At 37.3% G+C, this 72089-nt stretch overlaps 4 protein-coding genes and 2 long non-coding RNA genes across 6 annotated transcripts; 4 read left to right on the forward strand and 2 right to left on the reverse strand.

Annotated features, from left to right (window-relative positions):
- The first annotated feature begins 247 nt into the window (after positions 1-247).
- Positions 248-14432, forward strand: LOC145224199 (thyroid hormone-induced protein B-like). Its single transcript, XM_080090643.1, has 21 exons — positions 248-540; positions 3058-3263; positions 3499-3551; positions 3635-3826; positions 5571-5686; positions 5758-5928; positions 6294-6392; positions 6456-6579; positions 6898-7017; positions 7352-7609; positions 8122-8286; positions 8801-8929; positions 9303-9439; positions 9504-9677; positions 10562-10734; positions 11008-11230; positions 11584-11724; positions 12014-12195; positions 12863-13076; positions 13134-13264; positions 13482-14432. Exons 1-21 carry the CDS (start codon positions 420-422, stop codon positions 13647-13649), a joined length of 3297 nt encoding a protein of 1098 aa, XP_079946769.1. The 5' UTR covers positions 248-419; the 3' UTR covers positions 13650-14432.
- LOC145224200 (uncharacterized) lies at positions 2989-3841 on the reverse strand. The gene is made up of 2 exons (XR_013859589.1): positions 3778-3841; positions 2989-3715 (listed from the first exon to the last, which is right to left on the reverse strand). It is a non-coding gene; the product is annotated as an uncharacterized LOC145224200 (long non-coding RNA).
- Positions 4342-4888, forward strand: LOC145224201 (uncharacterized). The gene is made up of 2 exons (XR_013859590.1): positions 4342-4541; positions 4700-4888. It is a non-coding gene; the product is annotated as an uncharacterized LOC145224201 (long non-coding RNA).
- An 80-nt stretch (positions 14433-14512) lies between the features above and the next one.
- On the reverse strand, positions 14513-18884 carry LOC145223713 (adhesion G-protein coupled receptor D1-like). Its single transcript, XM_080090106.1, has 5 exons — positions 18850-18884; positions 17944-18070; positions 17269-17500; positions 15649-16152; positions 14513-15169 (listed from the first exon to the last, which is right to left on the reverse strand). The coding sequence occupies exons 1-5, from the start codon at positions 18882-18884 to the stop codon at positions 14946-14948; spliced, it is 1122 nt and encodes a 373-aa protein (XP_079946232.1). The 3' UTR covers positions 14513-14945.
- An 11174-nt stretch (positions 18885-30058) lies between these two features.
- Positions 30059-37975, forward strand: LOC145225372 (NACHT, LRR and PYD domains-containing protein 1-like). The gene is made up of 6 exons (XM_080092056.1): positions 30059-30405; positions 30462-30858; positions 30979-32603; positions 33270-33431; positions 36030-36194; positions 36953-37975. Exons 1-6 carry the CDS (start codon positions 30109-30111, stop codon positions 37115-37117), a joined length of 2811 nt encoding a protein of 936 aa, XP_079948182.1. The 5' UTR covers positions 30059-30108; the 3' UTR covers positions 37118-37975.
- Positions 37976-48372: 10397 nt separating this feature from the next.
- Positions 48373-58724, forward strand: LOC145223714 (ribonuclease inhibitor-like). The gene is made up of 6 exons (XM_080090107.1): positions 48373-48384; positions 48920-49075; positions 49961-50122; positions 52058-52219; positions 54881-55036; positions 57231-58724. Exons 1-6 carry the CDS (start codon positions 48373-48375, stop codon positions 57393-57395), a joined length of 813 nt encoding a protein of 270 aa, XP_079946233.1. The 3' UTR covers positions 57396-58724.
- Positions 58725-72089: the final 13365 nt, after the last annotated feature.

A 72089-nucleotide genomic window follows, 5' to 3' on the forward strand; every position in this document is an offset into this window, starting at 1 on the left:
TATTAAAAGAAACATTCCCATAAAAACACTAAATGTCCAAAATCGCACAACCAAAATAGTTATGCTTATTTCTTCTCTAGGTTAAAATTCTTAAAGTTATGTTTCCATACATTATAACGTGCTTTGAACTTGTTTGCGAAAACCTGTGTACAAACGTTGCTTCCAGTATACACAAAACCCTACCGTAACAAACTGCCGCACAGCAAACACGCCATCTAAAAGCGACACACCACGTGCAAGTTGTAGTTATTCGATGCTTCAGAACGAAATGTCTTCGGCACTTTTTGAAAGAAACGCAAAAGGATAGATTGATGTGCATTTGTGCAGTAAATTGTGTTCCTAACCTCGTATAAAGTAAAAAAAAGTTACAGTCTCAAAATATAATCTTATCGTTGGTAGCAGTTTTAAACTGCTATAAGATGCTGCAAGCAATCGTTTATTTGATTATGGTTACAAGGTTTGTGACTGTTTGTACCGCAGTGTATCACAAGCAACCAGCAGTCGACAATGGCAAGTTTCGTCCCTGTTTAATCTTCAAAGGTGAGTGGTTTATGCAAAGGTTCAAGGCAAAGTTATTTCTTCTGTAATTACTCCAGTTACGCAGTTCGCTATTGTCAAATCATTGCGTTTCAACCTGCTTTTTTACTTCTGATTCTCCGTTGTAGATTTAGAATTAAAAACTAAGAAAGAACTTATTTGAATATATTCTAAACCGGATATAATTTTAAACACTTTTCTGTTTAGAATCTCAAATTTTTTCTTCGACATGATACTGTCTTAATAGGAAAGTAGTTAAATTCGTGTCTCCCAAAATAAACACTTAATCTTACAGTTTGGACGATTGATAAAGTTTGTCTATTTTTTAATCGTCGCCATTTACGTCGGTTACTAAACTTAAACACACGCGTTATATAACTTTGGTCACGATCTACGAAAGCCTGCTTTGACTAAAAACGGCAATAAACTTTATGAAGACTGACAATCTAAAGACGTTTTGGCACTATATTGTTCGGTATTGACATGGCTAGATGTATATTTATGCAACAAAACGACTAAATCCATTCACTTCTTATTTCGTCACGCGGGTTGTTTAACAACTTTACAAGTAATGGCCTAATTGCCACTATATGCGCCTCATAACGTGAGCAATGGCTATTCGCCGTGAAGTTTAACTTGCTACAACCCTTGTCGCATTTTGATTTATTCCTTCCGCTTCCTATAAAATGCATAACTGGTAGCCTTTCGCGCTAAACCATTGAAAACTAAACTAACTGTTCTATAGCAGCCGTATAATCGGTTGAAAGGTAAACTAATGCTTACAGTGATGCTTACCACGACTTACAAGGCCGAAATTGCTTTTATTCGCACACTGTGTTCGTACATGTAACACAATACTCCAAAATTATTGTCAATAGCTCACGCGTTCAGCCGTACAAGGGTTGGTCACGCTTGACTGACGACAATGAAAATGGCGGATGTTGCACCCTGTGTTAAAATTAACTGCCGCGATTTAGGTGCGTCGTGAATGGAATTCTCTATCAGTCAATATTGACTGCATGACGTAAAATCTGATGCTACAATTAGCTGGCCCATCTGTCGCAAACTGAAAGATGCAAATTACCAACAGTTTGCCTTTTGCGTGATTTGAACTGAAACAGGGACATGGAAAGACTATTTTAGGTAACCTTTACCAAATTCACCAAATACATGAGCTTAAATTAATGCTATTCGTGTTCTTGCACTCTTTGTTTTACACTTGACAATCTAAACTTAACCTTAAAGATTAATCAGTTTGTTCAAACTAGACCCGATAACAATGTCACCTTAGCTCAGTGAAACAAATATTTCTACAATTATCAATGAATGCAAAAAACAAACTTATACATGCATTCAGTTTTATTTGTCTTATAGTCACGTAAAACGATCTAACCTCATGAGATAGTAAAAGAAGCCATGCGAAATAAAATACGGACGAAACCAACCACCGAAGTTCAAAATATTTTAAAGCAAAAAGGAACAAGTTTTGTCATCTTTACTGTAACACTGTAACAGGTGTGACATTAGTTATTTTATATTCACAGTCACTGACTCACAATTTCGTCACACCCTACTGCTTATTAACGGTTTCGTGTTGCCTTTTTACAGTTGGTCAACCGTGACTCATGTAACCCGTGACTTCATGCACGAATAATCACGCACAGGTCGTAAACACTAAAACAGGTGAAAAATGCAAACAATTGGCAAACTTACTTGCGTTTTCATCATTAGTACAGTAATACTAATGCAAAATACCAATAGACATGGACAAACAAATACGTTGATTGGTGCATTTAACAAATATGAGCTGTCTGGTGGATTGAATACAAGTGGTAGTTCTTCAACACAACAAATTGAACCTGAATTAGTAAGCAATACGCCCGCGAAAAAAGTTTTGTACTACTATTACCTCACCAGATTGTCACAACTGTAAAAATGGCCGATCTAGTTATGCAAGCTTTCGTTATTTCGTCATTTCGTTTAGCGTCCTAGCCTGAGCATAAACGGAAACTCGCAAAAGCTAGTAGCGTTCACAGCTGTGACGAATGACCTATTAAACTGGAATGCACGCCTAAAGCAATCTTGCAACTCGAAGCACCTCATAGGGTTGTGTGGACTGTTTACCAAGGTGTCAAATTTCTTGCAAGTGCCCAGAAAGGAAAAAGGCCTTTGAATATCACTCTATTATATCATTTATGTACGTTTACCCGCTTCATAAACTTTCACACAGGGTAGCTATGTAAAAATAACCTAAAACACGCGAGTTCAAGTTTTAAATGCTCTAGGCTCGTCGAACAGACACCAATCACACTTTTTCTAAAAGCAGAAGCCTTTTTCTAAAAGAAAGCCTACAAAAAGCAAACTTTACATCAAACCTTTAATCCGATTCGTCACCCCAAAAGCGCTGCAGTGTTATCGTTTAAGGGTCTTCTGTGCAAGAATGCAAAACTGTACAGAAAATCAAGTTTATTGCTTTGCACTCTCTGTGTCTTTTAACAACCATTTGAAACTTATTTTTAGGCAGAGGTCATTTCAAAGTCAACGTGCAAGAATCAAGTCGCGGTTGCTGTGTCTTTGTTCCCTTCTTTCCCCGCGAACTAGGTTGCTGCGCGAACCGACTTTACCACAGGTCAACGCACAAGTGTTGCGATGACTGGCAGATTGTGCCGAATAAAATCGACGCATGCGCATCCATGAGCAGGTTTTGGCATGAAGATTTTCTCGAGGTAAGTGCAAAAACACGGATACACAACTATCATTAAAAAACATATCAAATATTAATAAACTGGCAACTAAAGTGGCTGCCAGTTTACAAGAAAAACGCATTTTCACCTGCATTTCTTACATTTTCAAGTCTAGTAGCTTAGCAACATACCTCATTTTTTAAATTACGTAAAGTCGACAATCGTTGACAAGCGACTTATGTTTCCAAACCCTTGTATGTTTATGTTTTCATTTTAGATGCAACAACAAAAACAACACAAAGTACCAATAAACCTTGATAGCTTGCAACGGTGAGTGATTAAAAGTCGCATGAATAAAAAATCCAAATACGCGTTTCCCAGTGTTGAATTGAAGTGTTTTTCTTTTTCACTAGGTCTTCTCGCAGTGGATTTCATTGCAGTTTTGACAAAGATACCTGTGGTTGGAAAACCTACACTAATAGCCCTTTGCAAGGCTGGAAAATACAAGGCCATCAAAACAATGCAATGCGACAAGCAACAGAAAACTCCTACTTACATGTTCAGTTTCTACCAACACCAAGATCGACCGTTGTTTACTTAATTAGGTAAAATAGTTACATCATATTCTGTACATGCGTTTTTATCTAAATCGGTCTGTCTCGAGCGACACTAAAACACTCAATCACAAAAAAAATGATAAAGGTTCATTTACACTCTAAAAAAAACTTCGCTCATTTCTTCTCCCCGGCGGGAGGCGGCGAGCGAAATTCCCGTCTTTCGTCTGGAGAGAAGTGAAATTTTCGCTCAAACCTTTTTTCGCGGCGAAACGAGAGAACCTTTCTCTCTTTTCGAAATTGCGCGTTCCGCAGTCGACAACGAAATTGAATTACGTCACAGTCACATCTATTGCGCAAAACTGCGGGATAGGGTTTGGATGGCGCGAATTACCAAACGAGGCCAAGTTGGGCTTAGATATTACCATCGGCTAGCGTTGGCTGCGTTGCATGCAAAGTGTCCAAAGCAGGTATTTCACAGTTTGGCATTGAAGAGCCGCTTCTGTTTCTAAAGGATAAACAGTTAATTGACGATAGTATTGAGGAGAAAATGAGAAGTAAGTCATTTTATTATCTTGTACTTATATATTGTGTATGTTTTTAGGATTTATTTTGTGGTCTTGTTTTCATTCAAAACTTTCTTGCATAAATGTACAATATTCATAAAAAAAACAATAAAGTTAATGAACATTGACAGTTCTAATTGTCCTTTCAAATGTGGATTATCTTGCAAAGACTAAGTGGTAAAGATTAGCCCGTGATGCAAGTATAGGCCTAATTGTTTTTTTAGCAAAACCAAATCTTGTTCAAAGTTTATTTTTCAGTAAGTTCCCAAACCCTGATATTTTCTGGATTATCATTTGCTTTGGTTAAAATATAGATGTACAGTATAAAACATCCACACTAGCTCTGATGTTTTTACAGGCCGGCAACAACATTGCTGAATATGCCCTGAACAAGTCAAAAGTCAAACTCAGTCAGCAATTTTTGGTCGCCGTTGGACGAATATATGATCCAGACCAGTTTCAATTCTCTTAGTGCTGTGATGTAACAACTGTGTTGGTGTGTTCATTTGTGCCCAGAAAAATAAACCAGTGAACATATTGTGATGTTTTTAATGTGAATTTTGCTTGAAAGGTGAGCAAAACAAGAACCAAACACACAGCACCTGCTTCTTTCAATAGCTCAAACCAATGAGTGAAATAAAGACCAAAAACCCTGTAAATTTAGTCTTTTATTCACTCAAATCAGTGAGTGAAGTTGTTCGCTCGTTTAAAGTGAGCTTTTGTTTCACTCGCAGAATTTTTCGCTCAAATTTCGCTCATTTTTTTAGAGTGTAGATTGGGTAACGTTTGGGCATTTAGAGTGGGTGTGGTTTTACAACAATATAACATTTAAACCTAAAGCAATACAAAATGGGAATGCTTGGTGGCAGGCCGCTTCGGAATAACGCCTTTGCTTGAGGTATTACAAAACATCACTCCAACCAAGTAGCACTAACCATGAGAACTTTTACCGGTTTTCGGCCATTTTCTCCACCAGCAGTAAAAAGTTTCCCGCTTTAGCGATCAAAATATGTAAATGTTTCCCGCGATGACTTGCTTACGGTACGTGTGTACACATTCCCACCCTTGGCCGTCCCTCGATTTAGCGTTTCAGTATCGACCGTCTCAACTGTTATGCATGTAACAACAGTTACATCGAATGTTAATGAAATAAAACAGCTTTTACATGAAACTTAATCTGTTTATATCTGACTCCTGTACAAACTGCAAATACTATTTGACATCCACAGTCCACTACTGCACCTTCAAAGTAAACAATGCCTCGTATTCTGGTATTATCTTTATGACGTCACAATCCCTTCAACAATAACAATGGATGTGATCGTGCAGCAGGCAGCATATGGAGGTAAATGCTATTTTAAATGGGTTTAAAATAGCAGCAGTAACCATACGGAAGAATAAATCTTTTCACAATAGGACGCTTTTCATCTCGTTCGCGCTTCGTAACATCTTCCATTAGGTGGCGTCATGCTACGATCGATCTTAATCCAGGGCAGCAGGGAATTGCTTTCGTCGCGAGGTCGGGTTCGTTAGGAAGCGGCAGTTTGTCAATTGATGACGTTACCATGACGTCACAGCAGTGTCCAGGTAATTACCAGTAACATTAAATACAGCGGAGTGCATCAAAAATTTACTGGATGCATTATTATCACCCCTTGGTGCATCTTAAAATTGCTTGGTGCACTTTTGTATCACTTGGTGCACTTTTATATCACTTAGTACACATTTCAGTCACATGGCGCGCCTTTAATTGCTAGGTAAAGGTGTAACAAGCAATATAAAGTTGCTTTGAGCGATATAAACATGCACTGAGCGATATTAAAGTGAAATTAAGGTGCACCAAGCGATCGAAGTGATCCTGAACATTTTAAATGCACTGAAAACGGCAAATTATTTTTAGTTTCTGTTATACTCTACAAAGCACAAAAATATAGGGATTGTCTGTTTTGCAGAACAAATCATAAACTGCTCTTTTGACTCGGATTTGTGCGGTTGGATTCAGGAATATGCAGACAAAGTGCCATGGCAACGGGGAAAGAAGTTTGGTCATGGTATAACCCATCATATCTCATGCGACGTTTTGCAGGAGATTAAATTAAAAAAAATTTGTGCAGATTGCATTTTTGTCACTGCACCTAATGAAAGCAGAACAAACACAATTTCAACCGTTCGAAGCTCTTCAGTTAATCAAGTACCTCTCTGCATAAGATTTAAGTTTTATCTTAAAGGATTTCTGAGGTACGGCAGTTTAAGAGGCTACGTTTTACTCCTTACCTAAATTTTTAATTTAACTTGAAATTTGTCTTCAATCAAAATTAATTTTAGGTCAAAGTTGCGCCTAAACAGTGCTTTTGTTTTCTCTTAATTAACTTAAGTACACAGAGTCTGTCAGACCAATCCGAGTTTTTTAGTAATGGTTAATCGCAATTTCATTTTCCTTTAATTGCATGGGGACTGTGTATTTAAAGCCAGACATTTGTGAACTCATATCTTGATAAAATATATGAAGTAGTTTGGCAACTTAGATGTACAATTAGCCGGATTCGTGTTTTGCAGTTTGCAGTTGAGCGGTCTTTCCAAGCATCTGCTCTCGAGTGACACTTTGTGGTCAGCAAAAGGCTCTACTGGCAACCGCTGGATGACAAAGATGATTACAGTACACGACACCAACATTCAGTAAGTTATTCAACATACAGCACCCTAACAATAACCACTTTTCTAACTATATTTTGTATCATTGGATTAATGTTGAAAGTTTTTTTCAATTCAATCAAAAACTTTAAATTGTTAAATACATAGATGACACTGTCGCTGTTCAAGTGAATATGCTAAAAAATCGTGGCACTGAAATCAACACACGGGCCTGAACAACATTATTATTGCTGTATTTTTTGCTCTGTGATTTATTATAGTTTTCTTGTGTTTTTTTTTTAATTTACTGTAGTTGCTTATTATGAAACTTTCTTATTTTGCTTAAGCCTTTGGATTTTCAATGCTCATCTGTTAACAGAAATTCGTGGCTGCAATTTCAATCCAATCTTACGGAGAACGGTCACGCTGCGGTCGATGACGTTGCAGTGACGTCAGGCGTATGTGACGTCACTTCGTTTGGTTGTGACTTTGATGACCGGTCGCTTTGCGGTTGGTCAGTGAAGAATGACGTCACAGGCAACTCGTTCAGTTTCCGCAGACGTTGGTCTCATCCGACAAAAGAAGATACTTTTAATGAATTTAATAATGAAGTTTCAAACGATTTGGCACAAACTGGGTGTGTATTTTTGTCTCATAAAGTTTAAAATTATGGCAAACTAAAACGCATTAATGCAAAAATATCTCAAAGATATACATTACAATAAAGCCCAGATAAATTTCCGCATTGATGCTCAGATTGAAATGAACAGTCTGGCAATCAGCTTTTACTGTTTATAACTTCTATTGTGACGCTTCTGATGCTTGTTTTTTCGCATGGTTTGCTTATAATAGGATTACAAAATATCTGACACATAGCGCTTTTGGGTTGTAAATACTTTTTCAATCCGCACAAAAACTATTTAAACGAGTTTTGCCATGCAAATATCAAAGAAAAACAGTTTTATAATGTCACGGCCGCCCGTACTGATGCATTTAAGTTGACATGTCCGCGCCGCATAAATTCGTCTCCTCGGCCGCAGGTTGTGCACCCCTGCACTAAAGCAACGTGATTTTGCAGCCAAAACGATTGGGTTGATTAGGATTACCACACTCAGATGTTTGTTTCATATCGTTTTTCATGATATGTAGTTTCTACATTTATTTTCGTCGCCATGTCAATCACATTCATCCGATGCAAGTGATTGTAATGTCCAGTCCTCAGTTCGAAATCTCCACAACTTCAAAGTGTTTCAGATTTTCACATAAAATCACTCAAAGAGGAAGGAGTGGAACTTTGGAAGTATACTTAAAGAGGCAAGCATCGTTATGAAAATATATTTCCTTTAGCAGGCCGTTTCCCAGTAAAAGCAAAACTCTTAGCATACATATTATTTTAGTTCAACTTTAAGACAAAACTATCATTATGAAAGCATAGAGCCAATAAGCTGCAGACAGTGCACACTGTTTCGACCTATAAAAGGTCTCATCACTGGTGACGAGAGATCGGCCGCAGACTATAGGTTAGACTTGGGTTTTTACCCTGTTACTCCCAACAAACTGGAGTGCGTTAGATTGCTACACTAGCAAATACGGCCGATCTCTCGTCACCAGCTGCACTGATGAGACCTTATAGGTTCGTTCCCGGGAGAGTCCTGGGTTCGAACCCCGTGAAAAAAAAAGTGTGCACTGTCTGCAGCTTAAAACTATTATTGGTTTAACAAAAAAACGTTGACAATTTATTACTGTTTTTAGTTGCTGTTCTTGATAATAGTTGCAGTAAAGTAAAGATAAGTTGTACATTTAATATATTCTCCACTTTTTATTGCAGGAACGCCTTGCCTATTGTTGGGAGTTCAATATATGCAGGTCTGGATTTTGAAACCCTGCAACCAAAATCGTCTGATTTTCCAATTCTAACACTCAATGGAAATGAGGAAAGTTTATGGAACACATCAAGGTAACTCAAATACCAACTGCTTCTTTCTTTCAGGTTTTGAACATACTTCAGTGTGTCAAATTAGACGTTGCTTTTACAACTGAATCATCTGCTCCATGCAAACTTGTAGGCAGTGTGATTGCTCTTTGGTGAATATAGTTGGTGTTAGAAAAAAGTAAACTTACTCTTATAAGAAAGTTTTCTTAGTTTAAAGGCATTTGATATTTAATTGAAAAAAATGTTAAAAATTGTATTTTTTTCCATATTTCCCTTTGTTTTTACCTAGAGGTCAGTGTCAATTATGCTCTAGCACAGTTCGGAAACATGCTTGATTTAACGATTTAACTCAGCATGCGTAAAAATATAATTACTGACAATGTTGCAACTTTTGTAGTGTGCCAATCAAAGATGTTGGCGTATACAACATAGAAATCAAAATAACCGCAAAAATCGGTTACCATGGCGAAATCGCAGTCGATGACGTCATGCTGGTGGACGGCGACTGTTTTGACCATCAAAGCAACAAGGACGGTAAGTGACGTCATCATACCCATGATGTCACATACTTTTCCTCAATATTTAAATTCTATTACAGAAAACAATGAGGAACGTGGTGAGATCAAATGCAACTTCGACTTGCAGTCTTTCTGTGGGTGGAAGCAAGATCAGGTGACCGACGATTTTGACTGGCAACTTAACAGCGCCACCACGCGACAACGTCAAGTAGCGTTTCTCCTCACCGGACCAGAAGGCGACCACACCACCAACAGTTGAGTTTGGTGTCTGTTTGTTTTAATTTTAAAACACATTATCATCTCAAATGAATCCTGCCAAAACTTACATTCGGCGTTTGTGCCTTTTTGCCTACAGTGCGTAAGCTTTTGTGATCTTTCTCGAGGCACACGTGTTGATTGAGATACGCTCCGTTTCGCAAGTTGATTGCTTTTAGGGCTGCACTGTGGTGTTAGTCGTGTCAATATGTTCTGGAAGTGCTATTGAATGCACGTTTGGTGCAGTTTGTGTTTACCACGAAAAGTTTTGTATAAGCTTCACCAGGCAGTTTATACGCAGCCGAGACTATCTCTAATACACATGTTTGAAGTATATGCATTTAAGTTCAAATACTCTCATATGCACTTAAGACTGTGCTTTTACAGAAATCGTCCTGAACCAACGTGCGCTCAATACAGATGATTCAAGTTGCGGATAATCATAACTTAGTAAACTGAAGCTTTCAGTACACCTAAATCAATCCGTGTTTTTCGTATTGTAAATAAATAATATCGATTTCGCCGATTTAATGGCATCCTCAGTTCTAAGCAAGAAAAATTAAGTTATTTAGGCAATAAAAGATGTAATAATAATAATAATAAAAGACTGTGGCAACGACAACACACTTCTCGACAACTAAATCAAACGTTAAAACGGATACAACATAACGACATTTCTTGCTTAGAACTGAGGATGCCATTATATCGGCGAAATCGATATTATTTATTTACAATACATTGCAACACGAAAAACACGGATTGATTTAGGTGTACTGAAAGCTTCAGTTTACTAAGTTATATGCACTTAAGGTTATACAAAAACGGGCTTGAAAGCTGTTTGCTTCTATTTGTTTTGATTTTAAGTGTTGCATCTTTGTTTTAGACAGTTATTACGCTTACATCCCGTCCAACGAGCAAGTTCAGGGTGATGTAGCACGACTAACAAGCCCTGGCGTCCATCTTGCTTTCAACCTCGATTACTGCTTCACATTTTGGCATCATATTCGGGGTTACAACACTGGCAATTTGACGGTGTCGACAGAGGACCAAATATCGGTATGCACATTTTTTACATAAGCAGGCATAAATGACACATATAAACGAGAAAGCAATTTTACAGTATGATTTCGCCTATTAAACCATGTTGACGCTAACTTTACATTTCACCACATACAGTATTTAAAACCAGGTTAGGTCACTTTACTTAACTTTTATTTAGTAGCTTTCCGTTCGCTTGTCTAGCAATTTTCTGAACAATTAAAACCATTACACATTTTTGAAGAGTTGGCTCTTAACGTGTCCATTTTATTGAACGTTTACTTTTTGTAGGGAAAACGGACCAAACTATGGACAAAATCAGTTTTGACGTATGATGACTTAGCAGATTGGGAGATAACGTATCTCGATGTATCGCCTCCGTCATTCAGCGATAGTTTATCTATGTTTACTACATTGCGTTTCGTTATTGAAGCAAACGTCATCAGCTATTATGGAGATATTGCCATTGATGACATCATGTTCCACAATGTGTCCTGTCAGTTTGTCAAATCCGGTAAGAAAAGGGTAAAGTCACATTTACCTTATTTAGCATTTTATGTTATTCATGTATATTGTATGACTTGTTTTGGAGTGCGATTTTTCCAGCTTACTGTGTGACCAGTTAACGCATGCTAATATGCGTTTTTTGTTTGCTTTGTCCGGACACTTTAAGGAGTTTGCTTGTGTGGGAGCAATGCCCTAAATTGTTACTTAATTGAAAATACATCTGGTTTATTTTTAATAATAACAACAAATACAATATAGTATTGTAGCACTTCATAGACCTAATTGACCATTACAGACATTAAAGTTCATTAAAGAGCAAACATTTGCTATTAAATTTAACAATCACAATCATCAATTTAGGTCTTCCATCAAAAAACGACAGAGTCAAGTATCCAGCTTTGCAACAGAATAACATTCCAACAAAGCCACCCTTACTCTACTCCATACCGCCCCCGAGTGGAGATGTGGAAAGTCGGTTTCACACCTCGGTTGCATATAAAGGTACCGAATCCACATAAAGTCTAAAATAATGTGATAAATGCAATATGGATGTCTAAATTTTTGCAAAACGTTTAAAATTTAACTAACTAAGAAGAATATTGTTGTTTGAGGGGCAAACAAAGTACTATATGACTTAACCTTTCAACAAAGCTATCTTTCAAAAATGATTTGTTAATATCTGTTAACATGCCAATACAATGGCCAATTTGTTCTCGTTAAAGCATCTTTCATGCATCTTGTGTGCCCAGCATGGTATATTAAAATATTATTTGTTTTGCATTTATGTTAGTCAAGGAGAATCGCGACTCTGTAGCGCTGCTAGTGGATGCATCAACATCCCGTTGCAATCAAACTGGTGATGACGTCATTGCTCCCAGTTTGGAGGCGAACGTTGAATCAGAAAAAAAATTTTTGTCGAATTTGATTCAATATTGGAGCGAAGAAAAAAGCGGTTTACCATCTCTCACTCTTGTAAGTTTATCGCAGTAAATATCTAAGCTATTGCTGCCAGACATATTCTCAAGTTTGAAGAGCTCTTCTGGCAAATGTATTTTTTATTCCGACGTCCTGTACAGGTCGCATTCATCAGGGTAAATAACACTAAATGCGCGTAGTACAGTGCACGATAAACAAAGAGGAAAAATAATTATACGCAACGAAAACACAATAATTTTTGAGCAGGTGCCTGTAGCACGCTGGAAACATAACGTCTGTTTTGATGTTTATCGCAGTAAGTTTGTAGTCGTTTGCTGAGCTGAGTTCTTGCATTATATTTACCTTGCATGAAGCTTAAACGTAAACTCGTTTTTTTGCCCGCTTCGAACGATGTTATGAACAAAAATATTCCAGGGAAAACAAGCAGTTTTAAGTTGTTACAAACATACTTTTATTTGACATTAAAACGCAGCGACTTTGTTACAATTTCAATTCCGAAAACACTGATGTTTTTGTTGTTTACAAATTTGCGCATTGGCAATGATTTTGCAAGAAGTTTACACCAAAACGGTTTAAACGACCACGTACATTATGATTCCTAATTGTACCAGTTTTAGTGTCACAGTTAGTCAGTATATTATGCGCCTATAACGTTTGTTTTCCACAGTACAACATGTTTGCAAATTTTTTTCTATTACAACAGACGACTTACGCAGGTTGGCAACGTAATGTGATTGCTGATGAGGAAAATCTTACAGCTCACCAAACTTTTCGACGGATAAACGCAATTCGACCCATGTGTGCCGCTGGAAGACCGCTCCGTAGACTTTCAAGAGCGTCGCGCTTTATACGTCATCACATGACGTCACTGGATGACGTAGTAGCGGTGATCGTTGTTGCGCAATCGCTGAAATTAGGTAGGAGCATTGTGGTTTTGCTTTTCATAGGAAGTTTGGCTATTTTTTTTCTTGAAGGTAACTCACGAGATGGTTGGAGGCTTGCTGCTCTTGAGTTGAGTGCAATCCACTCAAGATTAAGTGAAAAAGGACGAAGGGTGATTGTCTTAGGTATTGGGACTCGCTTAAACAGCAGTTCCTTTTACAAGGTAAACTCTAACGATATATAATATCAAGCATTACTGCAGATGGGACATACATACACCTAATAGTTATGAACGTAACTCTTACAGTAATTGTTGTTGTTGTTGTTTTTGTTTTTTTTTGTTATGCGAAAGCATTTTAACTTTATCTTTCTAGACTTTCTTGCCGTTCACTTTTTAAACCCACTAGATTTTTTTATTTATAACTTATGTGTTTCACCAGAGCGAATTAAGTCTTGTGGCGTGCGGTCACGTGATACACACTCTTTGTGACGACATTTTCTTTACCGATGACGTCACCGTTGGTAAGGAGGTTGCGTCGTTAGTGAACAGCGAGCGGGAAAGGCGAATGCATTCGAACTCGTTTGAAGCGAGTTCGGAAGTTTTGTAAAAAATGCCTGAATAGCGATTACTGGTATAAACGTCATGTTTTGCTATTGAAGAGGGAGGTAGAGCTACTAACACCATAACAAGAATCACACCCCAAATTTGATTGGTTATATCTCCAAAAATGCTCACGGTTAGGGCTATTAGGGTCGGGGTAAGGTATTAGCACTTAGAATTCAATAAAACTAACCCAAAAAATTAGTTACTAATGTAAAAATTTTATGGAAATATTTCCCAACCCAACCCATTTATAGCCGCTAAATAAAAAATCAACTCTTTACGCCCCCTTGTGAAAGCGAAGTTATGATTCTCGTTATGTTGTTAGTAGCTCTACCGAAGAGGGAAGGAACTCTTTAAGGAATGAAACAGGATACTTTGCTACTTTTGTGTATAGCTGCTTGTGGGGCACGGGCCCGAGATGTCATATGTTGCTAGTGTATGCTTTACCTCGATTAAGTGTCATTGTCCATGATCTTAACTGCCTAATAGTATGTTACTATTATTGTTGTTATTTTCAAAGTTTCAAACTTTATTTGTACACCTATTTCATCAAAAATGTTTGTACACACGAGCAAAGCATAAAATGTAAACGAAGCGCAAAAGTAGAAAACAAGACAATAGAAGAGCTCACAGCGTTTTTGCCACAGGTAAAATATAGCTTGCAACATGATGATTGAACAATAAATGCGTAGAACCAACAGTTGACACCTCAGAATTTTTGACAACAATTCGATTGTTCATTTGCTCTTTCAAGACACACCTTATAGTCAGTGGTGGGATTCACATTTTTGTCATATGGTTCTATCACAGAAGTCATATTTTTCCGCTGGTTCTGTTACAAAAAGTCCATTGACATTAACCAGTAATGCTAACCGGTTCGTTGACATCCTAATATTAGAACCGGTGCCAACCGACTGAATCACACCACTGCTTATAGTTAACATTAGTCGGAGAACTAAATCAAGTCAAAGATATCCAGTTTTTAATAGAAGGCAAAAAACATGATTTTCGCTCTTTTAATATATGCGTTATATTTCAAATACGAAACTTTTAATATCTTAAGCGTACAGTTTTTAAATACAGTTTTGACTGGAGGCACGTAAGATTACAAATTCGAGTAGAAAACGTTACACGAAATTCGGACAAAGATAAAGGTACAATCAATCCAACAGCAAAATCATAACGAATATTTCATGCAAACAAAGACGAGAAAAATCAAAGAAAAATATAAACAGTATTGCCATAATCTAACCAAAAGTGCATGTATACTTTGAAAAAACATACAAGAAAAAAAGTTGCTTCAGTTTTGTCTGACTTGGTTTTGTGATGACTTTCCGATGCCATTCTGTGAAACCTGTGGGCGTGAATTGTTTAGTTGGAAGGAATTTCCTATTGAACTGCGATTCCAGGCTTGAATGACTGCATTGCGGACTTCGTGATTAAGTGGAATGTAAACCAGAAACAGGAAAAATCCTTGAAGTCCAACAGTTATCACGTACCAGTATAAAAATCCATGGGATGTAACTAAAAACATAACGAGAAAATTTTATCGCTGTTACAGAATAGGAATCTTTAAGTTTTGTGAAAAACGTTGATGAATTCAATATAATGAATTGAAAAAATTCAATATAACTTCTGAAATTCTACGGTTAGTGGATGAATGTTATTGTGATGTATTTTTTACTACGTAATTGAAAAAGTAAATTGTTTGTACGGCAGACTGTAAAAAATACCTTTACCCCAAAAAGCCCAATGAAAATTGTTAACTTATAAAACACTACTAGTTCAAGTAAAAAAGGCATCAAAAATGTAGGTCAAGTTTTAGAAATACCTAAAATGAAACAATGAAACTAGAACAGACCATGACAATACATTACCAGCCAATGTAAACAATTGTAACATCCTACTTAAGCTTTTTATCACCTTTTACCATTCAAAACACACACATTAATTTTGCGGAACACTCACAATATTGTAACCAAGAAAAATCGAGCAAGCCTTACTTTGCATAAGACTAAGACACCATGGAATCCCAAGGGCTGGAAGAAGCATCAGCATTGCTCGAAACGCCGCCTGTGCGTGTGTCAAGTTTGCCTGCATCAAGTTGTCGTTGCTGACATCTCTGTCGGCCGCTGCCTTAAACTTGTCCCGTTTCTTGCTCATCTTGAACACGAACACACCCGCTCTTATTAGAATGATGAGGTTGGCCAGGAGGACCAGAGCAACGGGAAGAATCAAGCTGAGAATTTGGACCACCGATCCGGGAGTCATCCAACATTTGGAGAAACGTCCCAGCTGCGGGTAGGACCCAGCAACGATACCCGGTGTCTTGTCCATGTAGGAGTCCGTTGTAAACCCGACCGAGGTTGCTATGGTAACTACAACTGCAGGGACGCCCCACCCGAGGACGAGTTTCGTGATCCGCTCGTTACGTGTGTTTTCAGCTCGCAGTCTGTTGCCGAACGTGTGCTTCGCCAGCGTGATTCCTTCCAGTAACATCCAAGCGGCTACGAAAAACAGTTGGTTAGTCAGATTTTTTTAGAATCAGATTCTTTACTCGAATGTTAAACAGAATTTTTTTCGTTTGTTGCTTAAGAAGCGAAAAGGGTGTCTCGATAGTACTGTCAAAGCTGTATGTAAGTAAGGGCGGTTGGGGCTTGGCTGTGGCTTAAACTAGAATGAAATATACCTGTTTTGGGGCCTAAATTTATACTCCGCCACAGTTCCTTGGCAAATTTAAGTTTTAGAAGAAATTTGGTTCGGTTCGGGTTTCGGGCCCACTTAGAGGAACAAAACCTTAAACAAGGGACTTAAACTTCTTGTAACATTCACTTCTTTGCAGAGATAGCTAATATCACAATTAATATTCTGATGTTGCAACGCATTTATTTGTTCTGTTCATTGTGAAAAAATTGTAACGTTTATTCTGTGCGTTGAAAACAAAATAAAATTGAAATTGAATTGATGTTCATCAGCTAGCATTCGTCGCAAGGGGTCAGCAAAACATCAGGTGCCTTACGGACAAGTCAAAAAAGTCAATTTTGTTTGGTTACGTTGAAACGTTAAGTCTAGTACACGGGTTCCCAAACTTTTTTGGACTGTGGCCCAAATGTCTAGTAAATTGCGATTCGTGGCCCACCCAGTGCTGTAAATTTCGGCACAAACAAAAACATAACTCAAAAACAGGCGAAATGGTTTCTAGCAATTTATTTTCAATGAGATACATGCTCCTGAAATTTGGCTACAAGATTCGGAATTCTTTGCAAAAATTACGTTTTTCAAAACAAAGCGCATAATATCTACAGTATAACAAAACAGTAGAATCTATTCAAATGGCTCTGTGGCCCATTGAAAATGTCGTGGTGGCCTAGTACTGGGCCATGGCCCACAGTTTGGGAACCACTGGTCTAGTATATAGGATTAACTAGCTGACTTGTAAATTTGGTATTTTTAACAGGTCAAAGTAGGCCGTCTCATGGACAAAAACAGACAGCGTTGCATTCTGTATGCCAGCTAGCGCAATCAAGGTAGTTTAACAGTTAATCTGAAACCTGTAGACGTAAATATCCACGAAATAAACGGACAAGCATTCAAACGTAGGCATGTCTGATGTTAAAGCTTACCAGATGAAAGAAGAAAATAATGTGTAATGACAGCGACCGCCTGACAAGCTGACGCATTCAGACGCGCCACGTCACTCAACAAAATGAAGATATGGAAGAAGATGAGCGATATGGTGAGGTTTATCTGCACAACGGTTCGTTTCGACCTCAGTCTTTTCCGCACTTTCAGTAATACCAGAAATGTGCCTACGAGTGAAACGAGTGATATTGCTCCGACCACGTACGACAGGATCTGTAAACGAACAGGGTTGCTTCTTGAAGTTAGGCTTCGTTAGCGACAGAAACAGTAGTGTTATTGAAAGAAGATACGATATATAGTATGACCTATTGTTGGATTGTGTCATTGCCTTAATGCTTAGGCAGTTTTAACCTGTTTGATTTTTATTTTACCCCATTTATTGGGCAAATATACACCTCATACATCATTTGTAAAGACAATTAATCAATTCAAAGGGATCCGTAAAGATACAATACAAGTCTGTAAACCTAATGTAGGGACGTTTGCAATCGAGTATCAAAATACAATTTATTAGCTTAATGTGGCTTTCAAAAAGAAAAAAAATGCTCAACATTTGTTTCATTTTCATTTTACAGTAAGAAACAGTAGCAGTGAAAGAGATTACTTTTTGGTTGATTTTAGCAGAAAATGGAACTTGTTTAGTTCTGTCGATTTACCTTGACTCGAGGTGGTATTGTGAAAGTCGTGAGTGACATGAGAGATGCAAATATTGTTGTGTGGTTCGACACACAGTAATATTCTGGTGACGAGCTGTTCACTGATGTCACACCAAATGTCGAGAATCTGTGAAAAACATCATCTTAGTAATAGTTTTAGTCAATATATAGGTGAATGCCATATTTGTCTAAGTTTAATTGCAACGCCGCAAAAATAAACAACAAATATATATTTGAATCAAGTGGAATATCTAAATTATTTTCTTAGCTTTGGCGCAAATCTGTGTGCGTTGTCGGTAACAAATTGTGTTGATTATTTTTTGTGGTGCAGCAAGTGACCGCTATATAGGCAGCGGATACAAATTAGATGTGTGTTTTTTCTTTGATGTATTGTATTTAAGCTTAATTCAATGTTCATATGTCCAAATCGTCTTTCTTTGTGTCAAGTTATTTAAATCATCTCAAAATCATGCGTCAAAGGTAAATTAAGCAAAAATTGGTCATTCTAACTACCAAAGCAAAGGAAAACAAATCAAGTTGATTGACTGTTTAAATTGAGGCGATTTACTGTTTAAATATAGAGATTGATTTTTATGATAATTGGTTTTAAATAATTGACTGACAATTTTTAACAAATTTATTTTCACACTACAATAAAATAGGACAATATCGAAACATAATCTTTATTCACAGTACGCCAAACCCATTGAAGGCGCCACACCGTATATGCTTGGTGACCGGCTGATTCGGTATTGCGCCTTCAATGGGCCTGGCGTATACTGTGATTTGCAGATGAGTGTGCCGTGATCGCTGGTCTGCAAAAACGCTTCAAGACTGATCCCAGTTATAAATTTATGTTCATCTTAGAATCTTTATTATTATATTTTTCCAACTTTAACAACTTACTTCCCGGTTTCGAGATCCAAGTAAACGCATTTCATCGCTGCACCTATGATCCCGACGTCATCAAGTGACGCAGCAGCGGGAAATGACGTCACATCGGTGAGATTGGCCAAAGAGCAGTTGATTGGAATCGTGTAGTTTACAGGCGTTGATTCTTGTGTAAAAATATTCAGCAATGAAAGCAGTGGAATCTCTATACTTAGAAGCTGATCGTAATTTTGCGGCCAAACCGGCTGATTAAGATATTTTTTCATCTCGTTTAATGTTGGCTTTGACGATGAAATTTTCGCTGTAACGTCATCCTCGATTCCCAGCACATTTGCACAGCTTGCGTTGCTCAGTGCTTGAGACGCAAAAAGACCTGAAACAGAGTTCAATTAGTTTCTGTAGCGTGTGTAAGCTTATATATCCATTTTTGCTTGGATCAATAAAATGTTAAATTTGTACGACATTTGATTTTTCGTTCGATTTTCTGTAAATGTTACAATTAACGCCCAATTTTAAAAAAGTAGTCATATTCGGAATATTGCTTATTTTCCAGACCCAAGTGACTTTTTGAGTTTAAACAAAACTGCTAAAGAAAAAATTTGCACAAACGGTTTTGTTGAAAATCTGGGTGCACATATCCCTCAGTTACACGATAAATTTAGTTATCCATTCAGAAGGTAAAAAAATGCATCCTTTCAGAAGGTTAATAAAAAAATGCATTGTTTGCAACGTGGTGAAGACGTAAAAAGGAAACAGTAGTGTTGCGGCAAACGCCCAAACCCATCAGTGATCTGTTCGCAGTTGTCATCTGTGAGCATAGTAGTATTCCCAGCTTTGACTTACTTTTCTTGCAGCTTTCCAAAATAGTCATTAGAACGGTTTTAACGTCTTCCGTGAGGTTTTCGTACGTCGACAAAACAACCCTCTCTTTAGAAACACCTCCATTTGCACTCTCACTCAGCTGCTTTTTGTCCACCTTTGCACCAATTCCAATCGCATACACAGATACATTGTGGGCAGAGGATATTTTATAACTGTAAAATAAATAAATAGATTTCAAATATTGGTACACCATTTCATCGACGTTTAGGACCTATGATAGGATTGGTTGTTCCATTACTAGCCCGTCTTATGCTTTGACCCAACAAATTTTAAGTTTAATTTTTGTTGAATGTGAGTGTATCCTGTTCGGTATTGTTGGTTTGCATAAGTTCCTTCTAAACTTGCCAGAAACGGACAAGTACTCTAAATGCCATTCAGAATTTGCCAGTTGCACTTAAAAGAAATGCGTGTTGTATGTTGAATCCTATCTCGTTATTTATTGTACTTCACCTTTCCAGCAAATTGTAATCGTCGGTAGCCAATCCGTCGGTGAAAAGTATAAGATGCTTTAAAGAGACATTCGCATTTACAGACTCGGCAAAATCAACCTGCATTAAAACACAACTTGTGATGATCGTTATTTGGATTTACAACACAGCTCTCTCGCATCTTCTCTTCTGTGAGGAATTAACTTTTTGTAACATCAAGCACTAATGAAGGCGACCTGTATAGGACGTCGAAACGTCGGAATTAAAATACATTTGCCAGAAGAGCTCTATAAACCTGATCAAGCACTTAAATTCGTTATTTATTTGTTATTTTCAGTCCTACTTTTTACCTACAATGCATTGCGATTTTTAAAACAGATCAACCGAATTATAAACTAGCTTCACTGAAATAAAATATCTCAGATAGCTTAGGGTTGCCATACGTCAGGATTTTCCCTGACATGTCCGGGAATTTAGTGTCTGCGTCAGGGAGAAATGTTAAAATGTATTTAAAAGTCAGGAATTTAAGAAAAAATATAGCTATACTAGCACTTAGCTACAACCGCGTCTATACCATGAAACGTAAAGAGGTAAACTTGCGGCGGGCAGGTTAACGCACAAGGTTACTGTTTCGTTTTGCAGTGTGTGTGCGCGCGTAACAATACCTGTTTGTTACTAGTTGTCTAACAATACGCGTTAAATACAGAAATAAAAATCCGCGTCTCAAGAAAACACAGCGTTCGATGCTACGTGGGAACGTGGGAAGTTTCATTTGCTACAAGGAATTAACTGACAACAAAAAGTCGAATGTCGTGAGATATAAAAACGTTTTTACAGTGGCATTGTATTTCAAATTTAAAAAGGTCTTTAAAAGGGCGGCTCCCAGTGTTAGTTTTTAGAGTGGCAAAGGTTGGCGACGTGATATATGTGCTTATTGTTTTAAGGATAGTAAGAGTAGTGAGCTTAGCCTAATAAACTTAACTAAACAGAAGCCTACGCAGAAAGTTAATTAACAAGGATCAGTATCGTATCTAACGTTTTCTCGTGTCGCTGTCCGTGTGAATTCCGAATATTCTAAATTTATTCCGCAATAGAAGTAATTGGATCGCAAAAAAGATTAACCCAACGGTTCTCAAACTGGGGTCCGCGGTCCTTTAGGGCTCCGTGAGGCAATTTTTCGGGAACCGCGAAAAGCTGGAAGTAATTCTATATTTTAATTTAGCGTCAGTTTGTGCAACTAAATAAGTTTAAATCAATGTGAAATTGAGAATCATCGACCGTCTCGATTGCCAAACAATAGGCTTTATTGCATGCCAACTAACAAAAATGCTATTGTTCGCTCACAATGGTAATGTTTTGCCTTGTCTTTAATGTCAGATTTGGATCATTGTTATGCAGAATTTTACATAACTAGCTAAAATCCTGCAATCAGTTTTCCTTTTTCTGAAAAACACATTCAGGCTTGAGGACCACAAGCCCTCGAAATAATGGCAAAGAGAGTTTGAGAGCCACTGGGTTAACGCAACTGAGATAAATTTTGTCAGGGATTGTGTATCATAAAATATGGCAACCCTAAGATAGCTACAATAACAAGGTACGTTAAAGTTCATTAGAATCTCTATATAACGGTCAAAATTCGGATACAATTCCGATTTTGATGATTTTACATTGTATAAATGTTTACGTAATGAAACATCTTAAGGTTAGATTAAATACGGCTTATTTAGCCTAATGTTGTAAAATTTACATTTTTCTTACCTGCACCGCTTGTTTGATGGCTGCCGCGGTGTACGTTCCTCCTCCGTTAAATGTGACGTTTGCGGTTACGTCATTTTTGAAACATTGCGTCGTCGCACAAGAGCCGAGCTTGATCGGTGTACGTATAGAACTTTAAATAAACCAAAAGTCAAACAAGATTTAAACATTCTATTTGGGAAGGTATCGTCTACATTAGAAGATTGTCTTTAAAAAATACAAATACCTGCGTCCAGAATACTGCATCACTCCTACATTTAAGTATTTTCGAAGTAAGTCATGGAAGACGTTGCTGTTGTCAATTATGGCGGCTTGAATTAACTGAAAACGTGTATTTCCAATCGAAGTTGAACTGTCCACCACATAAATGATGTCTTGGTTGCAAAGTTGCTCACACATACCTTGTAAAACATAAGAAAGCTCTTTTTACTTTGACGAGATTTATCCAAGCTCAAGGCGCGTTCAATGCAGTATCCAATTCAAACTTACGACAAAAGATACAATACAGCTATTTTGAACATTTACAACTTTGGAACAGCTTGCAAACAATGCTGTATGTGATAAGCTGCGGACAGTGCACACTATTTCCACCTATAAGGTCTCATTAGTGCAGCTGTTGACAAGAAATCGGCCTAGGGCTGTTATCAAACAAATGATTATTTGATTATTTGAAATTTTTAATGATTTGAAAATTTATCAAATAATTTTTTACTCAATTTCAAATAATCAAATATTTTTTTCTTGTGCAGTAACCCTTGGTGACATTTTTATGACATAGAGTGTAAACAAAAGCACTGCAACATGTGTTTTCAGCATTATATAACCCTTTTCCCAAAATAATTTTGAGCTTATATTTTGGTATTAATTGCACCTAGTGACATTTAAGGTTATTCAAGCAAGTGATTGAAATGTTAACGACCAAAGTTTAATTAACCAAGTGTCTACAAAAAAAACTGTTAAAATGATGAGAAAAAAGTAACTGTGGAGAATACATGGCTGTGCCAAATTATGGAGAATAAAGCATGTCTGTACCATTTTTTATTAAAGAAAAGATTTAGCATAGATTTAATGACAAGGAGCACAACCGAATTGCCATTCTTGTTTAATAAGTTTGAAGTATCCTTATTCTTTAATGGTTCTGGGTCTTACATCGATTTTAAAATTATTTGAATTATTTGATTTGAAAGGAAATAAAAAAAATTATTATTTGAAAAATTCGAAACGTTTGTTTGATAACAGCCCTAAGTCGGCCGTATTGGCTATGGCCTACCAACGGCACCCCTCACCCATTCTGTGCGATGCCACAACTGGGCATCCATCACAGAGAAAACTGGCTAAGCAAATAACCAGGCAACTGCTTGGAAACCAAAGTGTCTGCAGCTTATCATTTATTAGCTCGATGCTTTCACAACACCGAATTTATTTACCAAGTTCCATGGCTCCAAGCAGCAGAAACGTGATGGAAGTTACATTGTAGATTTTTATCATAATTCCTACTGGTAACATAAACTTTATTCAATGAATATATTGTTTTACATTTTTTCTTTTTTAATTTGGAAAACCTGTCAAAAGAATTATTTTGTCAAGTTAAAACAAGGAAAACAGAACATTGTATAATATATAGGCTACAAGGTTTCAATGTATTTTCGTTTTAATTATAAGGTTTTTAAAAGATAACGGAAATAAAGTTACACTTTGCTCAAATCGGATTAAAAACAAAATTTTCTAACGCCTTTCATCATTTCGTGTTCTTTAAATCTATTATTCTGCTTCATTTACTCGTCATCATTCCAAAAAAATTAACAAAAAAGCAATATAATTAGAGTTAAAAACGACTATTAACCTAATTAAAATAGCAATTTATAATTGCAGCATCTTTTGGATTGACCTGTTTGTCTCTTGATGTAATTTTTCCGTTCAACTTTGCAAGTAAGTGAAATTAATCTCTAATTTGCAAATCCACCTCATCACCAGTAATGCTCTGAACGATTAATTTTGTATTTTGTGGCTGATGCAACGCATGCAGGCTTACAGACGATATATCTTCTATATTTGTTTCGAAATATCTCACATCGTGACGTAAACCGTGTAGCAGCGTACTACGTCATTTAATTTAAAGGAACATTGCAAAGCCCGAAATGTCTTTCCTAGCTTAATCGAAAAAAATCAAACATTTGCAGCTTGTCCACCTAATCTAAGCACTGCCGTGAAAACACAATAGTTTGTCTGTTGATTTTATTATGAAAAGAACAATTCTTGGTCGCGTGTGCCGCTTAGTTGTGGTAAACAAAATTCGCTTGTAACATTTCTGGGTGATTGTGGTTTATGAAAATTTCCACTGACGTAACGCAGTGTCGGGTTCGCTCTCAGTAACCTCAACTTCCTGATTAGCGCATGTCAAAATTGGTTGTCCCAGCATGCAGAAAGTGAAAATAATAGGAAATGCCCTCCCAAGTGGGTTTAACCTGCTCTTGTGCAAAAATATGTCCTTAGAATTTTACAAACAGTTCATCTACATAGGTGGTCTAAAACAAATATTGTAATATTTGTCTGCCTTTGATCTGACTAATCGTTGGATTCTGTTTAATCTCCACCAGGATCAGTAACATTTTCTGATAAATAAGAATCGTACCCAGCTGAGCTATCAATTACACGAAAACGCACGGATTTTTTTCTGATTTAAATTTAATTCGTGTTTCCGAAGGCCTACTATGTCAGACATTGTAATAATTCTTATGTGAATCAAGGGTTAGAGCATATTTGCTTACTGTTTATAGTTTGCAAATCGGCTACACCAACTATACAACACTACACTTAAGTAGTCGCTTTCACAAAAACCTATCAATCCTTTTTTTGAAAATTTTCGGGACAAGAATGCAAAACCTAACACATCAAAGCGGAAAGTTTGACTCAGAGACACAGCTTAACCGAATTGAAAATCATACCGGGAACATAATTACATAAGTAAATAAACTTAGATGAAAACGGCTAGATCTTTTTCTGCTATAGCTTATTAGGTCTGATATCATTTTAGATAAAACACAATTCTGACCGCTCTTGAGTGACCCAAGTTTACAACATTTGTGCTGTCAAGTAATCGTAACAAAATAAGCTCGATAACTTTCTATGGTCAACTTTATATAACACCATGTCCATAGTGGTAACCGGCTAGTAGTAACAAGCAGCTTAGTCTGAAAATGCAACTTGTTCTGTATTTTATGACAATGATTGTTACTCAGTTGCTTCAAGAAACATAAATATTGCTTAAGATTTTGTGTATGTAGCAATAAATCACACCGTAAAGTCTGACAAACTTGCACAAGAAACTGAGTTTTGACACTAAACAGTTGTTACTTTTTATTCACGCCTGTCCTACAAATTCTAAACCACAGCCACGATTTATTTCAATGCGGCACGAGCTCAACGCGCTGCTTCTATAGGGCAGGATGCGATGACGTTATCACGCGTAATATGTCAGCAGTTAATAGACGCACGGCGTGGTAGAGCTACTTATACCATAACGCAAATGACAACCAAAGTCGTTTGGGTTATATCTCCAAAAATGCTCACGGTTAGGGCTATTAGGGTCGGGGTAAGGTATTAGCACTTAAAATTCAATAAAACTAACCCAAAAATTAGTTACTAATGTAAAAATTTTAAAAACTTATTTCCCAACCCAGCCCATTTATAGCCGCTAAATAAAAAATTCAGATCTTTACGCCCCCTAATCGACTTTGGTTGTCATTTGCGGCATGGTGTTAGTAGCTCTACCCACGACGTGGGGCGCGAAAGGTCATAATAGTGCCACGATTTTCAGGCATATAAAACGAAAACCGTGACTTATATTTTCGTAATTTGTTGTTTGTTTGTGTTTTGGTAGTTTTTATTACTATAACTGTTATTGCCTTTTCACTCCTGTTTCGAACGCAAGTACTTCGTGACGTTCCAATACGTTGCTGATTAATCTTTAAATATATGACACGTTGTCTTTATTCTTGGCTAACAAGAGAGGGTCTTTTTTTGTTGAACGGTGCTTGGATCGGTTATCTCTTTAGCGACGTTTGGTGTGAGATCAGGTTGACATTTAAATGCAACTTACGCACGATTTAGTAACGCGCATAATACTGTTTTACTTTTTTAATTAAAGTAACATGAGCTTGCAATTGTAGGTGTTCGCCAGTGTATTTGTTATCATAGGAAGGGTAGAGTACAAGCTACAAGTACGCTGTACCGGCTTGTCGGTAAAGCAGTGTCCAAATTTTCCGTTCAAAAATGTACCTGGAGCGCCAGTCAGAATTAATGTACATCCGACAACTTTTGATGACATACATACATTGTGACGTATCCGAGCTTGCCGTGTGACGCAAAATCACCCACGGTAGAAAATATTTGAGTTGGCCGTGATCTCCGTTTTGTTTGTTCCTCTTTATTTCGCTAAAACAAATAAGGAGAAAAACTTCAGTGACTGTATTACAAAAAGCACCGTTCAACATAAGCCAGATTATTGTCATTAGATAAAGGATTGTGGCCAGGACAGAACCAAACATCATTGTGTAGTGTTTTAAGCTAAAATTATCGCGATAAGATTGTTTCTTTTCCAAAGGGCGTTTACAGAAACCTGAAACAGCCTTGTCACTAGAAATCAGGTAACGAACAAAGGGTAAATAAACACTTGATGTCGCGATTGAGCAGGTTGTGTAAAATCACAACCGACTCACGAATCACGGGCCATCCGGGACACTGAATGTAATATTACGTTACATCCGGAACATTTTTACTTGTTACTCCTTTAAACGCGACGGTTTGCTATTACAAGTCGCTTGCACTTTTTGTATTAGTTGCTGAAGACATTTATAAGCGCCACTGTGTGATGACGTATCGGCGCCTGTTTTTGCGTCACAAACTAACTGGAGGTGTTAGTTTTATCAGCGCCCAGATGTGTCTCGTGGCTGCAGTCGTTTGATCAATGCGTTTTCAGAAAAACAAGTTTTGTTCTTTTTGGTAGAAATTCGGCGCAAAACTTGATGTTTATTTTTTTGTGTTTACTGTAATAAGAACGTCTTTGCGAAGATTTGAATTTTATTATTCTTAACTTTTTAGGTTTTGAAGCAAATGTCGATCAAATTCGATGGACACATTAGCCGAGACTCTCGGCATTTAGCAAGCTAAATCAGGTGAAACTCTAATGTGAATGGTTTTGTACCTCAGTGTCTCAGCGGGTCGCATGTTATTCAGCTGTCTTTTCATGTTTGTTGCCTGACTTAGGGTATGACCTGCCAAATAGAGTGTAACATTCTTTCACTGCGTTGTGGACCGCAATCAGTAAGATTCTGTTAATTGCTTTCTTTAGTAAAACAAGGATAGTTTTCCAAATGTGATTAAAGTTGTAATCTAGACAGTAGGGTTAAAACATTTAACGTTTATTTCAGGTTTGGTCATTACAAACGACCACGGTTAACGCGATGCGTTACTTACTCATGTAGCAGTGTTTACATGAATCACCAAACACTAATTGTAATTGCTGCTTGGGAAAATGTCGTACTTATGTTGTAAATGTGAAGTTTGTAAACTTTGAGCTTGCTTCTATGTTGTTAAGTTAATTAATACCGTCACAGTTGCCATCAATATTTGTTATGTGTGCTAGACCCAAACTGTAATATCGCGTTTTACATGGTAAGTTTGTGGGTTGTGAAAATGTTTTGTTAATGTATATAATTGACTCAAATACTATGACAGATTTTAACGTTTGTGTCATTGCTCACTGATGTTGTTTTGCACAATTCGACTCAAACATATTCTTTAAAACTGTTTCCACTGGACTTGGAGGATAAACTCTTTTCGGGCATTCAGAGGATTTTCCAAACTGAGAACTTTAATTACATTACATTTTGGAGGTATAACGTTTTCTTTACAAGCTCTACAAGCTCTACCAAGTTATTTTCGATTTTGCGTAAGGGCAAAGATGACTGTTTAAATGTCATCATCGTATCTAAACATGCAATGTGTAAATTTGTATAATTATGTGAAATTGTTCTGCGTTGTTTTGTGTACCTGTGTTAAGTTTTTTTTAAAAAAAATAAGGTGTTTTTATTAGTCACAAATCATTTACTAACCAGGTTGGAAACGTGAGCGAAGAGGGTCAATATATAAGTAAACTTTAAATCAAAAAATGACGTTGAGTAAAAGGGCGATACAATAGCATGACTTGTTAATAACAGAGTCCTGTTACGAAATGTTCCGACTGGTTTTACTGTCAGACTGTAACATTGGCTGGTGGGAGCATACAATATTCTATATGTCGTTGCCAAATTAGTTTATAGCTTTGGAAATTTGCGCCGTTGGGCGACAAACAGTCTCGATGTTTGTCAAATCGATCCTGTCGTCGTAAAACAGGACTTACGACACTACTAAAAAGCTGAAGTAAAACGCTAAAAAAGGCTTTTAAATGTCTTTGTGGCACTAGGCCTCGACCTGTGGCAAAAATGACATGCAACAATCAATCGATGTTTTTTACGACCTCGCTTGTGTTTTAAAACACTGTTGCTTTGTAACTGTTTGTTTTGTTAAGTGATGAGAGGGGCGATATTTAGAAAACAGTTGTGGCGACATCGTAAACCGATGTCAAAAACCCTTTTGTAGAAGCTACAATCAGTGTACGCCATACATATAATGCCGGTTTAAAACTTACGTTTTGTTGCTTATCATGTTCTACCAGCGTTCAGGACCAGACATACACTACCTTGCAATCAAAATATTGCTTTGGCTATTTCAAACCTAATTTTACTGACAAAGTATTCCTTTTTCGACAACTGATAAAACTGTTACAAACAGCTCAAATGCGTTTTTTCGTTGCGTAGGTTGACATTTTCTTTTTGTCCAGGTCAGTACAACGTAATACTATGGATCTGTTCACGAACTGCAAATTTACGAAGCTCATTGCTTTGACATTGTTTATTACGCAGCTAAATCAGGTTTTTATTCATATCGTTTTGAAAGAATTTTTTTCTAGTTGCGTAACAGTCGGTTCCTTTTTAAAACTTAACGATTGTGTTAAAACCTAAGCAATAAAGTTTCAGTAAAGATTCGGACAGGGTGATTATTCCAGTACCGATAAAACGACATGAAACACAAAATCGACGTTATTTTTGACGATGGCTTGTTTTGTTAATGCTGAAATATCAAACTGCTGTACAATTTTCCCGTTAAGCGGTTGTGACTTTGCAAAACAGAGCAGTGGCATCAAATAATTGTCAGAAGAAAACCTCTTGACTCAAAATGTGTAAGTATCGATTTAGAATTTGCGTTGCAAGTCTTCAAAATATCCCCACTTGGTATAAAACGTCATGTGATCGTTAATCAACGTTGATTTACGACGGAATACACCTAAGATTGTGTGTTCAAACGCACCGTTGCTTTGTAACTGTTTGCGTTGTTAGCGGACGAGCGATAGCGATATTTGAGAAACGGTTGTGGTGACATCGTAAACCGGAGGTCGGTAACCTATTTAGTAGAATCTAAAATCCAACATGTTCACAATAAATGTCAGTAAAAACCTTTTCACCCGTTGCTTATCTCGTGCCAGCAGCATTTAGGACCACACAAGTTTACGCTAAAAACAATAATAATTGTCACAAATGTAACCTAGTTTTGATTCTGTTATAAGGAGGTTGAATCTTGTTAAACGTGTTCAGTTATATGTCACCAATTTTGGCTTTCCCTCCCTCGTCCTTACACGATATCCCTTTTTTGTACTTTTCTGTCCAACACTGTTCTGTTCGACCCATTTGGAAATAAAAAAGTGCTTCAAACCTTTTTAAATTTACGCACATGTTAGTTATTTCTCCAAAGTTGATCCTTCCAAAGTTTGATTTTCTCACATGCACCCAACCGGTTCAGCCACATGTTTTTGTATTTGTGTTGCGGCTATTTTTCAACCTTTGCGTTTTATGTACTTCCCAGCGGGTCCGATACGTTGATTAGCTACGATAAGAGTTTTAGTCAAGAATCATAATGACTAACAAAATTTTATCAACCGTATAATACAGATATGGAGCAATTGAACGTACAGTTTAATATATGTATGTACGTCATGTTTATGATGAGTCATTGCAGTTTAACAAAAATTGTCTTAAAAAATCAGTAACGATCTTTTCAACTACATGTTGTACAACTTGTCACCAACAGATTATTTCACATAAAACAAAATCCTATGCGTGCAACCATGGCCGAAAACCAACCTGAAAACGAATGTTCTAATTCGACTGTTTCGCTAAATCTACAAGACCGACCCCAGCCCAACTTGACACAAGAATTGGCTGTTGTTGGAACCCCAACCAGACTGCCCCAGGAATCTGAAGAAATCAAGGCACAACACTCCGGTGACGACGTTGTCCCCTTACCCCCACAATATGGTGAAGTTATACCACAACAATCAAGAGATGTTTTGCCACAACCACATTCTGCTCAAATGTATCCAGTCAATAACGAAACTGCAGTGATAAACATGGTAAGAAATTCGGACCAAATTCAGTTGTTGGTTTAAAAATGTTTCGTGCTTTGCAGGAGAGCGTAGAAGCGCCACAGTTTGGAGACACAATCACCCACATAGCTGGATCAATGTACAACGCACCAGTAGAACTTCATCAACACAACTATTATACCCTTGTTCAGCAACGGCAAACAGTTCACTTAACAAAAGAACAACCCCACACGTCAACACAACCACCTGCACCAGTTGCTTGGAAGGAAGAAACTTCGCCAAACATCTTTGATGAAACCCCGCCCACATCATATCAACCACAAACTTGCCACAACCAGCCGACTTCATCACTCAACACGGAACCAGAAAACCTCCGTGCTAGTGCAACACATCCTAGGAAAGCAATAAACCAATCTACATCCGCCCAGTCTTCTGCAAGTCAACATCAAAAAGCAACACAAGCCACGGGAAATAAAATATGTAAGAGCATTTTTTGTTTGTTTATTTAAAAAAAATCTACTTAAAATTGCCACTCAATATTATTGCCTGGTGTATACCGGCGTGATGCGATTTGTGTTTCACATAGGTTTTCTTGTTTAGGTGAACAACTGAAGTCTCGACTAAAGAGAGAAGTCAAAGCCACTGCCAGTGAAGAATCGACACTAGCTGAGTTTTTGGACCGAGCTATAGAACCCGTCCCCGTTGCCATAATCAACAAACCCAAAAAAATTAGCGACGAGTTTCAAGCAGAAGGACATTATCACTACAAAAAGGAACTTTACAAAACACCAAAAAGTGACATAACCGGTAATGAAATTTTCGTTTGCGCAAAACAAACTGCACAACAAGAGGCGGAGAAGAAGTTCAAAGCGCATAAAATGGAAGCAAAACAAAACTACATCGAAAAACATGGGAATATAGTTGGTGTGGTTGGTCAAGCTGGAATAGGAAAAACTACATCAGCAAAAATGTGGGCCCTGCAAGCATTAGAAGGACAGTTGGGTGGAAGAGTATCGTTTATCTTTTACATTGTGATCAGGTTTCTTCAGTTCAACGGTGAGATGACACTTCTTCAGTTTCTCATTTCCACCCTGTTGTCGGATTGGATCTGCACACCTGATGAGGCAACCATTATTCTCGCTGCCATTTGCAATGATCCTCATGTTTTGATCATTTTCGATGGTTTTGATGAGGCAGCATTTAAATCATTTTCCAGCTTGGTATCGAAACCACTATTACACGGAAAAAATTCTGCAGAAAGTTACCTAAAGCATTTAGCAGGAGGAAACTTGCTTCCACGAGCTCGAAAGATTTTCACATCACGACCAGCTCAGCTATACAAGCTCCATCCGTCATACCGACCCAAGTTTATAGTTCAGATACTTGGTTTAACTCCAACATCACAGAATGAACTCGGACGTCAGATATGTGGAATCAAATATGATGCTATACACCAAAAACTTGTCCGAAACCCTAATGTATTTGCATACTGTTATGTTCCTGTCAATTTCATATTGACACTGAATTACCTGATGAATTACGATGGAGATATTCAGTTTGTTTCGCTTACACGTGTTCTTGCTTTCACTTGTAGCCAATACGTCACAACAGATCATCTGCAGGGCCAAGAATGCGAGTTAGACAAACTGGCCAAAATGGCTTGGGATGCATTTCTTGAGGGCAGGTTGGTATTTAAAGACAAGAACTTTAAAAATGCTGGAATAAGACCTTCCACAGCCGAAGCATTCCTTACCACATCAGTAACGAAGCAAGTAAGTCTCAAGCTGACGATATTAGATGGACACAAAGTAAGATACTTTTCTCACCTCACCTGGCAGGAGTTTTTTGCCGCCTTCTATCTGATGATGATCATGCCTTTAAAGGAATTTAAAAAGCAGCTTAAACAACTTAGCAAAGACAGATGGGAAGTAGTTTCCAAATTTGTTTTCGGAATCTGCGATTCTTGGGTTTTCAATAGTCTTGAAAACCTTGTCGGTGCAAGTTCCAGCAAAGAATGGTCACTCAAGAAGGTCTTGCTAACCGAATTATTGACTGAAATGAGCACAGCAAACATAATGCGAGTGTGTAGCTGGGCTCATGAGTCAAATGACATTACCTCATCTGTTGCTTCACTACTTCCTGATGAGCTCGACCTCAGTCGTTTATCTCTCCTTCCAGATGACATCGAAAACCTTTCCTACGTGCTTCAACACAGAGCCTGCCCGGTAGGCCTATTACTGCGTTTAGGATTTGCTGCGATTTTGCTTCCAGGACCATGTTATGCTAAGGAAAATGTAAAATCTTTGCGACATAACTAAATTTAGTGAAATATGTATGACAAAGTGGTTGATTCAAATAGCAAAACTAGTTTAGTAGTTTTCCATCGTGCTTCAACTCAGAGCTAACCCGATATTGATGTGGTTTAATTTGCGTTTAAAAAGGCATTTGCCAATGGTGGCAGTATATATAATTATTCGTTACATTGTTACGTAACACAATCACATATGACGTCACCAGCACCTGTGTTACGCTTTCAAACCTTGTGATGCTCTAGTTCAGTAATCAACGGGGGCGTTTGCTCTCACTAAGGGGGCGCTGAAGAATAATTGGGCGATTGGGGGGCGTTGGGAAAAGTTTGCGATTGGGGGTCGACCTATGAGCATAAAAGATGCGCATGTAAATTTTGACTTATGATACTGCGTTTTATTTAAATAATGCGTGTTGCCTAAGAGAATGTCAGCTATGGTTTGTTTACCACGTTGCAAATAATTTGAAAGATAAATGGAAGAACCGATTGCAAAGGTCAGGATTGGCCACTCTGATATTGTGTGGTGTTTTTATGTCTGCTGTGTTATGTGTTAACATGTTCTTGTTTTTAATTTAATCATCAGCTGGAGACACTCGACCTCTCCTACAACAAGATCGGTGATCTGGGTGCAACTTCGTTGGCTCGTTGTCTTCACAAAATCGAAATGCTTGTGCTGCGACGATGCGACGTCGGAAGTGAAGGAGTCAGACAACTCTGCGATTCTGTACTGCAACTGAAAATGCCTGTAAGTAAATTACGGTATCCTTTTTACTTAAACAATATCAAAAAGATTTTGGTAACCATGTTGCGTGATTACGTGTATCAAAATATCTTTATTACATGCTGGATACGCATTTAGTGTTTTATTTTTTTTACCGGAGTGCTATTTGTATGTTTAGGATTGATACAAACAAATGTTTTATTACTTCGGATTTGTTTGTTAAGTTAATGTTTTCCGACATTTCACTCTAAATTCTTAAATGAAAAAAACAATATCATCTATTTAGTCCTTGTCTGGATGCAGCGTTTGCTGGGATCGATTGTGTATTAACCACTGGGGAGGCGCATACTTTTTGGTCTTGACATCTATAAGCCAAGAAAGGTTGGGTAACAGTACTGTAACCCAGCAATCAGATTATTTAAAACCTTTGCTTTTTGAGTTGTAGTGCAATAACGCGACACAAATGTTTATTATGGGTCCCCTGCCCTGAAGGGGACACATATTGTTTTTGTCCGTATTTTTTTTTCTTTTTTTATGTTTTTTTTTCTTTTTTCCGTCTAACGCGGATTTGTTCCCACGTTTTGGTCAAGAAAGAATGGTTCAAACTTTTTCAAATTTACACACATTACTGATATTGGTCTAAAGATGGTCCATGTGAATTTTAACCCCGTTTGATCCCTCGGTTCACCCACAGCCCCCCAAAACGTAAATGTGTATAACGCTCGTTTGGTCAAGAAAGACACTGTAGGCAGAAGTACCAAGGGAGTAACTCACTGGTTTACGATAGCGGGAGGGCTCAGCTTGACGTCGGACAGACGTTTTACGAGACGTCGTTTCGGTGATTAGAAATCAGCTGTTTTGCACAGCAATGCCATGTCGTTTTATTAAGTTATCACTCACATTTTTGGTTTTGGCGAAGGTTTCACACCTATGACGTGATTTAAACGTAATAACCGTGCTTCGGTTTTGTATATGTCAAGCAAAACTTTGTTAATCAAAGTAAACATGAAAAAATGAATTTGACTTTTTTGCAAAACAAATGTTTTTTTAAATGCTCGTTGTCAGGTTGGCCGCCGCATGATTACGGGTTACTTAAGGTCAACTAGTAGGTATTACAAACACTGTTCAGAACTTTCTTTCGTCATAAGGTAGCGGTTTTTTTTTGACAATCAATTTAGGAGTCAATGCTCAAGGCATGTAAAAATTAGGCTTAACGGTATTGTTGAACACTCAGGACGGCGTGCTATTGAAAACGGTGTCAAAAGGTCGAACAGTCGTTTGGCGTGTGCACCCTGAGAGGTTACTACAAGTCAATGGTACTCGTTTTGCGAAACAAAGTTAAATGAAAAACAATTTGTTATGTATAAACTTGTAGCAAATTGCTTTTTAATTTAAAGTGTCTGTAACACAACTGTTACAGCTTTCTAAAAAAATTGTGTTCAAAACCCGACCTTGGACTACAATATCTGGGTCAAAGCAAGAGATTAAATTAAAGTCTTTGTTAATTCAGTGCTTCGCAATCTTATACGGACTGCATACCACTTGACAACTTTCTCTTTCGCTGTGTACCACCTATCATAAACCCTGTTTGAATTGATAGACCAAAAATAGGCCGATTTTCTCTCCCTAGAAAAGAGCGGTCAATCAGCGAATGACCACAAGGCTGCCAACGCATTTCGTGCAATACGAGAGTGTCGTTCTTTGCCAAATGTTTACTTTTTTTTGTAATCACGATCTGCTGTGCAACCCCCAGGTGTGAAAACACAGTAATATACAAAAAACTTAATCGGGGATGTATTTTGTGTACTTGTTTTCAGTATTTAACATGTTTGTTGCATGGTTTTCAACTTAAATTATTTGTATGTAACACACAATATCTCAAACGAGTTTAACACCAACAGTACAATACACAAAATAGAACCGGTAAACAAAGTCTTCACTAGATGGGGTGGTTTAAATCAAAGTGTCATGCGGTTTGGAAATAAAAATCTTTGCAGAAAAAGTCCCCAAAACAGCTATAAAAAAGAACAATTTGAACTGTTGTTTTTTGTCTCTTTTATTCCGTTTCTATGGCCGTAAGTCTCACAGGACTTGTTCCAAATTGTGGCCCATTCGGACCAGCAGCAACTACGTTACTTTTGGCGAAAACAATAATTACATGCAACAACTTTATACTAGTATTCGTTAAGGCATCGATTATAACTACACATTTACAAAACTGCTTAAAACCAGACACCGGCAACACCTAACCAAATAAACCAAAAGTTCCTTCTTGCGTGGAGGTCCGCTTAAACGCTTTTGTGCCTTCGATCGAAGGAACAAAGCGGAAACGTCGAGTCGGACCAACGGCCATGGAAATGGAATATGTTTTAGCTGTGTCGCTATAAAAAGTAAAAATGTAAACAATGCACGCTGGTTGCATTGGGTGTGCGAAAAGGTACGGTCCTTCCTTATCTACTTATGCATTCAAGCGCTTGCTTTAGGTGTGTTGTGACATGAATATTTTTTTGCGCATAGTGCTCCCTAGCGTCCGTCGAGACATTAAAATTAACCTAACAAACTTCACGTTGATGATTTTTCAAGGTTGCTTTGTTGCTAATTATTATTTTGCTTTAACATCAGCTGAAGAGACTTGATCTTTCCGGCAACAAGATCAGTAATGCAGGTGCATCTTCTTCAGTGGCTCGTTGCCTTCACAACGTCGAACGGATGGTGCTGATAGACTGTAAGATCGGAAGTGAAGGACTAAGACTACTCTGCGATTCTGTACTGCAACTTAATAAACCTGTAAGAATCTTTGATTCCTGCACGTTAAAAATTCCAAGGAAAATTTGGTTTGCTATTTTACGGGATTACCTGGGTCAGAATACTTTTGTTTGATATGGGAAACGCATAAAGCGTTTTAGTTTTTGTCCTTATTAAATTTTTTTAGGAAATTTGTTTCTTTGATAACAACAGCACAAAACTCTTTTGCAATTTTGGTTTACTAAATGACATTCAGTGTCGTAGTTGGTTTTGTCTTTATTCGCTGTCTTGGTCACAATTTCGCCACTTACAAATTATAATCAGCTACAATGATACCAGCATAATGCATTTCACATCCACACGAATAAGCCCGGGGTCGCATTTCGCGAAGTGCGGAAGTGCAGCCCACCTATAACTACATTCATATAGCTCAGGCTGTAATGAAGTTTAAACGCAATATTGTACACATCAAATCAATTAAACATAAATAATACTACACTCAAAACAGACGAGGTCAACAAAATATCCAACAACAAACATGGAGGATTAAATCATGCTGACACGTGGGCACGCAAACATAACAATAACTAAACGATAACTCCCTGTCCCTTGTTTTGTTCTGTCATGTCACGACAAAAATAATACCTATCTTAGTTGTAATACTGAATAAAATGCGTTTTTGTGTGTGTTGATGACACGTCGCTGTTAGCAATTACTTGATTAAATGACATCATATATTTTGAGTCTGTTCCTGTAACAATGCATCAATTGATTGAATTCACTTAGCAGTTTTTTTTTAGATGGAAGTTCTTGATCTGTCTTACAACAACCTGACAGATAAAAGTGCTGAGTCATTGGCTCAATGTGTTCACAACATCAACGTTTTGTGTGTATGGGATAGCAACTTCACAACAGCAGGAAAAAATCTCATCAGATCAAGGTCGCAAGGAAAAGTTGTGTTCTAGATATGAAATAAACACTTCATTACTTGACACGAAGCCAAACAAAAATGTTAAATGGGTACCGAAGATGGTTGTGCAGGAAACGACGCTTAAAAAAAAATTAACTTGGTTAATATGTCGGACCAAACTCACTTGCGCTGCACTTGTTACCACAACCCTGTTTATTACTGGTTACATACTGTTTCTTACGTCATCTCATTTTCCGATTACTATTTCTGTTCCTAATTAGTCCAACTTGTCTCAAATGTAACTTAAGATTTTCCTGAACTTGTAGCGTTATCAAAAATTTAGTGCATTATGTTTGCTATCACAAACATTCGTACGTTATTTATTTTGTTGTGACGCATTAACTTATTGTGACCAAAAATGAAATGCTGTAAATCTATTTTGTTTCAAAGTTTGACTAGATACGTTTGCAGTGATTTGGTTTAACACTTGAGCTTGGTGATGAAATGATTTATTTGCCTTTTAAAACTATACTTGGATTTTTGTACGTTTTGACAATTTCTTTTTGATGTTAGACTAAATAATAATACAGAATCATACTCTTCTTAGATGCGTATTTCACTCGCGTATACAGACCTTTAACGTTACGCATATTAACTCAAAATCGTATATGATTACGAGATTTAAACAATAAACTTTCGATTTTTTCGTAGGAGTTTTTAGTTTGCCAAAGCGCGACCGTTTGAACCGACACTGTGCTTTCCGAACCGATGTTTGTTTAAAACACGAACGGCTATCGTTTTACTCTCGACCGCCACCACCCGACTTTTTTCGTTTTTGATTTTGTCCGAACACGTTCCGACCGCATTATTGCAGTAATCTGTTTTTCATTCAAGCGAAAAGCAAAGATGTTCAAAAACGTCCTTTTTAAGTGGTGTACTGACCCGTAGGGTAGACAATGCCCAACACACTGTATATCTGACTTCTTTCTGTATATCTGAATTAACAAACTAAACCTATATGACACCTCGACATAACATAGCAACAGTGCTACTTGCGGTTAAACACACAACACAAATACTGTGATCTGATATTCTATGTCTATTGTACTTTTAACTGATTTATTTAAAAAAATGTTTGACTAATATAGCGTCCAGGTCACCATGTTAATATGGGTGAATAGTTGTAAATACGTCTACACGACAAGGTTAACGATGTTCTTAGCCGTCATTATCCTTCAGTTGATTTTAGAAACGTCAAAATATAACCTGAGCCGTTTAAGACGTTGCTTCTCGGTAACATGTAAAGGAATGGCGTAATAATAACCTTAAGCCTGTTTATAACCAGTGTAGTAATTAGTAAAACTGGTTTTGTTCGATTAGAAACTTTTGTACAGAAAAAAATGCGAGATAATTTGACTGGGTCAAATAAAAAACGTCATTATTATTGCATGCGAATAGAAATGTTTGAATTTGAAGTCCAAAGTCCGATACAGTGGTACTTTTATGTTTGTGAAGGAATGTGGTGCAGTTTGTAAACATATACGTGATACGTCAAACAATTAGTATAAAATTTAAATGCACCAAAACAATTATTAATACTACCGACCCAATTTGATCTGTCGGGTCGTTGTGAAGATAATTTTGGACTTTCAATTGGGGACTTTCCCATCGGCGATTTTATAAAGTTGCAGAACTAGTTTTACTTTCCAACACCACAATAAGGTTTTTGTTATTTGGTCAAGACGTGTTTTTGGTGATTGATTAAGTGATGTCACAAAACGAAGCGAAAGCAGAATAACAAAAACTAGGTAAACGTATGACATGATTTCTTTGTCATCTTCTCACAAGAGGAAGCATTCATGCATCTTCGCGAACTCTAGTCTATTGCACTGAAGACCTTGAAAAATTACAAGAATCTTGCTTATTAATGATGCATCAGTCAACGAGGTAACTGTTGTTTATATTATAAAATACAAGTGGCTTTGATTGTTATCAACAGACCAAACCGTTTTTAACCAAAGCAAAAATAAATACTTTTTGTGCTCAAATGTTTATTTCAAGACACTTTTATTATTTGAAAATTGACTGTATGTTTTTAAACTGTTTAAAGCAAGACACGGCCTTTGGCTGTTTAGACTGGACACAAACACAACTGCCATGATTTTTTTTATCCGTCATGTACATACTTTTATTGCCAGTTGTGAATCAAAAGAGCCGTGTATTTGGTTTCACAAGTTGTTTTTTGTGTGTGTCTGGAAAGACACAGGATTTTTATATTGTGGGTAAAGTATAATTATATATTCCACTGGTAATCTTTTTCGGCTCATTACACACACTGGGGCTGTTGTAAAAACATTGGCTTAGATGCAGTTGGCTATAAAAAATGAGTTGTTGATTAAATGGTAAGATTTTATAGAATATACCGTTATTGCTGCAACAGGGTTTTACTGTATTTTGCAGCTTGATCTGCACAATGGACATAGAAGGTGGCTTGATTATGTAGCACCACTTGATGAGTCTGAAAAACATAACATTGACTGTTCAGTTACAGCATTGACAATTTTGTTGAATTTCTATCCTTACTTCTTGATTTTTGTCCTATTTGAATTTCATTGTCAAATGGATCTGTTTAGTGTAATGAATTGATCATGATAAGTAGTTGTCAAAGTATATTAGATAGCAGGTTCACCTCTTTTCAAATCAAATCCATACTGTCTTTATATTGATGACAAGTTTATTTTACAGTTTGTTTAAAAACACAAAACACAAAACTTTATTGACACTGAGATTGATTTTTATAGTGGTTTATGAGATAATTCGTTTTAATTGCAGTTAAAATAGTGAAATGACACAATATATATATTAGAAAGAATTTATCATGTGTGCAGTGTACAGTCTTTCTCTGAGGACAAATGGAGAAAGATTAATTATCAATGAGAAGGGTATTGGATAAACACTTGGTGAATTGTTTTTGCAGTTTGTTTACCCCCTGTTTAAATAATTGGATTATTACAAAACAATTTAGTGAATACAATACTCTTGCAAATCTGGGGTTGTGCTTTTTTCATAGATACCTTTCGGTTTATGTAACCAAACAATATGTTCCAGACAGTGCATGTCACTGTTTTGCATAGTTTCTGAATTATTTTGCATTGGGTTTATACTTGGCGTATACATTATATTTTAATGCAAATTGTTTTTGAGTGTTTATCGTGGAAACATTCCCCTTAAATAAAATGGATTAAACAGTGATTGGTCAACAAACTTTGCTTGTAACTATAAACTAAATTTGTGACAGACGACACAGATAATGATTGATTTGTGGCACTTTGCATGAGAATTACAATCCGGTGTGTTTATACTGTTTTATTTACCACAACTAACTTGTGTTTGCCAAGAAACAACAGATTTGCCCAAAGCCAAAGCATGTACCTTACTTATGACTGCTCAAAACAATTTGATAGCAAACAAAAGTGTTGTTTATGCAAGATCATACTATTTTGTAACTGCAGGGCTATTTCAAATAGCAACATATGCTTTATATTGCAGGTTAAAACCCAATATCATATCAGATTTTTCTATTTACCCTCTAATTATACTTGGGCACAAATTTTACAAATGATTTCGATACAACTGCAGTTTGTTTCACTTAAAACCTAGAGCAAATAGATTTATTTACTGTTTGCTAAATACTGGAACATTAGAACCATTGGACTTTATATAAATTGTACCGTCGTAAATTGCAAATGATTCAATAGTTCCAAAATGAAAACGTTTTGCTTTAACAGCATGAAACGTCTCTTGTACGGAAGCAAAATCTGGACCTTCACTACTGCAGGGTGACGCTCGTGAGCAAATAATGTAGTACACTAATCGTATGTTATAAAATCGTGAACTTATATAGTGTGTGTAAAGCATGGAAGAAAATTACATGTCACCATAGCCTGAAAAATGCGAGTACACATGACGATCCGGCCTTTTACGCTTAATATTGAAATATATATTCCGGTTTCACGCTAGTTTCTGCTCATTACTTAACATTATTTTTGATTTTGAGATAGTAGTCTTTTAAGTGTTGTCGTGCAGTTATGCAAAGAAAAAGAAAAATTAAAATCGCTATTGAATTCGCAACCGCACTTATGTATGATTCTTCTAGCCTCGTCTATTTTAACACTTCAAACACAATGTCACATAATGTGTCACATAACGCGTTTCTTTCCTGCCAGTAAAGAATAGTAGTAAAGTGACTGTCTTTTGTGCATTTTTCCCACGCCATTTCATGTGATTTAAATTTTTGAGAAAGTAGTCAATGTCCCGCGATCTATTAGAATGTAACTTTGATTTGTTTTTTGTTTACCAATTTTTACCAAAATTTTATTTGTTTACCCAAGCGAGCATAACAATTAAGTAGAAGTTAGCAATGATGTTACAGCTTGCAGTTTGGAATGTTGTGACAAAACCAACCCAAATTATTCGCGCTGACATGCTTGAATGCGTTTTACTTCCGCATACTTCGTGATGCGCGACGATCCCTCGTTGCCCATCACGAATTGTGATGTCGTTGGCATTCAAGTTTTACCGCTTGGTGGAAATAAAGCGCAATTTACTTTGATAAATGAAGCGTTAAACGTTGGAAATGGACTGAATTGCGTGATGTGTGCCCTTCTTTACGCGTTTTTGTTGTTTCAATTAGCGGTAAGAACCCATCTTTATCACCATGGTGTGGTTGATAAAATAAAATTTGCGCGACAAGATGTTAAAAAGTTTTGTTTTCTACAAAAGCGTTTACTGTAAGCTTAGACATCATACACTTGATGTCGCGATTGTACGATTTCTGTGAAATCATGAACGACTCACGAATCACGGCGAATCCGGGACTCAGTCTAATATTACGCTACTTCCGGGTAATATTAGGTCATTACTTCCTTAAACGCAAAGGTTCCGTAGATTAAATAATAAAATATGTAGAAAGTTGCTAAAACAGTTTGCATAATTTGTTTGCTTGCTGACAATTGTTTTGCGTCACAAACTAACTCGAGGTGTAAGTTTTATCAGCATCCAGCGCCTTGTCTCGTGACTACAGCCGATTTTGCCAAATCGTTTTCAGAATAACAAGCTTTGTTCTTCGAGTAGAAAATTGGCACAAAAGCTGGTGTGTTTATTATTATTATTTTACGCAAATAAAAGTATTTAAAAGAGTTGGATTATTATTACTTTTTGCTTTTGTTATTTTAAAGCAAATGTCGATCAAATGTGATGAATATGATAACTAAGGCTTTTAGCAAGTTAAATCAGGTGAAACTGTACTGTGATTGCTTCTGTACCTTAGTGTCTCAGCAGGTCATACGTCGTTGAGATGTGTTTTCATGTTTGTTGCCTGATTTAGGATCTGACATGTCAAGTAGAAAGTAACATCCTTTCACAGCGTTGTCTACCGCGATCAGTAAATTTCTGCGAATTGCTTTATTTGGTAAAACAAGGAGAGTGTTGCAGGTGTGATTAAAGTTGTTATGTGTAACAGAAGGGTTAAAATCTTTAACGTTTATTTCAGGTTTGGTCAATTCAAACGACCTCAGGTAGCAGTGTTTACATGTGAATTGGCAAACACTAATTGTTGCTTAGGAAATTGTCGTTCTTGTGTTGTATATGATAAGTCTGAGCTATGTTGTTCAGTTAAAACCTTCTCAGTTACCAATATTTGTTATGTGTGCTATAGACCCAAGTGATGTTGTTCTTTAGTTTTACCTGTGAATAACGTAAACCAATTGTTTCTGTGGTGGTTGAAATATTGCGTTTTACATGATAAGTTTGCACGTTGTGAAAATGTTTTGTTAATGTATATAATTGACATAATTACTTTGACAGCTTTTCACGTTTGTGTCATTGCTCACTGATGTTGTTTTGCATATTTCGACCAAAATTTGTTTATGAAACTGATCCACTGGAGGATAAAACTCTTTTGGGACATTTTTTTGAGTTTTTCCGAGCTGAAAACTTTAATTATATTACGTTTAGGAGGTATAACGTTTTCCTTGCAAGCTCCGCATACCAAGTTATTGTTGACTTTGCGTAAAGGCAAAGTTTACTGTTCAAATGCCATTACCGTAGTCTAAACATGCAACATGTAAACCTGTAAAATTTTGTTAAACTGTTGTTTTGTGTAGCTATGTTGAGTTTTTATTTGTCACAAACCATTCAAAAAAATTAGAGGTTTTTTTGTCACAAACCATTTTTTATTTGTCGCAAAGAGGGTCAATGTATCAGTAAATTTTCAACCAAAAAAATGACCCTGACAATAAAACGGCGTTGTTTTACAATAATATGACTTGTTTGGTAACAGATTCAAATTGCTCATTGCATTTGTGCGAAAGAAAATAGTGGTATTTCGGAAACAGTTGGGAAATGGTAAACCAGGGTTCAGAAACCTTGTGAGCGCAGGCTAAAGTGAAACTTGTGGGCAATAAAAACGAAATGGTTCGGCTGGTTTTATTGCGAGATTCTACAATCGCCAACTTTATCTGTAAAACGGCTTATGGAAGTATACGATGTTTATACCGTCGTTACCCAGGTAGTTTACAGCTTTGCAAATTTGCGCATATGGGCGACAAACAGTCTCAATGTTTGAAAATGGATCGTGTCGTCGTAAACCAGGAGCCAGAAACCTTTTTAGCTTGTAGCCATAAAACGCGAACAAAGATTTTTTACTGTCTTTGCGAAGCCAAATTTGTTCTTTTGTACTGAAACACTGCATTCAACAATCAATCGACGTTTTTTTACAAAGGTTTACCTCCCTTATGCTTAAAAACTCGATTGCTGCGTAATTATTTGCATTGTTGGGCGACCTGTGGTAATATTTGGAAAACGCTCGCGGTGACATCGTCAACCGGGGCCGGGAACCTTTTTGATAGTAGCTAAATCCAACATGGGCTCATTAAAATGTCAGTAAAAATCTTGCTTTGTGGTTCTTCGTGCGTTAGTAATGAAAAGACCAAGACATACATTACTTTGGACACATATTCTTTTTGTCCGTATTTTTCTTTTTTTTTTCGTTACCTTTTTATATTTTCTTTTTTCTTTTCTTTTTCTATTTCTCTTTTCTCTGTCTAACGCTGGTTTGTAAGAGTGCTTTAAATTTGGACACAAGTTTGTTATTAATCGGAATTCGATACTCCTGAAGTTTGACTCCAAATGACCCAGCGGTTCACCCACAGGCCCGAAAATCATTCACCCACAGGAAAACTTTTTTAAACGCTGGTTTGTAACCCCCGTTTGTTCAACAAATTTGTCGTTCAACTGGTGCAATGCTAAACAAAATACTAGTTGTTGTTTCAAAAACTTGTATTTGCTAACGTTTCGCCCACCAGAACGACAGGGCTTTATCAGAGCAATGAATGATGTATTGCGAGCAACAAGCGAGAAAGCGCAAGAACAGCGGGATACGATGAAAATTAATTACACAATAACAAACGACATCCGAAATGATCCAAAAAAACGGGCTAAGGTTTTGCCGTCGTTGCGATTAAGAGCATTCGAATTGGAATTTATAAAGCAATTTATAAGGCAACGGTTCGTTATGCCTGTTTGTACTGCCTCAGCGTCGGGTGGTTGCTATGTTTACGAAATAGGCGCGGTCACATCGTGAACCACTTAAACCGATTTTTATCTGTTTCAAAGGTAGCCGGGTAAATAGATTTAGTGCTTGAGTAGCGACTTCTCCCTTACACTTTGGGATTTTATTTGGCCCACAGCACACCACTGTACAATTTAATTAGTTTTTGTACCTCCAACTCTACACTTGCTACAAGCTGTTGGTGTTGTCCAATATTGGTTTGCAATAAAACAACGCGACTGAGCTTTCGATATAGCACACTGTCCTATAATTAAATACAACTCATGCCACCTAAATGTTTAATTTCATTTGTTAATGTAAATAATTGAATCTTGTTTACAACATACAGGTTTTATCAAGTTTGATAATTTTATGCCAGTAAGCATGTCAGAAAACATGGAAAACCAACCTCGAAATGAAAGTTCTTATCCCACTGTTGCCCAAACTGTCCGTCACCGACCAAACACGACACAAGAATCGGGTGACCGTGAACTTCACACAAGACTGCCTCAAGGTTTCCAACAATCTGGTGAAGTTGTCCCACGAACCGAACAATCAAGAGATGTTGTACCCCAAACTCATCCAGCTCGATTAATTCCAGTCGATTATGAGAACAAAGTTATAAATATTGTAGGTAATAAGAGCGACAGAGTTTGTGTAGTTGTTAATCATTTGTATGTTTTTCAGGATAAAGCAGATGCTCCACGGTTTGGTGACACAATCACCCACATCCACACCACCGGACCAGTGCACAACGCACCAGTTGAACTTCATCAACACAACTATTATACCCTGATTCAGCAACAACAAACGGTTCAGCATATACATGAACAACCTCACACTTCAACACAATCATCTGCACCAGTTGCTTTGGAGGAAGAAACCTCGCCAAAATCATTTAATGAAACCCCGCCCACATCCCATCAACCACATACATGTCGCAGCCATTCGAATTTATCTCTGAATGCAGAACCAGAAACCCTAGGTCATACGGCATCACAACCTAGGACAGCGACAGGCCAATCTACAGCATCTCACGCTTTGCCAAATGAAAACCAGCAAACAACACAAGTAACCGAAAATAAAAAATGTGAGGACAGGTTTTGTTTGGTAGTAGTTGTTTGGTAATACAAAATTTGTAAATATACCACTAATTAAAATACCGTAATTAAACTGGTGCGTTTTACAGAATTAGTGTTTTACAGAATGTATCTTGTTTAGGTGAACAACTGAAATCTCTACTAAAGAGAGAAGTCCAAGCCATCGCCAGTAAAGAATCGACACTAGCTGAGATTTTAGACCAAGCTATAGAACCCGTCCCCGTTGCCATGGTTAACAAACCACAACAAATTGGCGACGAGTTTCTAGCAGAAGGACATTACCATCGCAGAGATGAACTTTACAAAAGACCAGAAAGTGACATCACCAGTGAGGAATTGTTCCCTCGTGCAAAACAGAATGCGCAACAAGAGGCGGAGAAGAAGTTCAAAGCACATAAAATGGAAGCAAAAGAAAACTACATCGAACAACATGGTAATATAGTTGGTGTGGTTGGACAAGCTGGAATAGGAAAAACCACATCAGCAAAAAAGTGGGCCCTACAAGCATTAGATGGACAATTGTGTGGAAGAGTATCATTCTTCTTTTACATTGCCATCAGGCTTCTTAAATTTAAAGGTGAAATGACACTACTTCAGTTTCTGATTTCCACCATGTTATGGGATTGGGACTGCACACCTGATGAGGCAACCAGTATACTTGCGGCTATTTGCATTGACCCTCATGTTTTGATCATTTTCGATGGTTTAGATGAGGCTGCTTTCAAATCATTTTCTAATTCGGTTTCAAAACCCATATTAAATGGAGTAAATTCTGCAGAATGTTACTTGAAGAATTTGGCGGGAGGAAACTTACTTCCACGTGCTCGAAAAATTTTTACATCACGACCAGCTCTACTATACAAGCTCCATCCATCATACCGACCGAAGTTTATCGTCCAGATACTTGGTTTAACTCCAACGTCACAGAATAAACTCGGACGTCAGCTATGTGGCGAAAAATATAATGACATACATCATAAACTGACCCAAAATCCTAATGTCTTTGGATACTGTTATGTTCCTGTCAATTTCATATTGACACTGAATTACCTGGTGAATTACGATGGAGATATTCAGTTTGTTTCGCTCACACGAGTTTTTGCTTTTACTTGCAGCCAATACGTAACAACAGATCATCTGAAGGGCCAAGAATGCGAATTGGACAAGCTAGCCAAAATGGCTTGGGATGCATTTCTGAAAGGCAAATTGGTATTTAAAGAAAAGAACTTTAAAAAAGCAGGAATAAAACCTTCCACAGCCGACGCCTTTCTCGCCACATCAGTAACAAAGCAAGTCAATCTCAAGCTGACGATATTAGACGGACACAAACTGAGATACTTTTCTCATCTCACCTGGCAGGAGTTTTTTGCCGCCTTCTACATGATGGTGATCATGCCCTTTAAGGAATTTCAGATGCAACAGAAACAACTAACCGAGGACAAATGGGAAGTTGTTTCAAAGTTTGTTTTTGGAATCTGCGATTCTTGGGTTTTTAATAGTCTTGAAATCCTGGTCGATGCAAGTTCTACTGAAGATTGGTCACGCAAGAAGTCCTGGCTGACCGAACTCTTGAATAAAATGAGCACAACAAACATGAAGCGAGTGTGGAGCTGGGCTCATGAGATGAATGATCGAGAAATTGTGTCGTCTATTGCTTCTCTACTACCTGATGTGCTCGACCTCAGTGGTTCATCTCTATTTCCTGACGACGTTGAAAACCTTTCCTTCGTGCTTCAACACAGAGCCAACCCGGTATCACTGTGGTTTAAATTCCGATTTTTTCCAAAAAGCATGTGCTACTTTTAACCAAAATGTCAACAACTGCCATCGTCAGTAAATGGCATTAAAAAAATAAAACTACTTAGTACTTTGGCATGTGGTTAATATGATTCTCATGCTTTATTTTAAAGAGAAGGTCAAGTTATTTTGTGTGTAATGCAAGACCTTATGGACAGATTATGTTGGCATTAAGACACAAAATATATTGCCATTAGTAATAAAATAAGTCTGCTTCGAGACATCAAAACAGACAAAAGATTCACTACATTCGAATGGTTTTATTGACTTTAAGATATGAGTTCCATAAAGTAACCTGTTTAACAAATATTGGTCTTCCAGCAGATTTTTATTTAAGAATAAATTTCGACGTCGCATGCAAGTTTACTGATGATAACTCTTCACTGCTCACATAATTATAAAACAACATATGCGACATAACTTTGTATATAACATTACAAAACTCTTGTTCGAAGTTTGCGTAAAATAGCTATTTAAAACATTGTCCAGAAAATAAGCACATTCCTTTTCAGAGATATTAAAACAAAGGCCACCAAAAAACGTAATTTTGCAACCAAAATGTAACGACCCACCTATCCACCATTATGATATTATATCATCATTTATAATGCTTGCCTTACAAGTAGGGTAAGCTTTAAAGCGCCAGACAAATGCAAAAGCATCAACCTGTACGAATCTAAAAAATCAACATCAGACCGCGGGCCACTTCTGGTCCGTTGATGGTACCTGTTTCGCCCGCGTGAGGTCAAATAAATTAAATTAATATATATATATATAATGGCGTATTTGTGATGTGCATGAAATATGGTAGTGTTGGTTAGTTTCGAAAAACTGCCATTGTTTTCTCTTTCTTGTATGTTTACGTATTGACTCACATGCGTAAGCGAACTGCTACATGTGATGCTGGTCAAGTCTATATAAAACAAGTTGTCCAACCCAATGTTACGCGATAAAGGCTATGCAGCCATTTGTGTCCAAAACAATACAGCGGGTATAGGAGGAAAAACAAATTTATAGTCGGATTTTTGCAAGTTGAAGATCTTACAATTTGATTGACCATATTGAATAAAAATTTCGGGTTTTGACATTTCGTCTTAATATTGCAAGCAATGCGGAAAATCATCCTGAGCAGAATTGAGTTATTATACCCAAAATAACTGACTTATGTTGGTTCGGCACTCCAACATAAGTCAGTTATTTTGGGTGGCCCTATTTCTAATATTGATTGCCCACCCCTGCTTTACAGAAATATTTAGTAACTTAACCTGCATTAATCTAACAAATGTCACATTGTTGATATTTACGTTTCCTATGTTACTAGATGACATTTGTTATTTTGCTTTAACATCAGCTGAAGAGACTGAACCTCAACAATATCGGTGATCTGGGTTTATCTTTATTGGCTCGTTGCCTTCACAATATCGAAAACCTGAATCTGGAGTGGTGTGACATCGGAAGCAAAGGAGTTAGACAACTCTGCGATTCTGTACTGAAACTGGAAAAACCTGTAAGAAATTTTTATTCATGCAAGTAAACAATTATAAAGAATATTTAGTTTGCCATTTTCAGTGAATACTTGGGTCAGAGTACTTTGATACCATATAGGATACGCTTCAAATGTTAAATTTGAAATAAAAATCAATTCTTTTCGCTTATAACAGCATTATAATCATCTTCTGCAATGCTTACATTCAAAATGACGTTTTCAAAAATGATGCACATCATAAATACGCCATTTTTTTACCTTTTAATTTACTTGACCTCACGCGGGCGAAGCTGGTACAGTCAACGGGCGGGATGTTGCCCGCGGGCCGTAAAATGACCAGGTCTTCTGTAAACACTGATGTCGATTTTTCAGACTCGTACAGGTTCACGCTTTTGCATTTGTGTAGCGCTTGAAAGCTTACCAGAATTGTAAGGCAAGCATTAGAAATGATGATATAACATCACAATGGTGGATACTTGGGTCGTTACATTTTTGTTGCGGAATTACGTTTGTTTGGGACTTTTGTTTTTGTTTGTGATATTTCTGACAAGGAAGGTGCTAATTTTACGTACCATATTTTAAGGAGCTATTTTACGTAAACTTTGAACATGAGTTTTGTAATGTTACATGCAACGTTATTTCGCATATGTTTTAACATTTCAGCGTAATATTGCAAGCAACGGCAAAAATTAATACTGAGCAGAAAAACAGAAAGTTCAAGTTGTTGGTTGGGCCCTAAACACAAGTCAGTCTTTTGGGTGGTTCCTTTCCAAAATTAATTCTCCACCCCTGGTTTATAGAAGTATATAGAAACTTTTCCTGCATTAATCTAACAAACGTCACATTGTTGATTTTCAACGTTTGCTATGTTACGAATTGACATGTGATATTTTGCTTTAACATCAGCTGAAGAGACTCGATCTCTCCCACAACAAGATCTGTGATCTGGGTGCATCTTTATTGGCTCGTTGTCTTTACAATATCGACGAGCTTGTGCTGCGGGGATGTGACATCGGAAGTGAAGGGGTGGGACTGCTTAGCGATTCTGTACTGCAACTGGAAAAACCTGTAAGAAATTTTTATTCGTGCACGTGAACAATTATGAAGAATATTTAGTTCGCCATTTTCAGTGAATACTTGGGTCAGAGTACTTTGATATAAAGTAGGATACGCCTCAAATGTTAAATTTGAAATAAAAATCAATTTTTTCCGCTGATAACAGCATTATAATCATCTTCTACAATGCTTTTATTTGAAATGACCTTTAATCGTTATCTGCGGTACATTTTGTCTCTTTCCAATTTGTTTGTCGAGACTGCAAAAAAAAAAACACTTCACACCATAAAGATCGCGTTTGCCTTTCCCGATGACGGATAAGCATAACATTACAAATCAAGTAGTCACTTCACCTTTTGTTTCACGTTTTAAGCGCGCTGTACGTTCAGCCATCGGCTCTAATCAGAATGCTAATGTGTTAAAATGCTGGAGTCAACACATGCCAATTAAAGTTTTTACCACACATTGTCAGCTTGGTCAACTCGCATCAAAAGAGCAAAAAACATCAAGCGACTTAAAATGACAAAAACTGCATTAACACCTTCACAGTTGACCCCAGGTCGTGTGTTTTTCGCGTTCGCCAATACGCCAGTGTCGTTTATGACATCTTATTTCAGGCTCTATTAAATTTCAAGCGGGATGCAATACAGTACATTTAATAAATGTACATCTTGTTTACACTTTGCTCTAGTAGTTAGAACATTTATTACTCTAATGCATTAGGACAAACACAAAGCAACGAACTAAATCAGCATTCACTTACCCACTTGTTTTCTATCAACACCAACAATAATTACACAAACAGAACCGGAGAACAGACGGGGTGGTTTGTTTCATGCTGTAAGGCGGTTGGGAAAGAAAAATGATGGCAAATAAATATCATCTTAAACAGTGTTTGCTAAAGAAAAAACAATTTGAACTGTCATTTTCTGCTCCTTTGTTACACTGTGTCACGATAGAAAGTAAAAATGTAAAACACTGAACGCGGGTTACATTTGCTATGTATAATGGTACACTCCGTTCTTATCTATCTGTGCATTCAAGTGTTTGCTTTGGGCTTGTTATGACATGAACATTTTTTTCGCGCATGCTGCCCCTGTTTGCCGTACCCCTCTTGTTGTGTATTATAAACAACCTGTGTATTATAGAGACTTTGACCAGCATCACATGCAGCTTTTCACTTACGTATATGAGTCTATAAGGAAATATATATGAAATAAGGAAACAATGGCAGTCTTTTCAAAATAAAACCAACGCTACCGTATTTCATGCACATCATAAATACGCCATTTTTTTACCTTTTAATTTACTTGACCTCACGCGGGCGAAACTGGTACAGTCAACGGGCGGGATGTGGCCCGCGGGCCGTAAAATGACCAGGTCTTCTGTAAATACTGATGTCGATTTTTCAGACTCGTACAGGTTCATGCTTTTGCATTTGTGTAGCGCTTGAAAGCTTACCAGAATTGTAAGGCAAGCATTAGAAATGACGACCTAACATCAAAATGGTGGACACTTGGGCTGTTACATTTTTGTTGCGGAATTACGTTTGTTTGGGACTTTTGTTTTTGTTTGTGATATTTCTGACAAGGAAGGTGCTAATGTTATGTACCATATTTTGAGGAGCTATTTTACGTAAACTTTGAACATGAGTTTTGTAATGTTACATGCAACGTTATTTCGCATATGTTTTAACATTTCAGCGTAATATTGCAAGCAACGGCAAAAAATAATACTGAGCAGAAAAACAGAAAGTTCAAGTTGTTGGTTGGGCCCTAAACACAAGTCAGTTAATTTGGGTGGCTCTCTTTAAAAATTAATTCTCCACCCCTGGTTTATAGAAGTATATAGAAACTTTTCCTGCATTAATCTAACAAACGTCACATTGTTGATTTTCAACGTTTGCTATGTTACGAATTGACATGTGATATTTTGCTTTAACATCAGCTGAAGAGGCTCGTCCTCTCCTACAACACAATCGATGATCTGGGTGCATCTCCATTGGCTCGTTGCCTTCACAATATCGACGAGCTTGTGCTGCGGGGATGTGACATCGGAAGTGAAGGGGTGGGACTGCTTAGCGATTCTGTACTGCAACTGGAAAAACCTGTAAGAAATTTTTATTCGTGCACGTGAACAATTATGAAGAATATTTAGTTCGCCATTTTCAGTGAATACTTGGGTCAGAGTACTTTGATATAATATAGGATATGCCTCAAATGTTGAATTTGAAATAAACAATGATTCTTTCCGCTGATAACAGCATTATAATCATCTTCTACAATGCTTTTATTTGAAATGACCTTTAATCGTTATCAGCCGTACATTTTGTCTCTTTCCAATTAATTTGACTGCAAAAAAGCACTTCACACCAGAAAGATCTCGTTTGTCTTTCCCGATGACGGATAAACATAACATTACAAATCAATTAGTCACTTCACATTTCGTTTCACGTTTAAAGCGCGCTATACGTTCAGCCATCGGCTCTGATCAGAATGCTTACGTGTTATAATGCCTGGAGTCAACACAACTTCACAGTTGACCCCAGATCGTCGAGTGTTCTTCGCGTTCGCCAATACGCAAGTGTCGTTTATGACATCTTATTTCAGGCTCCATCAAATTCGAAGCGGGTTGCAATACAGTACATTTAATAAATGTACATCTTGTTTACACTTTGCTTTAGTAGTTAGAACATTTATTACTGTCATGAAGGCACACACCTTTAAGCGGTTACCTGTATTGACTGCCACGTTTAAGACGCGGTACACGGTTATATACGAAACGTGACGTCATAATTCGGGGACGACATCTAGCGGTAAATACATACATCACAACTTCCCTTCGTTTAAATTGAACTTAACTGACGTCTCGAAGGGTAAGGATTCACAATAACATTCAATGGACGTAAATGTACACGATTACGCCGATACAATACACCATCACTAGTTTTTACAAGATAAGAGCGATGAGATAACTGTTTTTCTATAGTTCCTTGTTGATCCCATAGTTTGTTTTGAGTATTGTATAGTTTCTGGTCTCCGAATGGAGGCGTGGGTTCGAATCCCACTTCTGACACCATGTCATAAACGCACACACCTTTAAGCGGTTACCTGTATTGACTGCCACGTTTAAGACGCGGTACACGGTTATATACGAAACGTGACGTCATAACTCAGGGACGACATCTAGCGGTAAATACATACATCACAATTACTCTAATGCATTAGGACAAACACAAAGCAACGAACTAAATCAGCATTCACTTACCCACTTTTTTTCTATCAACACCAACAATAAATACACCAAACAGAACCGGAGAACAGACGGGGTGGTTTGTTTCATGCTGTAAGGCGGTTGGGAAATAAAAATGATGGCAGAAAAATATCATCCTAAACAGTATTTACTAAAGAAAAAACAATTTGAAATGTCATTTTCTGCTCCTTTGTTAAGCCGTGTCACGATAGAAAGTAAAAATGTAAAACACTGAACGCGGGTTACATTTGCTATGTATAATGCTATGCGTACGTTCCTTTCTTATCTACTTGTGCATTCAAGTGCTTGCTTTGGGCTTGATATGACATGAATATTTTTTCACGCATGCTGCCTCTGCTGTCCGTCGAGACATTAAAATTGAAAACAGTTTTTCCACATACGAGTGATTTTAATTTGATTACATGATATGTGTTCCATCAATTAAGCTGTTTAACAAATATTGGTCTTCCAGCAGATTTTTTTTGTGGAATAAATTCCGAAGTCCATACGAGTTTTCCGATGTTAACTCTTCACTGATCACATGATTATAAAACAACATATGCGAAATGACGTTGCATGTAACATTACAAAACTTTCTGTTCAAATTTTACGTAAAATAGCTACTCGAAACATGGTTCAGAAAATTTGCACATTCCTTATTAGAAATATTGCAAACAAAAGTCGCAAACAAACGTAATTTTGCAACAAACATGTAACAACCCAAGTGTCCACCATTTTGATGTTATATAATTATTTCTAATACTTGCCTTACAAGTAGGGCAAGCTTTCAAGCGCTACATAAATGCAAAAGCGTGAACCTGTACGAGTCTGAAAAATCGACATCAGTGTTTACAGAAGACCTGGTCATTTTACGGCCCGCGGGCAACATCCCGCCCGTTGACTGTACCAGCTTCGCCCGCGTGAGGTCAAGTAATTTAAATAAAAAATATAAAAATGACGTATTTATGATGTGCATGAAATACAGTAGTGTTGCTTTTATTTTGGAAAGACTGCCATTGTTTTCTTATTTTTATGTATATTTACGTAGTGACTCACATGCGTAAGCGAAATCTGCATGTGATGATGGTCAAAGTCTATGTGAACACAAGTTGTCCAACCCATTGTTACGCGATAAAGCCTATGAAGCCATTTTGTGTCCAAAATAATACAGCGGGTATTGGAGGGCAAGACATATGTATAGTTTGATTTTTACAAACTGCAGAGCTTAAACTCGAATATTATTCGCCATATTGACTAAAAATTTCGTGTTTTGACATTTCAGCGTAATACTGCGAGTAATGGAGAAAATTAATCCTGTCCAGATTTGAGTTATTGTTGGTTCGGCCCTTCAACATAAGTCAGATTTTTGGATGGCTCCTTTCAAATATTAATTGCCCACCCCTGGTTTACAGAAGTATTTAATAACTTAACCTGCATTAACCTTACAAACGTCACATTGTTCATTTCTCACATTTGCTTTGTTACGAATTGACGTGTGACATTTTTCTTTAACATCAGCTGAAGAGCCTCGTCCTCTCCTACAACAAGATCGGTGATCTCGGTTTATCTTCATTGGCTCGTTGTCTTCACAATATCGACGTACTTGAGCTGTCGGGATGTGAGATCGGAAGCGAAGGAGTGAGACTGCTCAGCGATTCTGTACTGGAAAAACCTGTAAGAAATTTTGACTCATGCTCGTAAACAATTATAATAAAAACTTTGTTTATCATTTTTATTCCAAGCGGGATGCAATTCAGTACATTCAACAATTGCACATCTTGTTTACACTTTGTTCTAGTGTTTAGTACATTTGTTACACTAATCAATGACAAAAAATACCAATATCACAGCGTCCTCATCTTGTAAAAAAAACCTATGCACACTGCATGCGCAACTTAGTTTCCTCATTTAAGGAGTGTACTTTAAATTGCACTGTGACAAATGCTGTACAATGTCATGTTTCGCTAAAATCTTATAATAACTTTTTCTGTGTCCGAAAATAGGAACTAGTTACATTTTTTTGGATTAATTTTTTATATTATTGTTAGGAAGTAAGTTTTAAATTGAATTAAACCAGGAGTTGGGAATTACATTGGTTCCAGTTTCCCTGTAAACAGGGCCCGTTTAGCGGAGAGCCCTATCGTGTAAGTTATTGACCAAAACTGGATTTGCCTTTTAACTGCTTAGTGTGATTAACGGACTATCCCAATTTCCCCGATTTAAAAGCCGAGCAATGCTTCTCTATATAACAAACGAAAAGCGGTTGTTCGCGCACAATCTAACAATTCCTCACTCTTGTTTGTGTTGTAGCATACTGCCCTAGGATAACTGTATGTGAGGCAATCCAGCAAAAGTAAATATAATATAAATGTAAAAAAAGAAACAATGAACTGGTGTGCCTAAAATGGAAATAAATGTGAAGAAACGATTAATGAATAAACAATACGTAACATCTCAAATCAAGCAGTCACTTACCAACTAGTACTTTTTTACATTATACACGCTTAACACTTATAACATAGCTCAGAATCTAATAACTTTTTTGCAAAGGTTAGTTGTGGGCTGGCCTCGTGCGTTGGTAAATGAACTAATTTCCCTCACATCGTCGCATTACATAAACACGAAATACATCAAGTAAACAAATCACACATGACTTCATTTTAACCCGGGTGTAATGCGTTCGCCTGTAACAAGATGGTCATGTTTGACAAACTCAAAACGGGGATATCTTGTGTTCTCCTCCTATTCTGTGTTCAAAAAACCTAATCATTTGTTTCCCAAAAATACTGTGTAAAACAATTCTTAAACCAGTAGATTGGAAGCGATAAATATTTTGTAAGCCAATGATTGTCTGATAATTCACGCAAACCTATTAAGCGTAAATCAAATGCGAGACTTCTAAACAAAATAAACATTCACATAAAAAGCACCGGTTTTCAATACTGCCACTAAACAAACATTTCCACATTGCTCAGCATACTTTAAAGTATGGTATAAAAATACGAAACCTAATTTCGACTACGAATGTCCTCAAACGCATTGCGCGCACTACAGGATAGGCCTTAATGACTAACTATTCATATTCATTTAACTCATTCACTACTAAACTTCATTTTGCAAAGATACATTGTGTGTACTTCTCTCCTGAGTCCAGCAAATTGATTAAATTAATAACTTCGCACAGTAAAATACAATATGACAAAAATAAAATGCTAAAACACGCAGGGAAAGAATAACCGGCCACATTGCTTAACGAGTCCATGTTACGGATTTTGTTTGATCCCAGAAACTTGTGACGCAGTTTAAAACTTGTCACGTGGACAGTGAAACGAAACGTTTTGTGAGTAAAGTCGAATTAGGGTAAAAATGTAAAATTTTAATTTCCAGTCAATTGTTTTTCGACTTTGTTCGGCACATTGTGTTAGAACAAAACAATTGCAGTTCAGTTCAATGGAAGAAGTAAAACCTGAAGCTTAAACCAAACCTACGTGACAAATGCAGTGCACCAACATATGCAGGGCGCCACCGAGTGTCAGGCACGACATAAGCGAAAAAACAGCAAAAAAGTTTGAAAAGAATGGAAGGCAAAGCAAAAAAGTTATAAGAAAATGCGCAGCTGAATTTGCTGGTGTCAACAATAAACAACTGGAAAATATTTCGTTAACTGAAACGACGTACCATTGTGTTCTGCGAAATATTACCTGGCTTAGTTTAAATGTCAAATGAAATACATTTTGTGATTCTTTGTTTTCATGTCCTGTCATCATGCTGTTAGCGTACGATTACGTGACGTCATATATTTTTAATTGGTTTCGTAAAAATGCATAAATCAAACTGATTGAACTCACTTATCAGTTGTTTTATTTAGATGGAATATCTTGATCTGTCTAGGAACAACCTGACAGATGAAAGTGCTAAGTCATTGGCTCGATGTGTTCACAACATCAGCGTTTTGTGTGTTTGGGATAGCAACTTCACAGAAGCAGGGAAGAATCTCATCAGATCAAAGTCGCGAGGGAGAGTTGGAATCTAAATGTGAAGCAAATAAATGATGTAAACATAAATCCAAACATCAACAACTTAAATATCTCGCTTATTACCAATCCTGATTAAAGATCAAATCTGATTCTTGTGCGTAAACAGATTTGGGCGCCGAACATGTCTATGCAGGACATGACGCTTCAACACAAAAAAATATTACTTTACTCAATAAGTCACACGAAATTCATGATACGGGTAATGCAGGTTTTACAACGTTTTTTGGCATCAAAGTTCTTTTAAAAGCATTAAATCATACTTGTTACTAAATAGTTTTTACTTTAGTGTTACAGTATATCTGTTCATATTGTTTTATTTTTACACGCACGGCCCTATTCCTATAACGTACACGGCTTTTTTAAGGTTAGGTTTGGGTGAACGCTAAGTAGTTTTAAGAGACCGCAAGTGTTTCATTCAAATACCGAAAAATAGCCAAATTTGCTCAAACGAATTATTTATTAGGCTACTGGCAGTGCACAATCACAGAACAACTTTTCAGTTCAGAAATACAGAAATAAACATTGACGAGTATCGAAGGTGCACTTCTTTTGTGAATAACTCTTTGATTCAGCTGTTAGCTGTACCTGCACTTATTCTTTTTTCCGGACGTAAACTATTGATCGTAGGCTATATTCGTATTATCGACAAGACATAGCGAGAAACAACCATTACGTTTCTACTGTAGTCGCAAGTCCAAATTTTGGAAAACCGCTTGAGAAATTTGACACCTTAAAACACCTTAAAAAAACACTGACGTACACATTGCGAATAACTTAATGGCACCCCAACTGTGTTCATATAGCGCCACCACTGGTGCCATTGTTGGTTAGTATGTTAGCTTTGGAGTCATCCCGCTTTTAGATTTTTATTTGATATATTCATCAAAATGCCGATTATCAACCGACTTCTTTCTTCGTCCCAGCGATTTTAGATTTAAATTCTGACCTTTTAGTGTTATTAAAACGTAACGTTGTTATTATTCTGATGATTCATTTTGTTGCGACCTATTCATTTTTGTTGTAATTTATTGTAAATGAACCTTTTCAGTGGAATATTTTCCTTTGGTGATTATTTGCTTTCTGTGCTTGTTTGCATTTGATGTTTTCACCTGTTAAAACTTTCAGTGCTGTAAGAATATCAAGTTCTGCTAAATACCTTGCTGTATATTTAATTGCTGTCATTTGGTTCTAAGCTTAAACTTAGTAATAAATGATTTCGATACCATAACTGCATTTAATTCTTGTACTTTTGAAGATATCGTTGTGATGTTAGACTTTTCATTCTTAGAAAGTCCAACTCTTCTCTCAGATGCGTCTTTGTCTCAAGTATAGAAAACTGTAACGTTACGTATATGAGCCTGTTTTCTGTTCATTTTTTACTTTACTTTATTGTCAGCGCTTAGTATCGTAAAACGCTAATCAGATGGAACGTTACCGTTTAGTTTGTGGATTCAGATTTATGTTCGGTGACTGCTTAAACACACATGGTATGTGCATCCCGAATCCATGTTTATTTTAAACACAAACCGATCGCCGTTGTCGCCGCTTTTGCCCTGTCTGTATTTGTGCGGGTTCCATGTTAATCTACTCTCGATCGCCACCAGCCAATCTTATCTTTTCTGACTTTACGCAACATGTGCTGGCCGTATTACTGTATCATTTAATGGACTTTTCTCTTCAACGTGGTTAAAAGTAATTGTTTGTTTGTCATCTGGCTCGTTGTAATTAAATGTGCTTACATTTGTATGCCCAAACAACAATCTATTTTATTCAATCACTTGCTTCAGTAAATAACTTTCGTAAGTCGTATTTAACCAAATCGACAGTTGCAAATCGTTAGAAGATCTTAACCACAAGTGGTCTCGAGCGGTTTCGTGATGCCCAGCCGGTTACTGTGGTCAGGTATATAACGCACCGATATGGTATAAGTTATAAGTGCGTTATATACCTATATTGTATAGCATGGCTACGATTTAAAGAGTTTTGGGTTGCTTCTGTAGAAGCGTTGGTAGTGCAGCGTTTCTTAAAAAAGAGTTGTCGCTTTGTTTATATCAGCGCTGTACATATAGGTGACCTGTTGTAGAAGCAAGACGAAGAAACCTGAACTAGATTTACGTCTTTGACGAACATGCGAAATTAAAGAATGAAGAACCCTAGACTACGTTACAGACACTACAGCAATATTTTTCGTTTAAACAAAAAGCCGTGAGGTTGGTAAAACGCCCTGTTGAACTGGCATTTCTAATTTTGTCGAGAAATGTGGCACTGGTTGTAAATACGTTGAACAATTATTATAAACCAAAATAAAAACTTGAAACATAGAAATAATAATACTTAGTGCTTCTGAACCAAGCTGATTTGTTAAGTCCTTGTGAAAATAATTAAGATGAGGACTTTCCCATCGGCGTTTCAAAAAATTCCCAAACCGGTTGAGTAAAAGTAAACTGTTTACCTGGAGTGCCGTTGGATGGCTACTGCGCTAGTCAACACAGACGGCCTATCTCCCAACGGCTGCACTGATGAGACCTTACAGGTCGAAACAGTGTGCACTGACTGTAGCTGAAACTGTTTTATCAACATTAAGGTCGTTACTTTTCTCATGGTAAGGATTTGATGATGTAACAACACGCAAGCACAATTACGCAAACAAGGTCAACTTGCGACATGGCATGATTTCTTCGCTTTTCACAAGAGGAAAGTTGTTCTTCATGAACTCCATTGTCCAGTATACCGTCATAAATTACAAGAACCTTGTTGTTTAGTAATGAAGCATCAGTCAACGAGGTAAGTGCTGTTTGTATTTTGAATTAAGCTAAATGACTTTACTGTGATCAATGGACCAAATTGTTCTCAACTAAACAAAAAATAAATATTGTGTGTATTTAACAGTATGTTTTGGAAGACACTTTTATGCCTTGTAAATATTATCTGTGGGTTTCCATTAAAGCTTAGTTCAGTAGTACACATCCTGTGGCTGTATAAACTAGAAACCTCCATTTGCATCATGTCTTTTTGACAATTTGTTTCCAGAGAGGGAATTCTGCACCATGCATAATGTTTTTTTTTTAATCAGCCATGTACTTATTTTCTAATGTGTGTTCTGGCAGTCTCTGCTTTAGATGCCAAATATAAGTCTAAATTCTGTTACTGCTGTTAGTACAAAATTTCAACTGTTTGATGACAGCAGTGACCATTTTTTTGAAACTTTGTAAATACTGTGATTGATTTGCTGTTATGAACGATTTGTTTAAATTATTTTGCATTAAAATAACAGTAAGTTGGTGACAAATTTTCTGTCCACATAACGTAGCAATGATGTGTTATACTTGCGTGTTAACATAATATGACTTTATTTTTAGTATTTGAGGTAAAAACTATATATTAATTGGCACTAGGTTTATATTTATTAGAGTAAATGTTATATTACAATGCCAGATTGTTTATTAGTTTTTGTCATGTAAAATTTTCATAATAAACACAGCTGATTTGCCCAAAGCCAAAGCTTATACCTCACTCCTTCCTGTCCAAAACAATTTTATGGCAATCAAATATGTTGTTTACATAGAGATATGCTCTAGTTGTGAATGATGCAGGACCACTTTTAAAACAAACATGCACTTTTATAAAGTAGGTCAAAACTTGTTGGCCTGATTGAAAGTTTATGCAGGATAACTAACCCGGCTATTATACATTGCAACCGTCAAATGTTTTTGTTTGTATGTTTAATTCAGATTTTAGGTTCGGACAAATTTTGTCGTTTATTAAAAAGTATGTAGGCTCGTGTTTGTCGTGTTTGGACTTGAAACAGGGCACCTTGTAATGTTCAGGAAAATATAAGTTGAGCCTGCCGTAGAATTTGCAATCGCGCTAATGTATGTATTCATCTTGACCAGTCAATTTTAGCAATGTAAACACAATGACACATACCTGTTTATTTTTTAAGTTAGTCCTATTTTCCCGCCTCGAGTAGCCCATTAAGCCAACGCCATAACAGGGACCTTACGAGATTTGCGGGCTATACAGGTAAATAATAGGGGCTAAGTGAGTCATTAGGCGACTTAACAGGGCCTAACAGAACGCTAAGCGGACTAAGCCGGGCCAAAGGTTTATAAGTGAGTATAAGCGAGCGGGCTATATGCGGGATAATCGGCCCGAGTGTAAGCGGATAGGCTAAGTGTGGGCTACGCGGGCTCAGTGAGCTACGCGGGTTAAGCGGCCTTGGTGTAAGCTAAGCGGGGTAATTGGGCTCGCAGTTTTATTTTCCTACAAATATAATTTTGTTTCTAAGGCAATTCATTTTGTTTCACTAAATTTTTCGAAACGACCAATCATTTGCAGCAGTTCGTTCGCAATATTATGTCGCTTGATGTCGGAAGAACGTCATATTGGATTATAATTCCGATTATATCGGTGCCAATGGTTGATGAAATAAGCCCCATTTTTGTCCAGGTAAGCACGGTGGGTGTAGTGTTACTGTTTCGTGTACATTTACCCCTCGTTCATCTTTATCAATTACATGTCATTTAGAATTTTGAAAAGTCAACAAAGTTCGGCGTGGCAAATTTATTTGTGAACGATGATGAAAAAGTAAAAGTAATAACGATTTGTAACATTGTGACAAAGACTACCCGTGTTATTTGTGCATGTTGAGTGCATTTTCAAACCCACATACTTCATCATGCGTAACGACGGCACAACGTATCACGAGCTGTGATCTCATTTGCATTTAAGTTTTACCGCTTGATGGAACTAAAACGCAGTTTATTTTTAATCAATGCACTGTCAAACCAAAAGCCGCGCTAAACATCTCAAGTAAAATGCGCAGACACGTGTCAGAACACGCTCATATTGTTGTTCGAATAAGAGGTGTGACGAGGATGATATAGTATTGTCCTAAATGTTGAAATTGTACGACAAAATTAAAAAAAAAAAAAACTTTTCCTTTACAAACGACGTTTACAGGAAGCTGTCGTGCCACGTAAATCACTCGAGGTCGCGATTGTGCAGGTTTGGTGATATCATGAACTATTCACGAATCACGGCGCATTCAGGACCTTTAGTGTAATGGTAGGCTACATCAGGGACACTGATGTTGTGGCTAATTATGACGCAAAGTTTTTAGAGATTGTGTTTGAAAATATGTGGTAAGCTGTTTCACATTGCTTTTTTGCTTGCTGACAACATTTGCGTGATGACATAGCGACACAAACTGTCTGGTTTTAGTTTTATCAGCAACAGCCCCGTTTCTTGTGGCTACAGTCGTTTTTATCAAATCGTTGTTAGAACAACAAGTTTTGTTCGTTCAAGTAGAAAATGTACCCAACAAGCGTGTCGCTGTTTGTTTCACGGCAGCAAGGGAGATGTCGCACACATTTGTTACCTGTGTTTATTCAAGCAAAAGCCCTTTGTATGTTTTTATTAGATAAATGAGCAGAAAGTTTGTCTATCAGCAAATTAAATAAAAATCAAACAAACATATACTCAAAGAAAAGGTTGTTATTTTTATTAGGCCTGATTTTCCAGCATTGGGGGCGACTTAAAGTCACTTAATGATAATTATCATTATGTATTATATAATTATGTGTTTGCGCTTGTGTTGTACGTGTTAGGGCATGTTGTTGGGGTGTGGTCTTAAGTGACTGAGTGTATCTGACATTTTATTTAGGTTTTTTGGTACATTTTCAAAAAAATCGTAGCCCAAACGAAAAGTACTTTATGTTTTTGCATTCTCTTCCGATACAAACTTCAAATCCTTGCAAAGTGCACTTTTTCCGTTCTTATTGGTTGTTGTGAAAAGCGATTTCACAACATTTAAAGAAACAACGTTGTAACGTTGTGTATCGCCCCGATGTTGCTCTGTTGGGATTCTGCTTGACTTTGTTTGTGAGTTTGGTTGTGTGCGGTATTTCTTACACAGTTAAGGCGATATCGCGAAACAAGTAGCAGTAACCATTCCAGTAAATTTGATCACGTACGCATAACAATACAAAGTCCACAGTCAAGTTGCTTTCGATATTTCAACATCTTTATTACCTGAAGGATTTTCCAATAGGTTTAGTGCTGATATGCCAAAATTGTTCATGATTAAAGAATGGGCCACTGCTGTGTATACAATGTTTCCTAATGCCAAGTTTGTATCTTTGTTAGTAAACACCCCGTGATATCACATATTACTGATATTTGTTGTTTTTATTCGGTAGAATAATTGCACAACCGCCGGTTGTTTCATCATTGCGTGTATACTAACGATATAACAGAAACCCACCTTAACGTTGGACGATTAGCAAGTTTGTGAAGAAGTTGTGCAACTTCGTTGCTGTTGTGTATGTCACTTATATACTTCTTACTTTTACTTTCCTTTTTCTAAAGATGGTAGACTAGCGGAATAGACACTTCAGTTTTAAATTGCAAGGGTATTTTAAAACTCGCAAACGTTTTCTTACATCGACAATGTCTATTTTCAACCAATATTTTTCAAAAGTGGGCCTAGATTGAGGGCCTGTGAGGTATTCGCTATATCAAATTAAAAATTTAATTCTTATAGGTTGTTGTTTCATCAAAGGGATGCACAGTACATTTTTTGTCGAACTAGATTTCCCCATTTTGTCATCTATCTTTTAATTTTTTGAAATGTATGATTAAGTGGGTCACTTAATCGTGTGACACGTGACAATAAATCAGATCGTTTTGCGATGTCCCGTTCAAACAAAAGTCCCATAGTTTAGTAAATATTCAATGAGCACGTTTAAAAACATGCCACCCTCACAAACAGCTCATATCGGTCATGTGTGAAGTGGTTTAGTATAACACCGTAACATTTAACGTAGCGCGACATATGACAGTAAATCAGAGTTGTTTTATAATGTCGTGCCGGATCAAAAGTCCAGTTGTTTCGTAAATATTTGCGTCGTGAGGCGACAAACTGTTCTGAAATTTAAAATCCAATTAAGGCGTCGTAAATTAGAGGGTTTGGAATTATTTGTAACAAGCTGACAAACATGAAAGTATATCAGTGTCGGGCGTAAACCTACAGCGATTTGAACAAGTTGAACAACGGTACATTAAAGACGTTTGGACGATGAACCTCAATAAAAGTTGTTATTGGAGAGTTGTACAACTTAAAAGTTCGTTCACTTCCATTTTGTGTTGACACTTGCTGACACAACAAGTTTTAAAATGTAATTTGCTCATACTTGAAAGGTACTTGAGAATAAATCTGCCCTTTTTCTACATAATCTCATTGACGAATTTAAACATTAAGTTGGTAAATTGGAGTCAACAATCACAGATTGTTCCATAAACTAAAAATGTATATGACGTTTCGTGCTTCACTTACAAGTCTTGCTAAAATCATAAATGTAATTGCCTCTTGTTTATTGCGTTTTTCATGGACAGTCAATATTAACATTTTAAATGATTTGATTCTTTTAGTTCTGTACAACGCAAAACTAAATGGAACTTAGCGTGTGACGTGGAAATAAATGACTAAATGTGATCGCATGTTGAACTCTTCTGGTTTGTTTGTGAAGCGATGAGGGCTTTTTATCATAAAATACAACAGATCGCTGTTTTATGTGTTACAAAACTTATACCTGCCCGGTTGAAACCGTGTGCGAAACGGCTCAATGTCCGTGTTACAGCGACTTGGCTTGTGCGTAAAGATGTAAGGTTGCCTCGTAAATTTCCGCTATGTGCGGACAAGTACGATTTGAGCAAACATGTGGGCTTGGGTTCCTTTCAAGTGCAATTGTGTTCAATTTGAAAATCTAAACTTGTCATCTCACGTTTACTGTTGGACCCGCTCACATTGTAAATTTCCGTCGTTTGGCGACGAGCCGTCTCGACCCTTTGAAAACGAATCGTGTGGTTGTAAACCAGGATCTTAAACAGTAATAAAACCGAGATTCTTTTACCGTCTTTGTGGAGTTAAGTCTCGACCTGTGGCGAACACTTTATTGTCAAAGTAGCTCTTTTAGGTGAAAAACGGCATGTAGCGACAAACCGACGTTGTTTTTACGATGGCTTACCTCGCTAGTGTTCAAAAGCACCGTTGCTTTGTAACTGTTTGCATTGTTCGGTGACGAACGCTGGCGATATTTGTAAAGTGGTTGCGATGACGTCCTTTACCAGGGTCGTAATTCCAACAAAGGGTAAAATCAAACATGTGCGCAATAAAATTGCCGACCAAAATTTAATTTACTTCTAATTGTTATCGTGTGCTACCAGTGTTAAGGACCAGATATTCACTCTATTTTGAATATTTTTGCACAGTTTTACACCTGCGAGGTTTGCCCGACAAATTATTCTAATTTTATTTGTAATTTATACAAACTCGAAAATTCTGTAAAAACTCGATGTTGTTTTTCCGTATTTGACAACTTTTCTCCATCTCAAGATGATTGTTCCTGTTTAATTGCTTATCGTAAGCTTCCGGAAAGTATCTTACGTAGACTTTGTAGCGTATATACAAACTACTATTCTTGGCACTTACAAAAATGCTTTTGCGATGGTTTATGTGGTATTGATAAACAACACTTTCACGGCATAAACTTTTTTCAAATTAATCTTATAAACCGTCTAACTTTATTGGAATATTTTTACATAGCAAGAAACAAAACTGTTATGTAGGAAACAAACTTAAATAAAGCCATTAATATTAGTACAAGTTTCAAAACTAATATGTGAAGGCCAGTTATTTTTTGTGACCTAAGATATGCCGAACATTACATTGTTCGTGAAATGCGGAAACGTAAAAACTTGAGACCAATTTCGTTTTTACTGAATGTTGTTTTGTTGAATGTAACGTTATGTCACACCGATCGACGTTGTTTAGTTTTACTTGCGGATGCCAAAATAACTTAGTTGGGTTACAAACGCTTGCATGTTTGTAAAACATGCGGGACTTAACTAACGCAATTCATATTATTGTCACTCATGTTTTCGTTTCATGCGGGTACGCCTTTGCAGCGATCCAGATAGTTTGAGTAGCCCGGATACAGATCTTTGGCCATAAGTTGTATAAAGAAGGTCTAACAATATTTTATCAACCCCAAATAACTCGCTGTGGTCTGTCATCTATTTTTAACCCAGTGTACAAAACAGTTATAAGGGCAGCTGAACTTGCAGTTCAGTAACTGTATGTACGCCATGCGTGCAATATGGTTTGTAAACAAACGCTATTTGATAAGCATTGCTAGTCATCAAGAATGGTCATATCCTATAAAACAATTGATAACGAACAAAACTCTATAAACTACAGGGTTTGCAACTAGCTGGACAACAGGGTATTTCGCAGCAAAACAACGTACTGTGTTTGCAAGCATGGCAGAAAACAAGCTTGGAATCGAAACATCTAATTCGTCTGTTTTACCAAATTTACAAGATCGACCCCAGCCCAACGCAATAAAATGATTGGGGGATGTTCCAACCCTAACTAGACTGACCCAGGGGTCTGGAGAAATCGAATCACAACACTCCGGTGACGTTGTCCCCTTACCCCCACAATATGGGGAAGTTGTAACCCAATGTGGATCACGCCAACAATCAAGAGATGTTGTGCCACAACCACAATCTGCTCAAATGTCTCCTGTCAATAACGAAAACGCAGTGATAAACATGGTAAGAAATTAGGGCCGAATATTCAGTTGTTACTGTAATTATATTTCGTGTTTTGCAGGAGAGAGTTGAATCGCCGCAGTTCGGAGACACAATCATCAACACAACTGGACCAGTGTACAACGCACCGGTAGAACTTCATCACCACAGCTATTATACCCTTGTTCAACAACAGCAAACGGTTCAACAAATGTACGAACGTCAATCACATACTTGCCGCAACCAGAAGGCTTCATCACTAGATACAGAACCAGGAATCGTTCGTCCTGCTACAACACAACCAGGGACAGAAGCAAGTCAATCTGCAGCAGCCCAGTCTTCAGAAAGTCAACATCAGCAAACAATTAAAGCCACTGCGAATAAAAAATGTGGGGACAGGTTTGATAGGTTTAATAATGTGGAATTCAAACCAGATTTCGTGTTAACATTGTTCAACTGCTAGTAATAAACACAGATTGTTTTCGTTTAGGTGAACAACTGAAGTTATTGCTACAGGAAGAGGTCAAAGCCGCTGCCAGTGAAGAATCGTCGCTGGTAGATTTTTCAGACCGACCTATACCAACCGTCCAAGTTGCCTTATCCAGCAAGCCACAGCAAATTGACGACGAGTTTCTAGCAGAAGGGCATTATCACCGCAAAGACGAACTTTACAAAAGACCAGACAGTGACATTACCGGTGAAGAAATGTTTACTCTTTCAAAACAAACAGCAGAAAACGAAGCCGAGAAAATGTTTAAATCACATGAAAGGAAAGCTAAAAATAACTACATCGAAAAACATGGAAATGTAGTCGGTGTGGTTGGACAAGCTGGAATAGGAAAAACAACCTCAGCAAAAAAGTGGGCCCTGCAAGCGGTAGATGGACAATTGTGTGGAAGAGTATCGTTTGTCTTTTACATTGTGACCAGACTCATTAACTTCACAGCGAAGATGACACTACTTCAGTTTCTCATTTCCAGCTTGTTATCCGAATGGAACTGCACAGCTGATGAGGCGACCATTATTCTTGCTGCCATATGCGGGGATCCAGCCGTTTTAATCATTGTGGATGGTTTAGATGAAGCAGCTTTCAAATCATTTTCCAGTTCAGTTTCCAAACCTCTGATACATGGAAAAAATACTGCAGAAAGTTACTTGAAACATTTAGCCGGGGGAAACTTACTTCAACATGCTCGGAAGATTTTTACATCACGTCCAGCTCAATTATACAAGCTCCATCCTTCATACCGGCCCAAGTTTGTAGTTCAGATACTTGGTTTAACATCAGCATCACAGAATGAACTCGGACGTCAGATATGTGGAAACAAATATGATGTCATACAGCAAAAACTTGTCCAAAAGTCTAATGTATTTGCATACTGTTATGTACCTGTCAATTTCATATTGACAATTAATTACCTGGTGAATTACGATGGAGATATTCAGTTTGTTTCACTCACACGAGTTCTAGCGTTTACTTGTAGCCAATACGTAACAACCCCTCACCTGCATGGCCAAGAATGCGATTTGGACAAACTGGCCAAAATGGCCTGGGATGCATTTCTTGAGGGCAAATTGGTGTTTAAAGACAAAGAGTTTAGAAAAGCTAAAATCGAATCTGCTACAGCCGACGCCTTTCTCACCACGTCAGTTACGAAACAAGTAAGTCTCAAGCTGACGATATTAGACGGACACAAACTAAGATACTTTTCTCATCTCACCTGGCAGGAGTTTTTTGCCGCTTTTTACATGATGATGGTCATGCCAGTAAAGGAATTTCGAAAGCAACTGAAACAACTAACCGAGGACAAATGGGAAGTTGTTTCCAAGTTTGTTTTTGGAATTTGTGATTCTTGGGTTTTTAAACAACTTGAAACCCTTGTCTCTGCGCCCTCGAGGGAAGATTGGTCGCTCAAAAAGTTCTGGATGGTCGAATTTCTTACTGCGAACATGAACCCAAAGAAGTCTTGGCTGAATAAATTCTTCAACTCCGGAAAGAAATTTAGCGAAAAGAATCTTTTGAAAGTTTGTAGCTGGATTCATGAAATGAATGATCGAGAAATGGCCTCGTCTGTTGCTTTCCTACTTCCTAATAAGCTGGACCTTCGTAATTCATCTCTCTTTCCTGACGACGTCGAAAACCTTTCCTTCGTGCTTCAGCACATAGCCATCCCGGTATTACTGTGGTTTAAATTTCGCTACCGATGTTGTTATTAGGGCGATGTAAAAGATTTTATTAAAATTAATGTCTAGTTGATTAGGCCTATATGTTCTTTTTTTGTTTTGTTTTTTTTGCTGTCATCTCGGCCTGTTATAGTTTTAACTAGTATGCAACACCTGCCTTCGTCTGGCAATGAAATTGATGGTATTTTATAAAGCGAAATTACGTAGTACTTTGACATGTGGTTAAAACGATCAAGCTCTATACTAATCACCAAACGCAGTAGTAGGTAAAGTTTTTTGTGTGTAATGCATGACCTTATTAACAGTTTAATCAGGGGTGGGGAACCTGCGCCCGCTTGCTTTTTTAATGTAGCCAGACACAATTTTGTTAAAGTAAAGTATACAACAAAGCATATGAACAATAAAATGAAAAATAAATCGACATTACTGGTAATCTCCCCATTCCACATTGTGACGCCAAACTTCTAGAATTTGCTACAAATTCAACCTGCACTTGATATATTTGTGACGCAACAGCCACTCGATTGCCTCTTCTTGACAAGTAACAAATCTTTTGCCATTTGGTGTTAGTTTAAAATTATGTTTAGAGCTATTAGCGTGCATTCTTATATTGTTATTTAAATTATTTTGTCGCAAAAAAAGATAAATCGGCATAATGGGTCTCGGGTGTTCTATGAACAATGGACAAACTCCTATTTTTAGTCGAAATAAGTGACAAACCTATATGCCTTATCGTGTAAAAGTCAGAACTGGTCACAGTGGCATTTGTGGTTCGTTTTATGTCTGCTTAGTTGTATGTTAACGTATGTTTGTTTTACTTTAAACATCAGCTGAAGAGACTCAATCTCTCCTTTAACAATGTTGGTGATCTGTGTGCAAATTCGTTGACTAGTTGTCTTCACAACATCGAAATGCTTGTCCTGCAAGGATGCGACATGGGAAGCGAAGGAGTAAGACAACTCTGCGATTCTGTACTGCACTTTAACAAACCTGTAAGTAGTTTAACCTTTGTACGTAAACGTACGTGAGTACATATATATAAGCTATTGCTGCTGGGCATAATATCAAGTTTTTAGAGCTTTTCTAGCAAATGTAATTTTATTCCGACGTTTCTACGTCCTATACAGGTCGTCTTCATCAGGGTAAATAACACTGAATGCGACTAGTACAGTACACGAAAAACAAAGGAAAAAAAATGGAACGCCAGCACGTCACAGCGCGATAACGAATGATTGGGCCTCTAATCTTTAAGCAAGTGCCGGTAGCACGCTGAAAGCATCACGTCTGTTTTGATGTTCATTGTGTTGCCCCGTTGGTGAATGTTTCTTTTCTCACGAAATAGTATTTTCTTGTAGTCAGGCTACCGAGCCAAAACAGACGCCGCATTGAAATCAATACGGCAGCCTTGTGATACCGCGTGATTGGAAAGGGCCGACTTCTTCGCTTTGCTGTTTGCAACATCCCGCTGATGTTCTTTTCGGCGGGTAGGCGCAGAGAATATAATATACAACGCCTCGTTGTTCAAAGGTATTGATTGGATCTTTCGGGTGACTAGAAAGAGCTTGCGGAGACTATTGGCAGATTGGACGCCAACCGCTATGCCGAAGTCACGCAACATACGCTGTAAAATATCCGTCAGTTTCGGTATGTACGGAAGTGTCACAAAACCCTCTGTTTTTGGATGGGTCGCCGGATTGGGCAAGTTGCCCGTCGACCGCGGAGAATCCAGTTGCGGTAGCCGTTAAATTTCAAGGCTTTGTGAACCTTGTCAGTTCCTCCTCGCAGTCGTCGCTATGAGTGCACAAGTGTCGTGCCTGATCTTATAGAGAACGAACCACCCCCCTTTTCTGGTGTGTGGGTTGGTGAGATCGAAAATTGAGATACATGTCGGTACTCGTTAGCTTGTAGTACACTATTGAGTACAAGACACCGGCGTTGGTTCTTGTGCTTTCTGTTTTTCGTTTGTTTGTCGTGCACTGCACTCGGCCGCATTCAGTGTTATTTACCCTGATAAAGACGACCTGTATAGGGCGTCGAAACATCGGAACAAAATTACATTTGCCAGAAGAGCTCTCCAAACTTGGTACGTGAATATGTACGTCATATATAATACTTTTATTATGGGTCCCGTTCCCCTTTTTTCTCAGTTAAAGTTTGTCCATGTACTTTTGTCATGAGATCTTAGGTGGATTTGGATGAAACTGGATTGGAGTTTTTAGCTGAATACTTACTTGATTAAAAGGCAGGCTCAGTATGAAGTGCCTGTGTGAATTACATAATTTGCTTTTGCATCTGCATTGCTTTCAAAAACCTGACTAAGAATCGCAAAAACGCAATTTCGCAACAAAAATGTAAGAACCCAAGCGTTACTGTGATGCTACTATGTCATCATTTCTAACACTTGCCTTAGAACTTAGGTAAATTTTTAAGCGCTGCACAAATGCAAAAGCAAGAATCTTTACGAATCGGGAAAATCAAAGTCCGTATTTACCTTGCAAACGTCACATTGGTGATTTTTCATGATTGCTTCGACACGAATTAACATGTGATATTTTGCTTTAACATCAGCTGAAGAGCCTCGACCTCTCATGCAACAAGATCGGTGATCTGGGTGCAGCATCATTGGCTCGTTGCGTTCACAATATTGAAATGCTTGAGCTACATGGATGTGCGATCGGAAACCATGGAGTGAGGCAACTCTGTAATTCTGTAGTTCAACTGGAAAAACCTGTGAGAAATTTTGATTTATGCTCGTGAAAAATTATGGGAACATTTAGTTTATCATTTTGCGTGATTTTTTTTGGATCAGAACACTTAGTTTTACAAACTACGCATTTACCGTTTAAATTTTTGTATTGAATAACCAGCCTATTTTTTCCTTGATAACAACAGCATCAAATTTTTTTGTGAAG

The sequence above is a fragment of the Phallusia mammillata genome, chromosome 4 (genome assembly GCF_965637545.1).
Source record: "Phallusia mammillata chromosome 4, kaPhaMamm4.hap1.1, whole genome shotgun sequence".
NCBI classification, from domain to species: Eukaryota; Metazoa; Chordata; class Ascidiacea; order Phlebobranchia; family Ascidiidae; genus Phallusia; species Phallusia mammillata.

Coding starts and splice junctions, on each gene's coding strand:
- LOC145225372 (XM_080092056.1), top strand. CDS start 30,109: ATGCGTGCAACCATGGCCGAAAACCAACCTGAAAACGAATGTTCTAAT. Junction 30,859..30,978: donor AGCCACGGGAAATAAAATAT/GTAAGAGCATTT, acceptor TTTCTTGTTTAG/GTGAACAACTGAAGTCTCGA. Junction 36,195..36,952: donor TACTGCAACTTAATAAACCT/GTAAGAATCTTT, acceptor GTTTTTTTTTAG/ATGGAAGTTCTTGATCTGTC.
- LOC145224199 (XM_080090643.1), top strand. CDS start 420: ATGCTGCAAGCAATCGTTTATTTGATTATGGTTACAAGGTTTGTGACT. Junction 5,929..6,293: donor GACGTCACAGCAGTGTCCAG/GTAATTACCAGT, acceptor TCTGTTTTGCAG/AACAAATCATAAACTGCTCT. Junction 13,265..13,481: donor ACAGCAGTTCCTTTTACAAG/GTAAACTCTAAC, acceptor GTGTTTCACCAG/AGCGAATTAAGTCTTGTGGC.
- LOC145223714 (XM_080090107.1), top strand. Junction 50,123..52,057: donor TACTGCAACTGGAAAAACCT/GTAAGAAATTTT, acceptor CTTTAACATCAG/CTGAAGAGGCTCGTCCTCTC. Junction 52,220..54,880: donor TACTGCAACTGGAAAAACCT/GTAAGAAATTTT, acceptor CTTTAACATCAG/CTGAAGAGCCTCGTCCTCTC.
- LOC145223713 (XM_080090106.1), bottom strand. CDS start 18,884: ATGAAATGCGTTTACTTGGATCTCGAAACCGGGAA. Junction 17,501..17,943: donor CAATACCACCTCGAGTCAAG/GTAAATCGACAG, acceptor GTTCGTTTACAG/ATCCTGTCGTACGTGGTCGG. Junction 16,153..17,268: donor TTATTTTCTTCTTTCATCTG/GTAAGCTTTAAC, acceptor TGTTTTTCGTAG/CCGCTTGGATGTTACTGGAA.